This window comes from Amphiura filiformis, chromosome 11 (assembly GCF_039555335.1).
Source record: "Amphiura filiformis chromosome 11, Afil_fr2py, whole genome shotgun sequence".
In the NCBI taxonomy this organism is placed as follows: Eukaryota; Metazoa; Echinodermata; class Ophiuroidea; order Amphilepidida; family Amphiuridae; genus Amphiura; species Amphiura filiformis.
In genome coordinates this window covers 36,032,070-36,104,158 of record NC_092638.1, presented here as the reverse complement: position 1 = coordinate 36,104,158, position 72,089 = coordinate 36,032,070, and positions in this window count along the sequence as shown.

The following is a 72,089-nucleotide window of genomic DNA, read 5'->3' as shown; positions in this document are numbered from 1 at the left end:
TTCAGCTTCAGAATAGTTCGGCTCCAGAGTCGTTCAGCTCTAGAATCGACCGACTCCAGAGCCGTTCAGCTTTTGGGACGTTATTTAATCGCTTACGATACGAGGACGTTTGAAATTAATATACTGGGGTGTTCAGATTCTTGCACGCTCTCGCGTTTGATTGGTAGTAAGACGTCTCGATTTTAAGACGATGTTAAATGTGTTTGCATGTACACGCAACTTACTTTTCATGAACAAAAAAAACAACCCCAAAACAACAACAAACAAACAAACAAAAACCCGACCCATCTCGGTTTAAGGGACGTATTGATTAACGAGAATAAAGAGAACACGAAGAACGCTATAGTTGTAAGGCATTATTTTTTTTATTCATCCAACTTTCGAACGCATGTATGTACACGTTTGGAACACTATGTACGGTATTTAGAATATTTTATACATTAACTTTTTATACTATCAACGCACGTACGATATTTACAACATTTTACCCTATGTCACTTCCTATATAGTACATATTTAGAATAACAAATACGATATTTACAATATTTTACCCTATATTTTCAAGAACAATTAATGAGGACGTTCGAAATAAATTTTTAGACGTTATTTTTATCAACTTATTAATAAAGTAAGTTTACTAGCTATTCCACTCAACCAGTAGATCGTAAATTACCTTTTAATTCACTGTTATGGCCAGCTGCAAGGATGTGTACATAATTAATATTTGAGGTACTTTTCCTCATATTTGGCAATTTTATTCCCAAAAGAGATCTCAAAATCATTTATTTCCAGCAAAATAATGTTTATCAGCTGAAGGCCTCGGCACTCGGCAGTACTGCAATCACTGTTTATAAACAACCAACCAGTGTTGCCACTACTAAAATGAGCCCAAAATCCCGCCCAAAATTCACCTTATTCCTTACAATGTGTTTCAATGAGCTTGTGGGCTGGCACAATTAGCTTTTGGGCTTGAAATAGTAGGACAGAAAACACGCAGATCAAGATGCCAATGAGAGCGGATATCGTTGACCTGAGAGTCTATGGAACGGCCAAAAAACAATTCGGGGCTTCAAGAGCGGCAATCAATGAATTCAGAGGGTCTAAGGAACGGAAGCGGCTCTGAAAAAGGGGGTCGTCGCCGCGGCACATACCCGTATAGCTGGGAAATGTGAGTGCCCCCCGGGGGTAATATGCAACACCAAAGAAGTGCGTTGAAGTTAAACTAATTGGATTTCTTTCATTGCAGGCAAAATTGCCAGACTCAAATCTATTTCAAATGTATATTATTTGTCATTCATTGATCAGGCTCTTAAACATGTTAAAGATTGCAAATTGCGAAGTAGGTGAAATGAGAGAGTGGGGATGATGAGACGAGGAGATGATCGGGTGGAGGGGAGGGAGGAGGAGAGGAGAGGAGAGGAGAGGAGAGGAGAGGAGAGGAGAGGAAAGGAAACGAGAGGAGAGGAGGGCGAGTAGTGGAGAGAGGAGTTTATTCAGTTTATTTCAACTTGTCCATGTGGATCAAAGGCATACTGCCAAAGTTTGCCAATTGCATAGCAGGGTAAAATAAGCAATAAACAGATGAATTTTTTTTTTACCAATTACCCAGACAAACACAAAAAGTCCACAAATGAAAATAAAACACACAACAACAACAACATATAACAGTGAGAGGGGGAGAAGGGTAAAGAGGATCTTTGTAAAAGAGAGACTTGGAATACAACATAACCTACAAATGTATGCACATAATTCAACAGACGACACAAGTCACAGTTGGGGAGGGGGAGAGACAGAAAAAAGCGAAATGTGCAGTTTAAGGGATCTGGAATGGGCGTTTTGAGCGTATTTTTGTGGGACATGAGAGCACATCAGACATAGAGAAATGCATTCTGAATACGAAGAATGTCTTTCTGATATCAAATAATTATCATTTTTTGAAATTCACGATATAATACAAATTTTGTGACAAATTATTAAAATTGGATATTTTTCACATTTTTGATATATAACAGTCCTCGAAGTAAATTTTAAATAAATAATAAATCTAATGATATATTCTTAAAGTGTATGTAGCTGGGAGGAAAAGCCGACGATCAATTGAAAATTTTGACCTTTCATATTGAAGATATGGATTTTCCCCCAAAAGACCTTTTTTTTTTTTGGTGTTTTGGGAAAAATCCATATCTTTAATACGAAATGTCAAAACTTTCAATTGATCGTCGGCTTTACATCCCACCTACATACACATTAAGTATAAATCATCAGATTTATAAAGTTTACTTCGAGTACTGTTAAATATCAAAAATATAAATTTTAATCATTTGCTATAAAATGTGTATTACATTGCAAAATAGATTGCAATTCGATATATCTGATGTGCTCTAATGTCCCACAATAAATACTGTCCAGACGTTCATACCCCACTCCTTAAAGAGGTATTAGAGGACATTATAGCGAAAGGGGCGCTAGACCACTAAAATCACCTGTCTTCCACACACTGTAGGAGTTCCATAATCTTGTCTTATCCAGCCTTTATTAACAACAGGCATCCATCTTTATTGAAATAAGCTGATTGGTACTTCAAACTTAACAATGAATTCAAGTAACAGATCAACTCAAATAATCCCTTGAGTTTTCGTTTCTGAACAATAGAGCTCCCGAAACAGATAAAAGACCCATATTGTAAAATGTTGCCAATCAATATGCATGAGAGTGCCTCATTTCAAATATATAGTTTTAGTTTTGGTTTTGGTTTTGGTCACGTGGTTTCCTATTGTCCTGCCTAACCACTTGAATTATAAGATATCGAACTCATTGTTTCTACCTTTTGTTTAAAACCGAACATTTGTGTCAGTCAGTTTCGGTTTTGGTTTCAGTTTCTTATAAGTGGTGTGGATCGTAAAATTATTTGATTTGAAGTTACCTACTCTAAGTATACAAAAGAAATGTTTAAATTTCGCAGTGCAATATTCACGAGGAGAGAAATCGAGCATGGTAATCTACATTGAAAGACGTGGTTTACAAAACAGAATAAGTCTAGGCTAATTCACCTGTGAAAAAATATAGACCATCGAAATATTTGCATTCGACATTACAAAAGGGGTCACTATTGTAATTGTATAGGTGCTATAAACAAAATCGATTCATGTCCTTAATCCCATGTACCAGAATCGATGGAAGGCCATTATATGACCTCTAATAACCTAATGACTTTTACTGAAGCAATTTTACTGCAAAAAGTAGAAGATAGAGGGAAAAGAGATTGTGGGGTGGTGTGTGTGTGTGTGTGTGTGTGTGTGTGTGTGTGTGTGTGTGGTGGGGGGGGGTTGGAGGGCACGGGGGATATGGGCCGGGAGAGAGAGGAACAGATGAGAGAGAGCATTGGAAGTGAAAGAGAAGGGGAAGGAGAGCTCGAGATGAAGATATCGAATGTAGGGGAGGAGGAGGGGGAAAGGGGTAATTTAGGGAAGAGGTGGTTATATAGGGAGGGGAGCCCCCTCTTAAAGAGGTATGGGTTGTGCTTCCGGGGATAATAAATCAAATCATCTCCATGCATCGTTTATGTTTCATACAAACAAACAAATCCCCACCCCACCCCATCCTTCAATATACGCGCATGTATATGATTTCTAGGCCTAGAACTCGTGAGTGTAATATGCCACCTACCTTCGACAGAGAGCATCAACTGTCGTCCGCGGGATAGATTTCCGATATCAATCATGATAATAATTATGTTAGCACAATAGGCTATTGTATACTTTTGGTTATATACCCTATACTGTGTCCTTCCAGCATAATAGTGTTATGATTGCAAACCAGATCAGCTCTACTTTTTAATCCCTTGATTTTTGGTTTCTAAACAAAAGAGAAACCAAAACTAAATATTTGAAATGAGGGAGTGTACATTCAACATCCAGTTTTCAAAATTGGGTGACTTATGTTTGGCAGGTGTGCAATACATCTGACTGGGCGTATCAACTACGTAACGCATAAAGGCATTGACATCATCGAATGGCTGCCTAGTGCTGTTATGTGTTTAATCTCTGCACTCACTGCAAAAACAGTGTTTAGAAAGAAGGCAAGAATGTGTTTAGAATATGGATGTCAGATATTTAGAAATTGAACACCATCACTGACCAATGTTCAGAAATTTGACACATGATGTTTTACTTCTAAACGTGTTTATAAAGTGAAGGCCAAATTGTGTGTAGAAAAGTGTTTTATTTCTAAACACTGTTTTTGCAGTAATAATTATTATTACATTTATTTATGATTCTTAGTCAGTGGAAGTGGTCTAGTTCATAGACACATAATCTGATTGGACAATCGCATGATTTCGGGTGCCGTCTACGAGGCCGTAGACGACCCCACGTCATCATGAGTGTTGATAACGCGTAAAACGATTGCAGAGGTGCGCGTAATTAATGCTAATTAGCTGATTAAACTACTTTTAGTAACTGCTTTAAGTCACAAATAATCATAACAATAATACATTACAAATTATCTCTTCATTTGTTTATGAAGTTTATGGAAAAGACATGGAGTGACCCATAAACAAGCTTGTTAATCTAATTAAGGTTAGCCGAGAGTTTCATAGGGCCTGCACTTTGGCTCGTTTTTTGCAGGTTTACATGGTCCAATAATCACAAGATGACTGACATGTGGTAACAAAGGCAACAGTCACTGCTATTTGATTACTTCGCCTGTGATTGGCCATCACTGTGATACGATGGTCAAAAACCAATAGATGACTGACATGTGGTAACAAAGGAACCAGTCACTGCAAGTTGATTAATTCCTGTATGACTGGCCATTCAATACATGCCTGTGATACACTATAGCCTTTTCAAAATGTAATCAAAGTAGAATACTTTGATATAATACATGTTTGCTTGACTGCATTGACTATACCGGGAACAATACACACAGTACATGTATATGCATTGGACCAGGGACTGTGTATGAAGGGACTCGAAACGGATTATAGATAGCTATTGTCAAGCTATTGTTATCAGGTTATCTTTTATGGCCTTCGATTACATGCGAGTTGCATCGAGGGCGTGATGTTTGTTTTCTTATTATTTACTCATGTTGCCCTATTCAAATATTTCAAAAGTTATGTCAAATAGAGTGCTTGCACGAATGGTCATTAGTTCAAATCATCCTCCAGACAAGCTCCATAAGATATGCTAATGCATGGAGTACATAAGCCTTGTTCACACAGTCGAACTTAAACCACTTAATACCGGACTTAAATTACATCGGTAATAGTATCGGGTATAAGTGGCAGTGTGAATGAGCGTCGGATATAACTATATCCGACGTAATGTGGTTTAAATCCGACAATTTAAATCCGAAGATGACCAGGGTTAAGAGCTGTTAAGACCGATCGAAACGTTACGATCGGTAATAGTAATTACGTGTGAACACTGAACAGCGCTTTTGGGCTGTCTGATATAACTGTGACCTTTCACCTTTCTGCGTGATTCAGCGTGAAGAACACTTCCGGGTTAAATTAAATGACTCGCGCAACTGATTTGAAGCAGAGTATAAATAGTGTGACCAGTGAGAGATAAAACAAAATCATCATGGATGCAGGTGCGAATATCAAACGCAATAGAGGAATGAACTGGCAAGAGAAGGAGACATTAGCTCTGCTGACCATTTCCGGTTAGTTATGACCGGTAATAGCTCGGATATAAACACGTCGGACATAGAGCTATTGCCGACTCGTCGTGTTCACACAGTCGGACTTAGATACAGACTTTAAGGTACATATTTCGAGGTGCATAACAGACACCAAATTTGTGTCATAACAAACACCAAATTGGTGTCGATGACCTGACATGCATGCATTCTTTTGTGATGGTCTTTCAATTTGTACCGAGTGTCCTTGGCAGACTTGACTATGCTTCAGTGGTCATGAAAGGATTCAATAGATAACCTCTGCCCCACTAATCCCCAGCTATTGTCTGAAATTGCACCTCGGAAGATATATTATAACAACTCAGTCCCTCAAATGATAGTCATATAACGACCAAAAGATAAATGACTGACTATCATTGAGGACTGAGTTCCGCAGTCTAAGTCGGACTATTACCGGACTTAAATTACGTCGGTAATAGTATCGGATATAAGTGGCAGTGTGAATGAGCGTCGGATATAAAAAAAAATTACTATATCCGACGTAATGTGCTTTAAATCCGACAATTTAAGGCTGAAGATGACCAGAGTTAAGAGCTGTTAAGACCGATCGAAACGTTACGTCCGGTAATAGTAATTACGTGTGGACACGCAGCACTATTGGGCTGTCGGATATAATTGTGAGTAGGCCTATATCAAAATTTTAAGCAGAGTAATTTATGGCTGCAGCTGCAAATATTAATATAAACTAGCGGGATACAGGCCTTGTCGTTTAGATTTTAAAGGCGAGTGGTTAATCACTCGCTAGCATGATTGTAGGCGAGTGGTCGAATTTTCACAAATATCACTTATTTAGGAAATAATCAAGTAGAGTTTCTGTCTTGACACGGTATTTATGTACATTTATGTTGAAATGCGCGCGAAGCGCACTAACATTTTCACTTTCTACGCTTGGAGGAGTACAGCATCGATTAAATACTGAAATGGCTGATTTAGTGGCTGATTTTGGGAGATTCGCAGCGAGTGATATTTAGTGTCTATGGCGAGTGGAAAAGTGCTCACTAAAAATCGAGTTTGGGCGAGCGGCGGCGAGCGAGCGAGAGCGATCGCTCGCCTCAAACGGCAAGGCCTGGGGATGCGATTATTTTTTTCGGACATCACCGTTAGATGAGTAAATGGGAGCGTTCACTATAACAGGAAGAATTACTGAAAAGGTAGAATCATTGAAAATGAACATTAAAATCTGTTCTTTCTTACATTTCCCTTTTAGCTTCTTTTTTTATTTGCTGCTTGTGATTTCCCGTTTCCATAGAGGGGTCAATTGGAATGACAAGGAAACATTGGCTATACTCAAAATTTGGAGAGACACGGAAAGTATTTCTGGGATAAAAAAAGCTTTGGGAGGAGATAGCCACGCTATTACATGACAAGGGGGGGGGGGGTGTCCCGATACGGTCGGGGGAGCAGATACCTGTAGTGATAAAGGCACTGAAAACTCTCCATCGCACCCTCCATGATCGGGTGAAAAATTCAGGCGCAGGAGCAATTGACCATCCTTAATATTGGGATAACCTACACGAGTTTCGGGGGGTAGCAAATGTTAACCCCAGAGGGTTCAGTGGGGGGGGCAGTATGGCCCTGGATGTAGATGGAGATGAAATTTATTAAGCCATAAGCATGATAACAGAAAGGCATGCAATTGCATTTTATAAGATGATTAGGGGGTCCCAAATATATACGGAAAGAAAAATAGGGGTGTTATAAAATATTTTGATGACCAAAATGTAGGAGTCACAACACAGCATGACTACAGATAGTGTGTTTATTTTATTCAAAAAGACTGATGCCTGTTTTTTTTGGGGTGGGGGGGGGTGTAAACGGTGGGGGGGGTCATAAAATATTTGCTGCCGAAATAGGGAGGTCGCAATTTTATTGAAACCGACGTTTTGTAAATTTGGGACCCCCAAGAAAAAAAATAGCATGATGATGGGAGTCAGTGTAATTTTTTATTTTTGTCATTTTTCAAAGATGTCCACCATAGTAGGGCCTACATGTATAAAATGCGATATAGAGCTAAGTCTACTGTAAAATGGGACTACTTTGTCAAACTAAAAAATAATAATAATAATAATAATAATAATAATAATAATAATAATAGAACCTACATAAATACAAAATTGGTCTTAATTTTAGAACTTTTGAATTTGCATTTTCTTACATGACATACCTACCGCATTGTCTGTAATTTGTTCTAAAGAGGGGCGTTTATTGAAACTGAATTTTCAGTGAAAACATTTAAAATCGGGTTAAATTTTCTGATGATGCTCATGTAGAAACGGAAGGATTTATGACCGGTAATAGGCTTTAACGGACATAACACGTCGGGCATACGCTGGCGAAGTTACGTCATTTATCGGATTAATTACCATAGCAATAGGTGAAAACAATTTTGAACATTTCGCGCTGTACTACAAGCAGGTTGCACTCATCACCTGTATGTCTGCAATCATAGATTGAATACAATGCCGGTCTTTTCAAAGATACTAATCTTACAGGTGCAACTAATCAGCATGATTCACCTATTGCTATGGTAGTTAATCCGATTATTATGTAACTTCGCCAGCGTATAGCGCTATTGCCGACAAATGTGGACGCACTAAGGGATTAGCGGAAATATTTAATTCGATCGGACATAAGCCTAGATAAAATATTACCGGTAATAAGTGCATGTGTGAACACAGCTAAAGATTTACTTTGATCTATACCAGTTTACAGGTGATTGGTATTGTACTCCATGCATTTGCATATGTCTTCTGGAGCGTATCTGGAGGATGATTTGAACTTATGATCTTCCGTGCAAGCACCCTATTCAGTACGACAGCAACTTAGCTCACTTCCGGTAATTTTTACAGGCGTGACCTCTGCTGTTACGTAACGCAATGTTGAAAATCAGGTGGCAAATACGGTTTTTCAGAAAACATTAAAAAATGGAATACACGAGTCGTTTCTCCTTCATTTCTATATTGAGCCCATAGATAAGATATGAAACATGAGTATAAGGCAAAGAATAACGTGTAAAAGTTGAATTATTGTGGAAAAAATGAATGCTTTTGGTGCGCGAAGTAGCCTAAAAAATGAGAGAAAATGCATGTCACGATAACAAAAATGGTTATATCTACAGCTTTGTGGAAACGCCGGTGTAATGCTTTTCTGTTATGATAAACATTAATTAACCACAGCTTGTATTAAAATTTCAGCGAAAATGAGCGGTGGAATAACCTAGTCGTAGGTTGAAAAGTTGCGTTCTTTGAGTCCTCGTGTCGTAAGCGCACGTTGCAAGTGTCACGATGCTTCACGAAATGCATCCCAGCCGGCGCTGTCTATTATACATGTTATATTGATTAATATAGCAATTAAAAACGTCTATTGTTATATATTTTATAAATGCAAAATACTCTATTGTGTAACAAAATATTGTAGTCGTCAAAGAAGGTAGTATCATCTCATTTAACTGAAGTACAAGCAGTTTTGAAAAGATTGTTGTTGAGTGAGATCCTTGAACATGTTGAACGAGAAATAAGATAGCAAAAGAATACCCTTTGCCCGAACAAGTTGCGATGGCTTGTGGACAGAGCGAAGGTGTGCAGTGCGGAAGGTTGTGAGTTCGATTCCCGTGTTATTTGATCGATTATGTGGAATTTTTCAGTTCGTTTTTCTATTCTTTTTTCCTTCCCTTTTGTCTTTAATAGTATAGGCCTAATGAATGTCAGCTTGAAGGCCCACTTTTTTCATGATTTATGTCAGTTCAGTTCAGTTCAGTTTTATTTTCATCTCAACACACATACATATAAATAACATGATATAGAAAAAAACATTTTGTAATAAATTAGTAACAATGCAAAGCCAAATAATTTACAATTGAGATACCAATATTAATATTACAAAATAATATTTTAATAATGTGGTATGAGAGATGTGGATGCCACAGAAACGCATGTTTAAGCCTAATCCTAGATTCGAGTTCATATCTTTTTTACAAAAAATGCATTTAAGTTCAGTAGCTTTCAATATGAAATAATCAAATAAAGCATGTCAAACTTAAGTAATTTTTAAAAGTTCAAGAATATATATATAGGCCTATGAAATAAAGGAACGTCAACACAGATTTTCACGATTTTTTAATTGGACTAGACCCCTCCCCTATCGGCAACATATTTTATGAGCTTTTATGCATACATATTAAATCATGAGATGCACGAATTTCAAACCTAATATTTTGGCATATTTGTAATTTTTACACAATGTCCAACTCGGATTTCACCTAAATGGAATCAGCCAAGTTCGTTGTCTAGATAGAGCAACTAACTTTGATGTCTTGAGACTAATCCCCCATAAAACACCACAGTTAAGCGGTCAAGATATTAAGTGTTTTCTTTTCATTTTATCTCGCTACTTCTGCTTCAAATGTAACGTGAAAACCTTCCTGACAGTTATTTACTAATATTATAAATATTGTTATAATTTTTGGAATAACAAAACTTCAAATTTGCCCGAAATCGTATATTATGGCTTTAATAAAAATATGAAAACTAGGATTTAAAAATATGAGTTAAAATCAAATCGAAAATCAAAGAGAGGTGCTTGCGGGGTTCGAACCAAGATCGAACTTCCAAATACATGTATTTACCACTAAGCCATACCAGAGATATGATTAATTCGGTGACAATAATAGCAATGTTATTCCCACTCAGTGGCTCACTCGTGTATTCTATTTCTGGAATGAATTAACTGACTTTTAAAATTGTTTGAACGTTGGGAGTATTATTTTCAAGTTAAATAACCAACAATGGACAATTGACAATGAAAGTTTCTTTGCAGGAAAAAACATCGCCCGTACAATATAACATTTCAACATGTTCAATATGCGACTAGAAATATAGGCCTACCCCAACCTAAAGTGATGAAATTTTCAGGCAAGCTAACTTTAGTTATTCTATAACATGACACCCATTTTTGATTCCGGCGCTTTTTCTTGCTGGATGATATGAACATTTTTGTGTTCGTGACATGTAATTTTTCTTATTTTCCGAGCTACTTTGGACATGTTCAAGCTTCTTTTTTCCCATTTAATTCAACTTTAACACGTTATTTGTTGCTTTACACAAATGAATACATGAATCTAAAACCCACCCAAGTCCATGGGAAGTGATTTTGAGAAAAAAAACCTGTGTATCATTTTAATTCCTTCAGTTAGATTTACCTGGTCAATATGGTAAGTTGTACGTGCAAATGGGTGGGTTAAACTGTATTAGGTATGACGATTAGCATTTCAGGGACTTCGTGGGGTTCATTTTAAATTCTGGACTTGGGTGGTTTTTGTATCATATACAAAGACAATAATGTTGGAATGATATTACCACTAGTAAGATAATACAAAATAAAGCACACAGTTATGTATAATGTTGATAAGCATTCTGCCATGTAATATAAACCACACACTTTCCTTGATTAAACCCATTTTTTTTCAAAAGTCACTCTCCAGCAATGAAGATGTTACAAGTGGACTTTTATACATACTGGATTTCAATCAATGTGTTACAAGACTTAAATCATGGGCTTGGGTTGATTCTTTCATACATGCCATTTTTCACATGCTCAATAGACACAGAGGATGAATTTGAGTTGTTCTTTCAAACATATGACAGGCCTATGTATAGCAACACTTTCCCATGCTTAACTCAATTTGGCTAAAGTATGGACTTGGGTGGCTTTTTATTCATATATTCAAATGTTTGATATCTTATCTGTGGTCAGGGTACATAAATGGAGCAATATACGACCCGTGTCTTCCATTTCTGGAGCTATTTTGATAAAAAGCGTTTGCCGGCTAAAATGTCAACATTGTGTTACGTAACCCGTGTTCACCAACCCGTATAAATTTTCTGTCGAACAAAAGAGGTCACAAAGTTGCTGTCGTACTGTAGAAAGGTCTGACGCATAACAAACTATACATTTTGGAATCCTCATGACCATACGAGTATTTTGATATATTACTTGGCATAGTTGGAGCACTCTGAAAATTTGACCCCATGTGACCTTGATTGACCCCTCCCCGGAATGCCCGGAAGTTTCAGGAGGTCAAGTAGAACCATGTACTTCTTTTGTCCAATTTGCCATCAAGATTTCAAACGGAAACAGTTCAGACCCAGAGCACGATCATGTCAGAAATGTATATTTTGTTCTTGGCATTGACGTAGCGTCATAGGGGCATGGGTGGGGGGGCACGTGCCCGCACCCCCAATCGATTGCAAAATTTTAAAAATCCCAATCAGACCCGGTGCGCCCCCCCCCAATCATGGTCGGTGCCCCCAATCAGATGGTCCACGCTACGCCACTGGTTCTGGGACTGATTATTCGGACTACGATCAACGTATTATTCATGCTTGCTCAACTGAGGATAATTTGTAAACCAACAACCCGCATGGGACAATGGGTGGAAGCCGTTTCCAGTCCCTTCAACACAGTCCCTGGCATACGTATAGGCCCATAGTAAATTTGTCTGCTTTATCTGTTTTGTGCTGTTTAAGCAAATAGTTAAACATAATTTCCATAAAATGTAAGCTTTTACTGTCAGATATGTCCCCTTTAATTTTTGAGCCGAACAAGTGAGGTAAAGCAAAGAAAATTGGAATTTACTACTAGCGCCAATGAATGTTATACGGTACGATCCCTGTGTGTGTGTGTGTGTGGGGGGGGTGCGTACGTGTGTCCTGCACGCGTATTTTTTCTGCAACTATAACGGGACGCAATACGATACCGGTATGTTATAAGAATCAAACTTACAAGAAAGATGGCTCTTGTCAAATCCTACAATTCTGTCAGAGAAAATATGCATATTTGCATTAAATTTTAATTAATTGACATAATTGATTAATTAATAAATATTTTATTTAATGATTTACCATAATTCCAAACATGTCAAACAATATGTCAAATTAAAGCTAATGCAATACTTTATATATTGGTCAGAGCACATTTTGCAGAATGCATTTAGTATTTTAGTTACATGATTCCAAACATTCTATTCCAATATTTTGCTATACACGCATAGAAGCTGTACTTTTAAAATCCGCACCTAATCAATAATTTCACTCCATTGTCAAAGTACTGTGCTCTCTGTAGCATTATGGAGTGACCAGGTCCTAGAGTGTGATGGTTTTGTAGCAGATGACAGTGCTCATTCAAGCCTGTCAAGGTCAGTTAGTAGCCACTTGCTGAATGGATGGCCATTATCAGCTGCCAATCACAGTAGAGGTTTGATAACATTTTGTTAAAACCCAAATGTGGTATAAGGACAAAGCTGTGCATGTTGGTACTTAATTGTTTGGATTCTTATGTTGAAATTCCCTTGTATTAGTATTTTTATGTGTAGTGTATATTGTTCATAAATTATATAGCTTTTAAATTTTAGGCATTTTTGCTCTGTTGCACTGTACCATTATGGAATTAGAGCAAATCAATTACCGACACAAGCAGGTATACAGTGTATTATTTTATTTTTATTTCGTATCTCAGGAGCATCTAGCTCACTTGGAAAGGCATCAGAATTTGGTACACTAGCGCTTCGAACTTTAAATCGGAAGGTGGTGAGTTCGAGCCTCATCACGGTCACATTAATTTTATAAACCAAATATTGTTCGAACTTTTCATATTTGTTTTTCTTTTATTGTTTCTTTTCTTTGACTTTTTTTTCTTGTTTTATTTAAATTTTTTTTTTATTTTTTTTTTATTCATATTGCCAGGGTAAGGAGAGGAGGGTACTAATGGCCCATTCAGTGGTTTTTTTCATCCGGACGATCGTAAAAATCATCAAAATTCAGATTTTGTACTAGACTGCGGAACTCAGTCTTCAATGATATAGTCAGTAATAATCTTTTGGTCATTATATGACTATCATCATTTGACGACTGAGTTCTTATGATACATCATCCGAAGAGCAGTTTCAGACAATTGCTTGGGATTGTTGGGGCAGAGGTTATCTTTTGAATTCTTTCATGACCACTGAAGCAGAGTCAAACCTGTCAAGGACACTCGGCGTGAATTGAACTGACCATGTCACTCGCAACAAAAAGAATTTCAAAGGTCATAAAACATCAATTTGGTATCTTCTGCTAGTGGTTCAGCCGAAAGCCGAGTAGGCCTATTTAAGACAAAAATAATGCATTTACGTGAATCTGTAATTTATATACTGACAGTATATATAAATTAGCTACATGTATTTGAATGGGGCATCAACTTCGTCGATACTGCCGTTTTCTTGGTTTTTTTGCCAATTTTTTTCATTAAAAAAATTTATGAAAGTAACAATTTGATTTTTTTCACACTTTCGCTGGGATCACTGAATGGAGCTTTGCAACGCAATATATTCAAAACTTGTATTCACCTACTGTTATAGCATTTATCCGATTATTACACAACTTCGCCAGCGTATTCAAGACATCCAATGCAAATAATCACCTAGATTATGACGTATCATAAGTCGTGTTCACACAGTCGGACTTAAATCACTTATTACCGGTCTTAAATTACGTCGGTAATAGTATCGGATATAAGTCACAAGTGTTTCATAGCATAGGTCCTACAGCGATAATCTTTCTGGGTTTGGAATGTCTCCCTCTATATATAATATCCCAGGAACAACCCATGGCGCTGAGTTTATACTTACTGGTCGCTTAAGATTATTGCGATTTCAACTGCGAGACAGGACTAGAAGCTTTTGTTATTGTAGGAAAGTGCTTTTACTTGATTGATTGCTAATCAATAACTCACAGCTTGGCGACTGATTGTAGATCACTATAAATCGGATGTACTGTTGACCCCGCAGTTACGGTTAAGAATAATAGACATACACCGGTTAGTCCATGCTAAGCCAAATAAAAAAAAATCATTTGTTGTACGTCCACCTCCTTCCTCACTTTCTGGGATCAGTCTATATTTTTTTCATTTTTCAATTTTCATATTACATTAAAAGGTTTCAATACATGAGTGAAATGTTAATGCGTATAAACAAGATTATTAGTCAGCATGAATCACTTGCTAGTGTTTTTGTGGAACTCTAAGGGATCTTACCCCTCATTAATGATGGTTTCGTCGTTTTCTTGGCATATGCTGAAATGCCCGAAAACTGCTAGCAATGTCAATTTTACATGAAAACTGCTTTATTTGGTCAATTCAGCAAAAAAACAAAAACAAAAATCAACAGCCCCCTCCCTCCTCACTTCAGCTGTCACTTTTCCAACTGGGATGCGAAACGAATTAAAAAATGTATGTGGCCATATAGCCGGGTGCTATGTTGGTATGTTATCAGACCAAAAGGATGTATGCTACGTGTCGGATGTATGTACTGTACTTCTTTTGTCGTGTTACAATAATCGTGATAAAAAGTCCCGAACATTTCTTTTAAAATTAGAGATAACACGCATTCTGCTGTTTTGCTTTTTGAACAAGAACTATTGTGTGAGCAAAATAACACGGACAGTTTTTTCTTTCGGGTGGTAGAATTGGTTGTAAATTGACAGATTTACCGAGGTTTTTGTAATTTTGTTTCCATAAAAATGTTACTAGAAAAATGCCAAAAATATCACATTTTTGGCCAGTAAATTTTAATTTTTTTCTGCCTATAAATTAGTTTCGACTTTAAAGTAAACATATATATGGGACATATCATATTTCATTGAGGTGTTCTATGAATGCAACATTCGCAAAGATCATGGTGCGTCACAACAAATTCCCAAAAATATGGCCACTTGCATGATTTATTTAGGTATTTACGTTTAAAACGATCCCTGCAGCATAGTCTTTACCCAAGACGAAAATTTAAAGTGTGCGCTGAATTTATGCGTGACCCTATCATAATTATAGGGTGCTTGCACGGAAGGTCATTCGTTCAAATCATCCTCCAGACACGCTCCAGAAGACATGCAAATGCATGGAGTACAATACCAATTGCCTGTTTAACTGGTATTGATCAAAGTAATTCTTTTGTACTCCATGAATTTGCATATCTTCTGGAGCGTGTCTGGATGATGATTTGAACTAATGACTTTTCGTGCAAAGCACTCTATATTCAGGATCACAGCGGCCTTCGCCGTCCAGCCAAAGTGTTTTTAAAATGCATAAAAACAACTTGGTTTTAATGCTAATTATTGCATGTTCTGATTATCATTATAAAATAGCCGAGTGGGCGAGTTTTCGCTGAAATATTTTTTGTGTAAAAACTGCAGCATTCTATGTGGAATATATGAATATTAACTGCACAACATGCAGAACGATTCGTGATACCCAATTGTGGTACAGTTGGTGTTGTTTAGCAGGGGGAGAATTTTATTTCAATTTTATATACGTCAAAATATTTTTTGAATTTACTGAAAATAAACGCTCAAAAAATGATGAAAAATCTAATGTAATTTTTACATAGAACCCCGATAAAGATTACTGTGTCGTTTTTATGGTAATCTAATCTTCTATTTTCTAAAAAACATCTTGGGGGTTCTATGTGAAAATCTTGAATAAGCTGGGGGAAAACCCAACGTCTATACTCCGGGGACTATAAATAATAGGCCTACAAGAAAATGGCAGATTCCCTCAGATAGGCAGATAGGCCTACATTGTACGGACCGATATATCAATACCATGATGCACGATGCAGTCAAAGTTGATATTATCTATTGTGCTGAGCACAATACACGTATTGTTGTATTTCTATTCTATACCCAGAAATGTTGGAGTTGCCTATAAGCTATATGTTTAAAATTCAATATGGCTACCAGCAACTCATGTGGTTCAATGGATTAGCGCGCTGGACTTGGAGATACTGTATGCAGCTGCGGCGTATGTTCGAGTCCCACCTCTGCCAAACTGAAATTCACTTTTTTTTTTCACTTTCATATTTGGGAAATGGGACTGGGCGAATTTATGTGTGATTCGAATTATGACAAGTTTTGAGTTGAAATGCCAATAGGCCATTTTTTCCCGGGAATTTTCTAAATCCGGGTGGTGTCGCGTAAGCCGGAAATTAATCTTTTCTAAAACAAGATAGAACTTGTGCCAGAGACTTGTGCCAGTCTAGGGAGTGTTCATAAATACTTTGGTGGGGGATGGTTGGAAAAGTTGGAACCTCGGACGTCAAATTTTTTTGATCCCCCCTAAAAAAGGTGGATTTTTTATTCCCCCTTTTTATTAAAATTTTTTTGATCCCCCCTTCATGTCCTAAAAAAGAAACCAAAAATATACATCACTAACAGTAGCATAGATTTCTTTTTGGGGTTGGAGAAAATTTCTTAAAGTCTAGTGAATGCAAAAATTGCTATATTGAAGCTAAACTGGTGAAATATAGTACAAAACCGGAATTAATTTGCGCGATGAAGCGCAAAAATTGGCACTTTTAGTTTAAAATTACCAAATATGGGGTTAATTTTGGTTTAGAAACCCATATACAGGCCACAACATTGGGGGATGATTAAAATATTAGGAGGATTTATCCCCATCTCCCCGGAATCTACCCCTATGGTCATTAACTCATTAGCTAAAAAAATAACACTACTAATAATAACAATAATAATAATATTAAATAAATATTAAAACTTTAAAACTTAATGTTATAAAGTTAAAATATTCCCACTTTTATGTTAAATCATTGGCCATTTATTTATATAGCCTATAGTATAAAGATACCACATAATCTACATTTCAATGTGAAAGTCTGAAAGACCATAGTTGAACCAGAGAAGGTGAGATTTTGAACATATATAGGCCTAGTTCAAAATTTGATAAAACAATATAAAATAATAACAATACTATTCAATGTTGCTACACTAAATATATGAAAATAAATAAAACGTATTACTAAAATGAAGCAACCTTCTCAGCAAACACAAAACATTTTCGAGATCATTCGCAAACGGTTAGAAAAGGTTGTCAGAAAATGTTTAAATGTCGGGTTATATAAAGGGTATACAGACGATATATAAAGCGTTTTTCATAACATTCAAAAATATTCTAACATTATGTTATTTAAGTGTTGACAAAATATTTCACAAAAGAAATGTTTGGAATTTTTATTAAAAATAACATTTTGAAAACATTTTAAAAATATTGTTGTTGTGTGTTTTCATAACCAAACATTTTAAAACGTTTTAATGACTTTTATATAATCCGACATTTAAAGGGGCATTTCGTGATCCACAGCATCATCTCCCCCACTTTTTTCAAAAAAAAGTTGAGACTTTTACATAATGTTTATGTACAAAAAAATCCTTGCAGATTAATTCGTTTAGCAAAGATATGAATTTCATTCTGGTATACCAGAACGAAATTACAACAGTCTATGGAGCAGTATAATCATGCATAACTCGCAAACGCAAAATTGGAATCAACTGAAATTTTGGGAATAAGCTTTTTTCGTGGATATCTATACTGAAAATTGTCATAAAAAGAGGATCATCAGTGCTATGATCACGAAATACTCCTTTAATGTTATTAAAAGGTTCTTACCAAAACCAAAACCCAAAATACAACCTGCTTCCAACGTTTAAAAAAAATTAATGTTTTGTGTTCGCTGGGTTAGGGCCTACTGCAAAAATGTATGTGTACAAATTGGAAAACACTTCAGATTTATTGTCCTGCTTTTTAAAAAAAAAAAATAAATAATAATAATAATAATTTCATTGTAGGCTGAAAAACTTCTCTCAGCCTATACCAACCGCGTGCAGTTAGGCCTATATGGCGTTTTAATTGAATTTAGGGCCTGCAAATATCGCAAAGCGCATTTTAATATAACATTTTTCTGCTAAATTGGATTGGTAGGCTATTGTTTTGTTAAAATAATTACACAAAAACAAATGATACGAGAAGCAATATTGTATAAATAAAGACAAAATGACAAACGTTTTCAACTGAGTGTTTTTAAGTTATTTGACAAGTTTATAATATTCATCATGTTCATGCTGTTTGTGTGGCCTATAAGATGTTGCGAAATGATATATAGGCCTAGGCCTATATTTAACATGTTAAATTAGGCCTATGATAAATTTTTTTTTTATAATTTCTTTAATTTAAAACAAAATCCTATACATTATAGTATATAATATTATCATCGTTTAATTATAATTATTATTTCGTTGTTATTTTTTAAATCGTAATCATAAAGAATAAATTAAGTCATGACATCCTGCTGCTGAATCATACTATCATATATCTGACTTTTGCAGTTCTGAGTTTGATCATGCTAATTATCGATTATCATGTCATCATTTTTGAGAGCTATTCAGCTATGATAGGCCTACATGTATGTTTCCAGTGCGTAAATTCTTATCCATGACAATCGTCGAACGATTTTACTTTGTATGAACTTTGAACTTTATTAAATCCTATGGTACCGGTATCTGATTTGTTGAGCCAGTCCCATAATCGTTGCTATGCATTGTTATCATGCAGGCAGACGCAAAACTGCTGATAGCCTATAATGTTGGCAACGTCGAATTTGCGACGGCGTTTTACAATATACTTTAATACAATCACCACCATGCGTACACATTCTCAGAATCACGTATTGACTTTATCCCTTTTTACATCAAGCGCACGTCCTTTTTCAGGTTGGATAGTAGCTGGATTTTGATTGGTTCACATGCCATGAGGTCATCGCGAGATGGCGTGTTTCTCACAAGAAGCCTAAAAAGTTTATTACGGGACGCTAAAGACGTGAAGTGGCAGTGTGAATTAGCGTCGGATATAACTATATCGGATATAACTATAACTATATCCGACATAATGTGCTTTAAATCCGACAATTTGTTCACACAGTCGGACTTAAATTACGTCGGTAATAGTATCGGATATAAGTGGCAGTGTGAATGAGCGTCGGATAAAAAAAAAATTACTATATCCGACGTAAGGTGCTTTAAATCCGAAAATTTAAGGCTGAAGATGACCAGGGTTAAGAGCTGTTAAGACCGATCGAAACGTTACGTCCGGTAATAGTAATTACATGTGGACATGCAGCACTATTGGGCTGTCGGATATAACTGGGAGTATATCACTCGCGCAATATTTTAAGCAGAGTCATAGGCGTAGATCCCGGGGGATGGGGGGGGGGGAGGGATAAATCCCCCTCCAATATGTTGTCAGGGGGATGGTCCATTCAATCACCCCCCCATGTTGACGCCTGATAATGTGTTTCTGACCAAATTAACCTCATATTTGCCCATTTTTTGCCCCCAGAGTGTAAATTTTCGCGCGCTTCGCGCGCAAAAATTCTACTTTTACACCATTATTTCATCAGTTTAGCTTCAAAATAGCAAAAATTTTCGCGCGCTTCGCGCACAATTGAACCAGAAACTTATTCTGTCGCCAAAAGGTGCTGGATTGACTATACTTGATTTTTTCCCAACTCACCCCCCCCCCCAATGTCAAAAAGAAATCTACGCCACTGAGCAGAGTAATTAGGGGGAGTGTCATAAAATGTAGGGAGTCACAACACAACATGACTACAGACAGTGTGTTTATTTTATTCCAAAAGACTGATGCCTGTTTGGGGGGGGGGGGTGCAAACGGTGGGGGCCATAAAATCTTTGCTGACGAAATAGGGGAGGTTGCAATTTTATTGAAGCCGACTTTTTGTAAATTTGGGACCCCCAAGAATAAGATAGCATGATGATGGGAGTCGTTGTTATTTTTTTATTTTTGTCATTTTTTCAAAGATGTCCACCATGTAGGGCCTACATGTATAAAATGCGATATCGAGCTATGTCTACTGTAAAATGGGACTACTTTGTGAAACTAAGATAATAATAATAATAATAATAATAACAATAATAATAATAATAATAATAATAATAATAATAATAATAATAATAATAATAATAATAATAGAACCTACATAAATACAAAATTGGTCTGAATTTTGGAACTTTTGAATTTGCATTTTTCTTACATGACATACCTACCGCATGGTCTGTATCTTTTTCTAAAGAGGGGAGTGTGTTGAAAGTGAAAAAATTTAAAATCGGGTTTCATTTTATGACCGGTAATAGGGATGTATGACCGGTAATAGGCTATATCGGACATAACACGTCGAACATACGCTGGCGAAGTTACGCAATTTATCGGATTAATTACCATAGCAATAGGTGAAAACAATTTTGAACATATAGATTGAATACAGTACTGGTCTTTTCAAAGATACTAATCTTACAGGTGCAAGTAATCATCATGATTCACCTATTGCTATGGTAGTTAATCCGATTATTACGTAACTTCGACAGCGTATAGCGCTATTGCCGACAAATGTGGACGCGCTAAGGGATTAGCGGATATATTTAATTCGATCGGACATAAGCCTAGATAAAATATTACCGGTAATAAGTGCATGTGTGAACACAGCTATACTGTAAATATGGCGGAGTACTCAAATTCATTCAACAAAACCATGATTACAAGCTATTGCAATCTACCGCGACAGCTCGTCTCACACACATAACAAATGCACTATACGATCAAATAGGTTGACGACAACGTTTGATTGAATGCACTGCATTGCGCCATGATTACGGTGAAGGACACCGGTTCAAATCCTTTGTATGGAGCCAATCAATAATTTCACGCACATCCTCTATTATTGCCCAATTATTGCCCGGGATGATTGCACACTGTAAAAGAGCTATTGTTATAATGTTTGATGAAATCGTGTTTAACTATTTGCTTAAGAACGGCACAATGCAGACAAAGCAGACAGATTTACTACATGTGGTACATGTACATATAGGGAATGTGTGCGAGTATTACCTAATTATAATAGGGGCGTATCCAAAAATGAATTCACACCCCTTTCAAATGTCGAGCCAAAGTGCAGGCCCTATGTTCATGCGCTGGATTTCAGAGGGGCGTAAGTTCATAACAGAAACAGCCATGCAGAAAATGAACAAGCGAACCGGGACGTAGGCTTACTTACAATAGAATATCGATCCACGGTCAAGACCTGAAAAGGCTATGAAACTTGGCTTAGCTCGTGCTCGGAGCTCGTGAGTCGGGGGGGTGTCATGAGAGGCGGCATGCCGGGGGGGGGGCACAAGCCGTTTTCGGCAATTTTCATAAGGATTTTATAAATTTCAAAATTTATTGGGGCACTTCGTCAAGCTACGCCCTGGAATATGTGTTGATTTTGAATTTATTATAGCCTTGATATCTTTGATGAAATAAATCAATGCTGCTATTCCCCTGATTACAATGTAATAGGGTACAACAATAACATCAACAACAATATCAAAAAGCAATTATTTGCAAATCGAATTTGGGAAGAATATTCAATAAGGCAAATACTTAGCATGCCTACAAATTTCTGAATTATATAAAGTGAAAAACAATCAATCACGATTCACTACAGTCAGCGAATCAATCAAATAAAACTAAAAAATAGAGGAGAAAGATAGAATAAAGAAATAGTGAAAAAGAGAGAGAAAGAGAGAGAAAGAAAAAGAACGACAAAGAAAGATAGAAAGAAAGAGAGAAAGAAAGAAAGAAAAAAAGAAAGAAAGAAATGAAAAAAGAAAAGGAGAAAGAAACGAGGAAAGAAAGGAAGTAAAAATGAGAAAAGAGAATAAAAAAGAAAATTCAGCCACACGGGGACTCGAACCCACAAAAATAGTTCATAACAGATTCCCAGTCCAACGCTCTATCCACTCGGCCATACATCGGCTTACGTAATTGCTCAATCTCGAAGGGGATATATAACTATAATTGGATGCAATTACTTGATTACAATCGCGTCCGCACAATGGCTCTTAGAATAAACACGCATATCGGACTGATGGAGGTAAAACCTCGTTTTTTGCAATACTAGCTTCAATTTGGAGTGAAAATCAAATGGGATAGCAATTGGCAGAATGTTGAAAAATAATGTAGGTATTTAGATGTCTAAATTAACGTCCCGTAATCAAGATATCGATAATTTCACAAAACAGTTTTTCTCAGGCAAGATTCTTGAAAATGTTCCCCAAAAACGGGCTTTTAAAATTTAATTGGTACTGTATTTGGTTCTTCCCCATGGCAACATTATTTCTTTAATCGATTTGTAGTACAATACAAAAAAGAGGAAAACAATCACTCGGCATGGTTTTATACGGGGCGCACATTTGAAAAAAAAACCTCATGGAACGCGTTTTTGATCTTGTGAACATGGTGCGTAAAACGGCTTTAAACGAAGGATTTTCAAATTTATTCTAAAAATTTGTATAAACACACAAGAAAAATGTTAAGCTACATCCAATGCACCAAAATTTCACTTGCTGCGATATTTGATTACTGAGAAAACTCTGTTTTAGAGAACAACTTTATACGTCTTTTATACGTTTTTTATACGTTTCTTCGTGTAACCTTAATTAATTGAAATTGCACAAACTACTTAATTATTTAATTGCTATATGATTCCTTGTTACTAAATAATCATGGATTTCAGTTTGTAAATCAACATAATAGGGAAAACAACCATGTCATAAAACTGTGCTGGACCACAGATATTGGTGGCTGGACACTTTCCATACTTTTGTAAGGCTCCATGATGCAGGCATGGTCCATGGCAAAGGCGATTCGACCTTTGTGGCATTAAACCCAGTTAACAGGAAATTAATCCAGTAAATCGATTCAGTAAAGCAAATAAGCTCATGCATTCGATCACTAACGGCAACCAGCTTCGGTCGATTACCCCAGCTGCAGCGTGTGTAAACTCTAATTTGCATAGGGGCTTTACGTGAAATTATTGATTGGCTCCAAACAAAGGATTTGAACCGGTGCACGTAATCATGGCGCAGTGCAGTCCATTCAATCAAATGTTGTCATCAACCTATTTGATCGCAGTGCATTGTTATGTGTGTGAGACGAACTGTCGCGGTTGATTGCAATCAAACAAACGATGTCTTATGTATTACTTTGTTCCGTGATAAAAATCGTGATGTTTTATTTAATCACTCTCGAAAAATGTATTTCTTTTGTAGGCCTATTACTTTGTTTTGTGATGAAAATCGTGATGTTTTATTTCATCACGCTTTAAAACAAACGATTTCTCATGTATTACTTTGTTTCGTGATGACAATTTTGATGTTTTATTTCATCACTCACGAAAAATTGATTTCTTATGTATTACTTTGTTTCGGGATGAAAATCGTGATGTTTTATTTCATCATCACGCTCTAAAACAAACGATTTCTTATGCATTATATTTGTTTTGTGATGAAAATCGTGATGTTTTATTTCATCACGCTCTAAACAATAATTATAGTTACATGCATTTCAAGAAAAAATCTTATTAAAACGGTAGGCCCTATGTTGTTTAGAAAAAATGTAGAAAGTGATGATGATGATGATGTCGATGATGATGATGATGATGATGATGATGATGATGATGATGTCTCCAAAAGTGTCCCGGTTTGTTTTTCTTGCCCTAAATCGTGCGTATCTATTAATAAGGCACTTCAATAATCAATAATCAGTCCCGTGACGGCCTCCACTAACTAGCTACTAACTTGGGTTTATGGGCGCTGATATTTCATGTTCACTGTCACTTATTTATCAGAAAAGTGCGACCCTTTGTCAATCACCTACAGTACCCAATTTCGGCATACTATATAAGAAACTCATCATGATGATTGCCAGAGAATAGTTAAAATGTAGCTTGTACCGTTTTTTTGTGGCATCCTTCAGAAGTGAGCGGTCCGATACCAATATTTTCGGTCAAATCTCCATTCAATTAACACGGGGAGTTGGCTAGCTATGCCTTGCCCTCACTCATATTTTACAAAAGTGCGACTATTTCTGAACATCTAACCTAGCTGTAATTTTAGGTCATGTTAGAGAAATATATTTGCTAGAAGTTTGGAGAATAGCTAACATATTGGCTGGTTATTTTTCACACAGTGATGTTAACTAGGCAAGTGCCCATTCTTCCAACGTACATCATTTGTAGGGGTCACGCGTCAATGGTGAGAGCACTGTGTATTGTGTATAGGAAAACGGACAGTAACTGCAGTATGCTGTGTCCACACCTCCGTGTCCACATACCAAGGACCTAATCAGCTGAATTAACCATAAAAGAAATTAGCAGCAGCGTATAGACCTTATTTCGTATCAAATTAGAACATGTAGAAAGGACTGAAGAACCATGCTTTCTATAAAGTCTAAAACAAGTTGTAAACATTGTCATCTTCCTAAACAAACAAAACAGAACATTTAATTTTCTCAAGTAAAATGTCACAACTCCAACCTATTGGGGTACACACCTTGAGACGCGTGGCCTTAGGTAAAGTTAGTAATGTCATTAAAATTAGTACGTACCATGTAGATATATAATCACGAGGTGCAGAGCTTTGCTGATTATGTTAAGTATGTGATGAATTATCTCGTATTGAAAGATAATACCGTAGAATTCAATCTGCAAACATGTGTGCCTCTATTGAGTATTCGAAAGAGACGAAAGGCAGATACCCTCACCGAGATATTATTTGGAGTTTGAGCAATTATATTACTGATGCAGGTACTAGGTGGCTGTGCAAACATGTAAAGTCTGCACAAAAAGTATCGCAGCTGTTATAAATACACCTATAGCTTCAGAACTAATAATTGTTTCCACAATATTTCTGCACAGAAAGAAGGATGATTTATTTACGCGCATTTTGATATTTTGTCCAATGTCGTGCAATATTAACAACACAGTAGTGCTTTTAAAGAAAAATACCCGAATTTAAAAGTTGCAATTTACAGCGATTAACGGTTATTACGCAAGCATTGTGGCACGTTAAACCCTTCTTTATCTTCGCGCTGACTTCAAATCAATACAAATAGCGGCAACTTTAAATTTGGGCATTTTTCTTCAAAAACACTGAGCAGTGTTTTATTAATATTTGACGAAATTGGACAAAGTGGGTATCAAAATGTGCGTAAATTAATCCTCCTTCATTCTATGTTGAAATATTGTTAACACAATTATTAGTTCTGACGCTATAATGTATTTATAACAGCTGCGTTACCCCAATGCAGTGTCTATTTTATTGTTTTTGTTTTCTATAGAAGCATATGTGAGTGCAGAAAGTCGAAATGCAATAGCTGCCTTTTGTCGTGTAAACTATGTAACACTACTAAGGTGTCAAGTCTGAAGGTGGTGGGACTTGATGCTCGAGGTGCAATCTCAAGCCAACTTCACCGTGCCTTCCAGGACCAACTTTAAATCATGTGATGAAAAATCTCAAACTCGATGCCTAAATGATATTAACATTATTATGATTAGTAGAATTAACTTTTGCAAAACATTAAAGTGTTATTTTTCAATAATATATTGATTTAGATAATGAAAATCGATTCTTTTTTTGGCCGCTTCGACCAACAATGCCACATCTACCCTTAAATGGGTGCACAGACATAATATTAAGTAGAACCCAAGCATCTGCTTGGCGGTCATGCAACTGAGTAAATCGGTGACAGCGATGGATAAAATACACACAACGGAACTAAACGACTTAAACTTAGTTTGGTTGAAAACGTAGAAAACGAGTATGTTTCCATGTACGCCGACCATGATGCAGTCATGTCTACAGTAGAATTCACCACGACCTTTGCAGGACTTAAACCCAATTAAAAGCTATTAAACCAAGATAACACTCATTGAAAACAGCTCAACTGATTAAATCAGATCTTCTCTGGTTGTGTACATGTATCTGTTTTACAGTACATGTGCGGTATCGCAATGAGCTGGTATTATAGTTTCAGTTGGGTAACCGATTATAAAGGAAACGCAAGGTAACACTGGTATGTGGACCTTTGTTCACGAAATGAGACAATGGTCTGCTTATTGTTAACCAGCATTCTTGAAAATGAGCAACATAATGATTGTTGACTTAACACGGTTTGGAAATAATTTCTTCATATTTTTTGGTGTTATCTGTCGTTTACATATCCTTCCTAAAACACAAAAGTGCGAATACTTCCAAACACCTAAATTAGCTAAAAATTAGGACATGTTACAAAACTATATTTTCTAGAATTTCATAGAATACTTTAAATCTAGCTTGTACCGTTTTTTTGTGGCATCCTTCAGAACGGAGCAGTCCGTTACCAATATTATCGGTCAAATCTCCATTCAATTAACACAGGGAGTTGGCTAGCTATGAGCTAGCTATGCCTTGCCCTCACTCATATTTTACCAAAGTGCGACTATTTCTGAACATCTAACCTAGCTGTAATTTTAGGTCATGTTAGAGAAATATATTTGCTAGAAGTGTGGAGAATACTTTAAATATTGGCAGGTTATTTTTCACACAGTGATGTTAACTAGGCAATGCCTATACTTCTAACATAAACTATTTGTAAAGGTCGCGCGTCAATGGTGAGATCACTGTGTATTGTGTATAGGAAAACGGACAGTAACTGCAGTATGCTATAAAAAGAATAGCCACAAAATAATATTAATTGCTTCTGTCACGGCGATCATTGCCTCATTTCAAATATATAGTTTTAGTTTTGGTTTTGGTTTTGGTCACGTGGTTTCCTATTGTCCTGCCTAACCACTTGAATCATAAGATATCGAACTCATTGTTTCTACCTTTTGTTTAAAACCGAACATTTGTGTCAGTCAGTTTCGGTTTTGGTTTCAGTTTCTTATAAGTGGTGTGGATCGTAAAATTATTTGATTTGAAGATACCTACTCTAAGTATACAAAAGAAATGTTTAAATTTCGCAGTGCAATATTCACGAGCAGAGAAGTCGAACAAAGCAGTCTACATTTGAAAGCATTGATTTAGTTTGAAAGCATTGACTTGAGACTACGAATTAGCCTAAGCTGATTTCACTGTGAAAATATATAGACCATCGAAATATTTCCACAGACATTACAATAGGCACTTGACAGATTATAGAGAGAGAGAGAGAGAGAGATAGAAGAGATCGCCAGGGAAAGAGGGTAGGTGTGTGTGGGTGGGGGAGGGGTAAGGGAAAGGGAGAAAGAGAAACAGAGGGGAGAGAGCATTGGAAGTGGGAAGGGAAGGAGGGGGAGAGGGGGCTCAAGAGTGGAGTGGAATAATAGGGAAGATTCGATATCGAGTGTGGGGAGGGGGAGGGAGGAGGTTATATATAGGTGGCGGAGGGAACATAGGTAAGAGGTATGGGTTGTGCTTTCCGGGGAATAATCTAATTCATAATCAAATCATCTACATCATCATGCATCGTTTATATTTCAGACAAATAAACAAAAACACCCCACCCTCAATATATGCACATGATGTCTATGCATAACTTGGGTGTAATTTTATGGTGTCATGGAAGTGTGCCATCTACGGCAGAGAGCATCAAAAGTCGTCCGCGTTGATAGATATCGATAATGAAAATGTTAGCACAATAGGCTATTATATACGTATGGTTATAGGCCTTTATACTTTTGATTATATATACCCTCTTGTGTCCTCCCAGCACAATAGTGTTATGATTGCATACCAGTTCATCTCCACATTTTAATCCCTTGATTTTTGGTTTCTGAACAATAGAGAAACCAAAACTATATATTTGAAATGAGGGATTGTCGCCAAGTTTCCACCAAATTTTGTACACAAATTGAAATATTACACAACCGGTAGTAATTCCCTGGCACGAACACAATGCAATACTTGATTTCATAACAGAGTTCTGTTTAATAAAAGAAACGACTCAAAGCATGTACGATGCGCGATGCAGTTCTCGTGCAAACATCACAGAAAAATATAATATAAATTCATAGAAATAAATATATTGCCCGAAATTATGATAATCTGGGAAAAGTTAGTTTTACCAGCTCGGTAAAGTTCAATAATTTGCGCCTTACCAATCAATAGGTACTTGGTTAGTGAAACCGAGTGCAGCTACGAAAGTGAGTGGTTTTATTCAAATGATTGTCACTTGAGTTTGCAATGAGCAATTGCAACACTTCTTTTTTTAAATTGATTTAGACGTGCTCCTTCTAATGACATTTTCATTTACAACGGATTCCTTATATATCTGTACACTCAGAACGCTACGGAATAGATGGCTATTGTTATACGAGACTCACTCAGTCATTTAAGGGTAGACTAGGTATTGTTGGTTGAAGCAGCCAAAAAAAAATCGATTTCATTATCAAAATCAATATATTATTGAAAAATAACACATTGATCTTTTGTAAAAGTTCATTCTACCAGAGAAGATGTAAGAAAAACGAGGTTGATCCAGCTATCCTTAAACAAAATATGTGTGAGACCGCCCATTTAAAGTAAATGATGAATCACATTATTTAGTCGCTTTACAATAGAATACCACAATGGGGTTTGAACCAGGGATGGGTGTGATAGACAAATCTGTAATTTGACGCTTCAAATCGATATATTTCCGAAGAAATCTTGAAAAAACCACCTTGTTAGAGACACGGGAGTTGTGGGTAGTCATAGAACGAAATCGGGATAAATTCGGAAGACTTCCCCCAAGTACCAATTCGTCCACAACAAATACATCGAATATATCAAACTATAGATGGCGCTTAAATGATATAAAACAAAAAACAAAAATAAAGAAATACACAAGGGGTGAAATAAATAAGAAAACATGACCTATATTGTCAAGCATGATACGAAGAATGTGAAAAACTATGAGAGCACCTCCCCCATTAAAAAAATTAGTTAAAAATAAAACAAAGAATTATCATAAATATGTGAAAATGTGCATGATATACCTAAAAATAAAGAAATAATTAAGCGAAATAAATACAGCATGAGCTATCTTGTCAAGAATGATAATGGGCGCAGTGATATGTAATGTTCTTTAAGATTAATTAGTATGAATGATCGGTATAAAAGTGTACAGGGGCGAACTGGTTGTCAGTGCTACGGCGAAACACTTCCTGTTTAGATCGGGACATGCACTTTTGTCTCGGCCGTGGAATTGTTTTGGGATGCCTGACCAGAATGCAATTCACGCGTACCAACGTATTGGCTTGCTAATTATGCTAATTATTCACATTATTCACACTGAAATCGTTCCCGTTTTCTCACATAGATGCATAAAGAGGAAATATTATTTGACATTGTTTATAAGTTTGAAGAGAATCCATATCCTAAACCGATAGGGTTGCCCCCCTTTAATTTGAAACGCTACGATGTGCCATGTGCCATGTTTTTATCCGACATTACTGAAAAAAATATTGTTTTTTATTTGACCGAGAAAATTAATTTCAAAGCACAGAGGATGGTCACTGGCGTACTGAGTGTGTAGTTACAGGCCCTCAAACATGAAATTATTTCTTTTTGAATCAGTTTGTAGTGACGAGATAGCTAAGTACATGTACCATATAATCTTGATAAGAGTCTTATTTGAAATTGGTCGGCTGCATTCCATAGTGGCGTATAGTGTTGTTTTGGGCAAGGACTACAACTACTGCACTTGAAATTTTATTTCAACACCAACAACAGTTGTGGTGTTACAGTCAAAAATGAGGGAAAACCAATATCTGATCAATATATCAATAACTACTTGCCTTGAGTTGCTGAATGCTCAGTGCAGTAGTTGTTGTCCATGCCCTTTAATACACATATCTTACTTGTCTCCAATGCGCTATAATTTTTGAGAAAAATGCAAAAATGGGCACAAAATTGGCCAGGGGTGTAGTACCCCCTTAAATGAAAGAGCACACTTATATTGCCATATACTAGATTCACTAGAATGAGCAATGGCAAATTCTCTTTAAATTGCAAATCTTGTGCAAAAAGTTACTAATTTAGTTCGCCTGTTTTGTCATACGGTTGTAAATTCAATGAACAATGACTTTGCTAAAGAGCGCTTACAAGTTGATATGAATCAGGGGTTAGCTCAGTGACCTGAGGGGAAAACTGACAAAATTAGCTTTTTTCACTGATGATAAAAGTTTAATGTGTTTTCTTCTTCAGAATTGTTTTCTCTTAATGTATTGTAGATGTTAAATTCAAGTGATTATTTACAGTCTTTTGAAAACAATCAATAACACTTGCAAAACAATCATACTGGAATAGAAGAGGCAGAAGTAAGTCAAATTAAGTCAATGCCACTAATGTGAGAAAGCAAAGCCTCGCTTTTACGGTCAGTTTTGATGTTGTTCTTTACAGAAGATGATACAAATTATAAGCCTGGGGAGGGCTAAATTAGGGGAGGGGGGATTTGATGTCAAGCCATGTCATTTTTGGCACACTGGTAAGGTCTTTGTATTTGGTGCGAAAGGTCCCGGGTTCAAATTCACACATAACCAAAAAAAGAAAATCAAACCCGCTCTCCCTGTGGCTCATTTGGTAAAGGTGGGACAGATAAACCGTGATAAAAGACCTCGATACAGTCGGTGTTGGCTACTCCCATGCAATAACCTCCAACCCGATCTAGTTCCCTCATAATTGTGATTTATTCCGTATTCAATACGTAGAAAAGATTTAGGGGAGTAGATCGAGATTCAGGTTTCTGTCTCTTCCATGGCAGAGATTCATGGCTTCCCATCATGCATTATCCCAGTGTTTCTATATTAACCAGTGTATAAAATTAAGTGTTGAAAGATTATAATAAGCCCAATCGGCATTGTAACTTCCGTTTTTTGAGAGCAGTTTTGGGACACTTTTGCGACACCTCTGACATATCGGGGAAACTACTGTAATTATTATTAAGTAATTTATTATTGTAATAATGTTATCATTAAAAACATTTAAATAGTTAATTTATAAAATAAACATGTTTTTTTTTTGGTTTGTTTTTATTCTTGTTAAACATTTTTAATTATATTTTGTATGCACAAAAACAGAGGGCAAAGTGTCCCAAAACTGTCCCACAATGCATTGCAAACTTCCAATGCCGATTTGGCTTATTGAAGACCAAATTAAAAAGACTAGTTTGCGTATGACGTCCTGTCAACCAGACCAAAATGCCGTACTGCACAGGTCAGCAACCAGTCACGCCGCGCCTTTGCACTGACGTCAGACGCAAACTAGTCTTTTTAAGGGACGATTGTTCGATTGTGCTGTCTAACAATCACGCTAGCGTTGAGTGCCTTCGCGTATACGCGATAGAGCGTTGCGTGCCTTCGCGATTACGGGACAGACCGTAAAAATACGCGGTAAGTGCGTAGCAGTTTTGCATGTCATGGAACAATCGACCTTCATTATCGGGTGACTGCTTGTACGCAGTCTGTTATCTTTTTCGTCCATGAGCAACATTATTATACCTAGGTTCCATGTGTGATTTAGCGAAATTTCACCAATGCATCATGGGAAAGTATCATTTAAATCAGTTTTACTGACAGCTGGATTATTTTATTTGATTACATCGCAATTGTTTTTAAAGTGTTGTCACAAAAAGCATTAACAAGCAGTCACAAACAGACAACAGGAAAAATTACGAAAAAAAGCAAAAACAAATCAAAGTAACAATCAGAATAACAAATTGAAACGCCCACTCCTCTATATATAATTTCTGCTCATAAGTTTCAGTGTTTTGAGCATTGAACTTTTGCTCTCTATTCTTATCTCATGAAAGACCAATATGATATTTGCAGTATAAAATCACCCGGAAAGATCATGTATAGTAAGGATATTGTTATTTTCTTGACCATTCTTTATCCACATTTTCTTTTACAAAACTAAAAATTATTCTATCAAAAGGAAAAGATGTTTCTGCTCCTTTATGCAAATTATTAGGTATTCTAAAGGGGCACTATATAAGGCATTTCCTTCATATTATGTTTGGCTGCCAAAGGGTATTTCTCGACTAGAACGGTTACCGCATCATAGCTGAACCCCGGGAGTTTGGCAATAATGTATATTGTGGGATACCATTGTCACACGTTACGAGTTTTTTCTTTCATGATACACCATTCGGGGGTCACGCTTTTGTTTTTATTTAAGAAATTTAATGTACAAAAGACAACAAATGTGAGACGGGTCTATTAAAGAAACATTTAAGTCTTATGAGAGGGGGAATATTTTATTGTATTTTTTTACTTTTTTTCTTTTTAATTTGACACCACTCGGTATTTGACATACCCTTGGTATTTCGAGATACGAAAAGGATCCCAAATATGAATATTGACCTGGGTTTTATAAGAAGTGTTAGCCCCAGTGAGGAAATTATTTTTATTATATTCTTTACTCTTTTCTCTTTTATTTGAGACCACTCTTGGGGTCATATCTTCTGGACATTTCGCGCTATGAAAAGGACTCAAAATATGAATATTGACCCGGGTCTTATAATGAGTGTCAACCCTGGATATGGAATAATTTTTTTATTATTCTTTACTTTTTTCTCTTTCATTTGATACCACTTGGGTGGTTATATCTTCTTGGTATTTGTAGATATGTCCATTTAAGACCGAAATGTGAGTGAATAAGTATGTTAGATAGGCTATAGGTTGATACCATTTCATGGTTCAGCAAAAAGTATGATTTCTGCTTACGTCAAATATTTCCGTAGAAAGAAAATCGGGGAGAACAGAAACAATTGCCTTCAATGGAAACGTACACTGTTAGAAATTCATCTTACGTTATGTAAAAAAAAACCTACCATATAAACGAGATTATGTATTTATTTTACATAGGTATGCAAGAAATCATCAAAACGTATGAGTCGCTAGGTATAAATACGTCGCTAGGTCTAAATACTCGGGGAAAATATCAGCTATTTTACTTAATTCAAACCTGTACACATTTACCAGCAATGTAATTTTGAATATGTGTGTTTCAACATGTAAAACGTTTATTAATGTTTAAAGAGACGTCTCCCATGGGTGACCATCCATTTAGTAACTTAAATGACATTTTTGATGGAGTTTTATATATAGTACTATCTTTATCATGCCTTTTGATTAATTTGTCTCATTGTATATTGTATAAAGTTCATAATAAATCTTCCATTGGTGACAATGCATTTCGTAAAATATATTGCACTTTTATAAAGAGTATATATATTTTTAGAATACCTTTTGACTAATTTGTTCCTTTTGTCACATAGTATAATCTTCATAAAAAAAACCGTTTTCCATGGGTGAAAAACCCCTCCAGAATAACAATCAGAATAACAAACTAAAACGCCCACTCCTCTACAAAGTTTCAGTGTTTCGGGCATTGAACTTTAAAGACTTTTGCTCTCTATTCTTATCTCGTGAAAGACCAATATGATATTTGCAGTATAAAATCACCCAGAATGATCATGTATAGTAAGGATATTGTTATTTTTGCTTTATCATTTTTCATCCATATTTTCTTTCACAAAACTAAAAAAATATTATATCAAAAGGAAAAGAAGTTTTTGCTCCTTATTTTTATCGAGGTTTAATTTCATATATTTTTGGCCAAAAAAGCAAATTATTAGGTATAATAAAAGGGCACTATGTAAGGCCTTTCCCTTCTTATATTATTTTTGGCTGCCAGCAATAACTGTATTTCTCGACCTTTCGCTCAATGGTGGAGAAATCATTCTCATTGGAATTCCGACAACAAAAAAAAAACTAGAACGGTTACCGCATCATTACTGAATCACGGGGCTTCGGCAGTATATCTTTCATTTGACACCACTAGGGGGTCTTTTCAAGTCAAGTCAAGTAACATAATACTTTATTAGATCGATCCATAATAATAATGCACAGAAGTTTTTCACTCCAAATGAATATCTAACAGCCAGACAAAAATTTTTCAGTTACTTTTCCCGGGAGGAAACTCGCAGGAGAGTCAAAAGCACGAGATTAGCTACTGAAATGTCATCATCATGTTCTGCTGAAGAAGAAATGACCATTAAAATGCTGCATGAAATTGTTGCTAATTTTCTGTCATTCAAGCATACCCTGTTCATTGATGACATGAATTTGTGCGAGATTGTGAAAAGAAACCAGCTAACTACAGCTGTAACTAAAATTAAGTTACCAAGACTGAAGGAGATTTGTGAACACTTTAGCATTGATACTTCGGGGTAAAGCAGTATAAGAAATCACCATAATTATGTTGATATAACACGGTTGTTTCACAGCATTTTTAAAGCTTTTCGGATATAAAATGTATCTATTTATGACAAGATTGGTGGCGCTATTTAGTTACTGGAAATTACTCTTTGAGGCTTTTGATACAAACAATTCCTTTTATTTTTTGACAAAATATGTTTATAAAATTTCTTTGTTCCTTGTTTGACCTATTCCACCTGTTTTAATGGCAGTTTTGATTACATACCCTTTGTAAATCAAGAAATATGATTTATGATAAATAGCGCCACCTATAGTTTGCATTTACTTAATAATGAAGCCAATTCTATATACATCAAACCACTGTGAATTGAACAATTGAACTGAAAATGTACCTGTTTCAAGTAGAAGCAGAGGATTAGTATTCATAGTACCTTTGACTTGATGTGCATTTTCTTAGCCAATTTGAAATTGTCATAACTGTTCTCCAAAATTAAAAGTGATACATTATTGCAGTTGCAACTGGACATGTGGTGAGGTGGTGTGTGGGATTACTTTGGGGTGAATGTGGGGTGTATGGGTTGTATGATCCAAAACTTTAGCTTGAAAAGGAGCTGAGAAATGGACCCTACATTGCTATGTAATGCTCCTGTTACAGTAACACCAGTAGTTTATGGTAACACTGACCATTAGAGGCGGGCTACTTTAATCTAAGAATTTTATTGGGTTTGCATTACGATATAATGCCTAATAATATTTGGTTGCATAGTGGCTGAAGTGAACATATAGCAACACCTTTCTAAATTGTGGCTATAAGGTGTCTTTTTAAAGTTGCAAATGTATCCATATTTCACTATTAACTCCAGTTATTGCATCAATCCATGCGGTTTATGGTAGTGATTTTCATGTCATTAAAACCATTACTATAACATTTGCTGCGGAGGACGCCTTCAATATTTTTCAAAATTCTACTTTTTTACACGATTGTAATATACTTTATTAAACTAACATGCTCTGCAAAAATCAAAACTTTAGGCGCTGTAGTTTTGTCAAAATTCGTGATTTTGAATAAAACGCAGGAACCGTCGTCTTATTATTACGATGGAAATATTAGTCGAACGCGTAGACGATGTTCACATCACAGTACGTACTGGATAGAAGGAAGTTTTTTTCCGAACTCAAATTAAAAGCTTAAATTTACATAAGTAAGTGTTTTTATGTTAACCAAATTTAACCTTAATTGATCATTCCACAAAAAATATTTTAGGGATGTGTACTGTTTTTAAAACTGGTAAAAAGCTGGTAATATCCACATTTTACTATTGAACGCCAGCTATGGCAACACCATGTGGTTTAGAACAGCACTGGCCATCACATTTGATCAAATTGAATATGAAATTAACTTTCTTTCTAATAAATGTTCCTTGTGAAGGTGAAATTACACGATATCTTTGTTAAACGATTCAATCTGCAAGAATTTCTTTTGCTGTGGATCACGAAAAGCCCTTTTAAGGTAAGACTTGTGTGGAATTTCGAAAAAATCTGGCAACACTGCATAGAAAAACGTATTTCCCCAAGTTCATAATTTAGAATTTTTATAAGACCAATGTCTCATCTGAACATAATGTGGTTGGCGATTATTTGCATACCTTCAATGCAGCATCTAAGCATGGATCTTTTATATCGATGGAAACACACTAGATTACGTAACGCATTGTTCCTTTGTGCCAATTTGATTTGCCGACAATCTATTCATCGAGATGTACCTTTTGTTCAGATCAAAAGTGTTCCGCCATTAAATCGGTAACTGACCTGACAGCGTATTATCGCTTTACAAGGCCGGGTACTGTCAATAAGTGATCAAAAGAAAGTCATGTGAAAGCGCCCACTTAAGCAAGAGGTACCCTTTGTTGTCATACAGCCCACGGGTGTGATTGAGCCTTCGCCAGCACACAAAAGCACACTTTACTTAATTTAGGCGCCTCATTTAAATAAATTGAACAGCGTTGCTGATCGATTACCCGTATCAACACGGCGTGGCTGCCAGGTATATAGGTCCGTGTCTATCGTGTCACTTTCTATTAATTAACTATTTCGCAGTATAGGTTGTTATCGTGCAGTAAATTCAAAATGAGAATTCTTTCAAAACGATGAGAATTGGACAAAAGTATGAGAATTTGAAATTTTCTCATTCATATAAAATTTTCTCATCAAAATGAATGAGAAATATTAATTATCGTGTCAACAACCTGTCACAAGTGGTTAATTTTCACATTTAAAACAATGTAACAGGTGGTTGACACGTTAATTGGTATTTCTCATTCATTTGAATGAGAAATTTTTACATGAATGAGAAAATTTTAAATTCTCATACTTTTGTCCAATTCTCATCGTTTTGAAAGAATACTCATTTTGAATTTTCCACTAGTGGTGGTTATAGGTCTATTCAGTAAAGTCAAATGGGTTTCTTAATATGTGATGCGATCAAGCAAAATCAGTCGGAACTCGGAAATATTAAATTTTCAGGTTCTTGCAGGATAGTATAAAGCATTTACAAAGCTGCATTTTGCAGAAAACCCCACTGAAATTGAACAACCAGTTCCAAAGATATGAGCAATTAAAGAATTTCCAAAACTACAAGAAACAAAAGGAAATATTATCTTTGTTTGGCTGTATCTAAAATCAATATTTCCGAGTTCCGACTGATTTTGCTTGATCGCATCACATATTACGAATATCTATTTTAAAAGCCAGTGGCTTCTCTCTAATGGGCTATCGCGATTGGAGGGGAGAAATAAGAAAGAATAAGTGCAGAGAAAGGAAAAGAAAGGAATGAATAAAGAAAATAATTATTATTATCATAAAAACTAAACACATAATACTTAACAGCACTAGGCAGCCATTCAATGATGCCAAAACCTTTACGCGTTACGTAATTAAAACACTCAGTCAGATGTATTTCACACCTGCCAAACACATGTCACCCAATTTTGATTGGTAACATTTTCCAATATGTCAGCGCTCTAATCGGACACAATAGAACAATAAACACTGCAATGCGTTGCATCTAAGTATCCACCTATTCATATCTTGTAAAGAAAATATACGCTGTCGAAGTGATCATGTTACATGATTAATTACCATAGCAATAGATGAATACATTTGTTGAATAGATTGCCATGCACTACAACGTTCACGCGGTACCTATGCATTGAGCCATGATGTCAAAGAAATGCTAATCACTCGCACCTTCAAGATTACAGTGCAACAGGGCATAAATGCCTAAAACTGCAATTTTGGACAGATTGACACGTAATTTAAAATCTAGATTAAAGTGAAAGATGTCACATACAACATTTTTTGATCAACGTTTTCGTACATTTTCATATAATTAGCATAATTAAAAGAAATGTATGAAAAAAGGGAATTTATTTTTTTATCGTCAAAAATGAATGTTATAAGAATTAAACTTACAAGAAATATTGACTCTTGTCAAATCCTACCATTGTGTCAGAGAATATCTGCATATTTGTATTAATTTTTTTAAATTAATGGACATAATTCATTAATTAATAAATATTTTAATGATTTACCATGATTCCAAACATGTCAAGCAATATGTCAAATTAAAGCTAATGAAATGCTATATAAATTGATCAGAGCACATTATATTCCAAATTTTTGCTATACACGCACAAGAGCTGTACTTTTAAAATCCGCGCCTAATCAATAATGAGTCTTTCACTCCATTGTTAAAGTACTGTACACCCTGTAGCATTATGGAGTGACCAGGTCCTAGAGTGTGATGGTTTTGTAGCAGATGACACTGTTCATTCAAGCCTATCAAGGTCAGTTATTAGCCACTTGCTGAATGGCTGGGTATTATCAGCTAACAAAGAGATGCCTTATGCAGCTGCCAATCACAGTAGAGGTTTGATAACATTTTGTTAAAAACCCAAAAGTGATATAAGGACAAAGCTGCGCATGTTGGTACTTGATTGTTTAGATTCCTATATGTTAAAAATCCCTTGTAGGAGTATTGTTTTATGTGTAGTGTACATTGTTCATAAATTATATAGCTTTCAAATTTTGGGCATTTATGCTCTATTGCACTGCAGTATCTTTGAAAAGAGCGGTACGCAGGTGATGAGTACGCAGACGTACGCAGGTGATGAGTGCATCCTGCTTGTAGTGAAGGGCGATCTATTCAAAAATGGTAGTTATTCACAGCGTATTATATGTACGTTCTATATATTAGTAACGCGGGTTTCAAAACTTGACAATTTGACTGCTTAAAAATGCAAATATGGCAAAAATATCCATAATATGGCTATTACAATGGCAACGAGCATATTTTCCGAAATTTATTTTATGTGTGTTTGAGGTAACGGTCCATCAAATATGAAAAAATTTATTTTTTGACCTTATTCTCGAAAATAACAGACAGTTCCTCTTAAATATTTAATTACTTTTTAATTACACCAAACTACTACATTCTGAGAACCATTTTGTGGTTGCAACATTCGTTTTGGAATGTATGATACAATTTACAAGGGCTCAGTACAAAACTAACATTTTAAAATAACATTTACAAGGGTAAATAATATCTTGGCATCATGGCACAACTTTCTCTTCCGTTACAACTTTCACTCTCAGCTAATTGACGCAAACATATTTCTTTTAAGTATTTACTTTGTTATCGCATCCTTTCAAATATAATAATACAATAAAAGAATAAAAGCTAGCAGCGCATTAAAACTTTGAAGTTAGTGACCGTAAGATGTTTTTAATCCCTACTTTGTTGAGCGAAGTGCAATAAATACGTATCCTGTTTATAGTAAGTCTCCTTATAATAAAATATTAAGAAATCCATTTTTCGTTTCATCATCGGATTTTCAACGTGTTTGCTTTGTGTGCGCACCTAATTGCATGGTCAACTGGATCGTACGTCAAACAGATCCTAGAGAGAAAGACAGTTTATAATCTAATGTTTTGCGTGCGATTCGCGACAAATAGTACCCAACTTGGGTTGTTTCAGATAAATTACTCCCCCCACGCCATTTAAAATTTAGAAACTTCACATATTCGGAATCCACAATAATGATTCAGTTATCCAGAAATGCATTTCTCAAAAGTGCAATATTTTTGTATGTGTGATAGCTCTGAAAAGAGTCACGCTGAATAAACAATCCATGATACAGTCATGTCTACAGTATAATTCACCACGGCCTTTGCAGGACTTAAACCCCATTAACAGCTATTAAACCAAGATAACACTCATTGAAAATAGCTCAACTATGTTACATTAGATCTTCTCTGGTTAATTCCACACTGCACTTGTTTCTGTTTTACCTGTGAGGTATTGGAATGAGCTGGTATTATAGTTTCAGTTGGGTAACCGATTATACAGCAAACGCAAGGTAACAATACTGTGCGCGCCATTTTTACGAAATGAGACAATAGTGTGCATATTGTTAACTAGCATTCTTGAAAATGAGGAACATAATGGTTGTAGACCGTAACACGGTTTGGAAATAATTTCGTCATATTTTTAGGTGTTATTTGTCGTTTACATATCCTTCCTAAAACACCAAAGTGAAAATATTTCCAAACACCTAAATTAGCTAAAAATTTAGGACATGTTACAAAACTTTATTTTCTAGAATTTCAGAAGAGTACTTTGGGTCCAAATTTCGACCCCACTACTCCAACTTTAAATGGCTGCCACAAAAAATCCGTAAGAGCTACAGACCTCAAATTTGCAGGTTTTTAATATTTGTACAGGTACAACATATGACTAAAATATAAAGCAAATCTGAGGGGGTCAGGTGGGGCGCCTCCTTGATTTCATATGGAGTGACCCAAAGATGTTGCTATGTTCACTTCCGCCACTATTCAATCAAATATTATTAGGCATTATACCGTAATACAAACCCAACAAAATTCATAAATTAAAGTAACTCTTCTTTTTAAAGTAACTCTAATAGTCAGTCAGTGCATAATGTGTGTACATGTCGAGAGAGCGATGTTCAGTGTAGGTCTACGTACAATGTGTACGTAAATGGATTGAAAAAAACTAACTTGGGCTGTACCTCCGAGTTTTGGAATTTAGGCTTGAAACCCCCGTTGAAGCCGTGAACTGACGAAGCACTGTATTTTGCAGAAAGAAAGAAAGAAAGAAAGAAAGAAAAGAAAGAAAGAAAAAAAGAAAAAAGAAAGAAAGCCCCAATCCTATTGACCCACTCATATTTTTAAGCAATTATTGTGTAGGTCGCGCGCATCTTAAACAATAAACGTTTAAAACCTTTTAAACAGCTAGTGGTTTAAAGTCTTAAACAGCCAGTTGTTTAAAGCATTAGAGCATTTTATTGGTTAAAAAGTTTTAAACAGTGGCATAGTTTAAGGCCTTTATTATTAGAAGAGAGGGCCACGTATCCAACGCCTATTTAAGATTGTTTACGATTTTTATATCACGAAAATAAGTGTGTGTAGTACGCAATGTTGCACAACATTATCACATTGTGAATAATTTTACCACGCACAAGCGGTATTTATGAGAAACTGGTTCTGGGCGAATTTGGATGACACATGTGGCCATGAACCCAGCAAACACAAAACGTTTTCGACATCATTCGCAAAAGGTTGTCAGAAAACGTTTAAATGTCGGGTTATATAAAGGGTATATTAAGAGTATAAAATATTTTTTGATAATCTACTGCTTAGCAAACAAAAATGTTTTACAGAAAACGTTTAAATGTCGGGTTATATAAAATGTATAAAAACGTTTTAATAACATTCCAAAAACATTCTTGAAAACTTGATACAAAACATTCTAAACAGAATGTTATTTTGGGAGTTGAAAAATATTTTGCGAAAATGTTTACCCAAAATATTTTCAATAACGTTTTAATAACGTTTTCATGACCTTTAAATAACCCGACATTTAAATGTTATTAAAAGGTTTTGAAAAAAACATTTTAACAACATTTATGTGTTTGCTGAGTTTAAATATTTTAACATAATGTTGACACAATATTTGGCAAAAATGTTTGCAAAATTAGTTTACAATAACATTTTTGAAAACATTTAAAAATATTGTTGTAGTGTGTTTTCATACAAAACGTTTTAAAACGTTACCATGACCTTTATATAACCCGACATTTTAATGTTATTAAAACGTTTTTACCTAAACCAAAAGCCAAAATATAACTTATTTAAAACGTTTTTAAAACGTTTTTGTGTTTGCTGGGAAGTTATAAGTAGCTTGCGTCCGAGTTAAATCTGCTCATGAATATATGAAGCAGGCGATTTGATAGTGTGGAGGAGACCAGGGATCTAGAGGAAGGGATAAGCATCCTAGTCTGCTGCCCTCATTCGAAATATGTATCCTAGGTCTAGACAATAGGCGGATTAGCGGCCATTTTGTCTTCGACATGATTTTATTCACGTGTCCGTATACTTTAGTACACAAATATATAAGTTAACAGGTTTACAATATTAAAATTATATTTTGAATATGCAATATATTCTGTAGTAAATCGATCAAATGACGGTGATTGTTCAGGTATTATATGCTTGATAAAATAAACTGTCTGACCAGCTAGTATTCTCCTCCGCCGTCAGAACATGAAGGCAGCAGTGGTTCATAGTCTTCATACATGTAGTATTGTCAAGATCAGACAAAATTAAGTGAAAATAAAATGGACTAAAAATCGACTATGGCATAGTCTAAGTCAAGAGGTGTATGTCAAGAGCAGAGTGTTTGTGATTATTTATCTACATATTTAATATTTACCTACATGGTACGTATTATATTTCAATGATATTAGCAATTTTACTTAAAGAAGCCAAAAAACCGACAACAAATAAATCGTTGATATTCATCTATACCTGGTTCAGTCCATTACCATATCAGTTATACTTGATGAAGTCATGCGATGTGAAAGACAAAATATTGTAGTGAGTAAAAATTTACTTGGTTTTGTCAAGCAAAATGGAAAAATGTATGTTCTTTGATAATGTATTATAATGTTGCTCCTTGCAAAAATAAAAATAAAAACACCTCAATCGATTCCTAAGAATAAGTACCATGCAATCCGCGCGCTGAGCGTATTCATGTACATTTCATGGTCGATCTTGGACCTGTTTCTGACGAATCTTGACACGTCATTTACATAATAATATCAATCAATATCCATTAAAAACTGCATCATCAAATCCGTTCAATTATCTATGTAACTATGCAGCGAATTCCGGGAACAGTATACTGCAGTTATTGTCCGTTTTCCTATACACAATACACAGTGCTCTCACCATTGACGCGTGACCTCTACAAATAGTAAATGTTAGAAGTATAGGCAATTGCCTAGTTAACGTCACTGTGTGAAAAATAACCGGCCATTTAAAGTATTCTTTTGAAATTCTAGAAAATATAGTTTTGTAACATGTCCTAAATTTTTAGCTAAGTTAGATGTTTGGAAATATTCGCACTTTGGTGTTATAGATAATAGGACATTGCCTAGTTAACGTCACTGTGTGAAAAATAACCGGCCAATATTTAAAGTACTCTTATGAAATTCTAGAAAATATAGTTTTGTAACATATCCTGCCACAGAAAATCCGTAAGAGCTACAGACCTCAAATTTGCAGGTTGTTAATATTTTTACAGGTACAACATATGACTAAAATTTAAAGCAATTCTGAGGGGCTCAAGTGGGGCGCCTCCTTGATTTCATATGGAGTGACCCCTTTCTAAATTGTGGCCATAAGGTTTCTTTTTAAAGTTGCAAATGTATCATACCGTAAATATGGCAGACTACTAAAATGCATTAAACAAAAGCATGATTGTAATCTACCGTGGCAGTTCGTCTCACACATATAACAAGAGGCACTACGATCATGAAGGTAGTAGGTTGATGACAATATTTTGATTGAATGGACTGTAAAATGTGCGCATCAAAAGATGTCACTAACTATGATAATTTGCTCGATTGGCATTGTGATGTACCCCAGAGGATGTTTAAAGACATTCCCACAACCCAATGGGGTTTCTGACCTTGTATGTCTGGCTTTTGTACACATGTAGTACAGTTGATCATACCTTGCATTGGAATTGTGTGCAAATATCTGGTGTTTTCATCCTATTATTTAACATTAAAAACATCGAGACTTAGGAATAAAATTAATGCAGTGGGACAATATGAATGTTTCCTGTAAGAAAATCAAATATCATTCCTAAGTCTCAACTATTAGCTTGTTGGCTGCAGTTTTAAAATTATCATTTTGTGTGTGTGGCAATGGGGACTTTGCCTTTAAAATTAGGTTATATTGATCAAATTTCCCAATCATAGTGCATTGTAGGAATGCCTTTAAGCCTCCGCTGGATGTACCCTGTATAATTGCATTTCATGAAATAGGGGAAGTTACCTGTATAATTATGCAATAGTTTGTTTATTATGACATCACGGGGGAAACCCAGATAACTGCAATAACAACATCATTTGTGAAGACTATTTATGTCAAGGGGAAAATCCCCTTGACTGTAAAGAAAGAATGACATCACGGGAAAAACCCACAGGAAGTGATGTACGGTGAAATGGCAATGTATATTATTAAAACATTGGGAAAATCCCAGATGGGGGATAAAACACAATGTTAATAATAATTCTAGGCAGACCTGTATCGATATGATTGTAATGTGAATGGATGTAGCTATAGCTCTCAAAAAGAGAGTAAATAATGTTAACCAGTTAAAATCAGGATACTCAAAGAGTATTACTGAGTGTGGCCATGGAGATCATGAGTTTCTTGCAGCGCTACTTAAAACAGCCTCTGAGCGATGAAAATTATGTTGATGGATCTCGTCAAGTGCGGATACCATTGTTTGCCCACAGGGCTATTATTTGGACTTCACCGACATGCTGAAATATGGTTATTTCAAAGCTACGAAAATGGACCAAAGTAACATCAATGCACTACTATCTGCCGGTGTTGTCGGAGAAGATCTAGAATACGTCAGAGAACGTACTTCTTCTAAGAAAGGAATATATATTCTTCTGTCGACTTGCTGAAGTCTGGTGTTTTGATTCAACGCAACTGTCAAAATAAGTGGGGACAACTGCATCGCAGTCCTGCTTCCTGAAGATATTGTGTGAAAGGTGGAATGAAATCGGACATTCCTAAGCGAAGATATTGAGTTCGTAAGTTATGGTATTATAAAATTTGAAATTGAGAAATCGGCGTATTATTGACAATTATTATGTACATGTATATGTCCATTGAAAAATGTCTGAAAAAAATCAAAATGCCAGTAATATTCCGGTCTGAAACTATCACACAATATTTTAAACATTATTAACATCACAAATTTGCAACAAACCCAAATTGTGAAAAAATCCCCCCCCCCCCGGGCAGATTTTTTGCCATTTCTCCATTTACGATCCTGCCCCAAAGTGTCTCCTTTCGATATACCACGTCACATATGTTTTTTACGGGTTTTACGGGTATAATACATTCTAAACATTCAAAATCGTCTTTCTGAGTTTTCAGGATGCACGTCATGCGAGAACTCCATATTCTCCATTTGTGTACAACAAGTGCATATGCATTCACAATAACAGGCAATACGTTCTATAATTGCTATAACCAGGTTGTCACGCTCAGTTCTAAATATTTCACTTATGTAAGAATAAAAAAATGGGTTAATAACAAAGTTAATGTTTATAGCATTATGCAAGATGATAATTATAGCATCTGTAACACGGTTACTTTCGACGCTTAAAATGTCTCCACGTAAAGTAAATACGGTTAAAGTTAAAATCCAGGTCGTTAAATTGACTAAGTTTGCAACAAGAAGTGACTTAGTGAAAGAGTGCAAAACTTGTGTGCAAAACAGTGTTGATACTCTCCATCAAGACGTGACATGCACGATATACTGTAAACATCTTCTTCACTATCAACAAAATTGGTGCGATGAAATATACAAGTACATTGGCTTACACGAGGTACATAGCGATAGAAATACAGGAGCAACGCGAAGTTTAGCGATACTGTCAGAAAAATAGTGCCGACGTAGAATATGGCTGCTATATTGCTAACCAGGATTTCGAAAGTTTTATTTCGAAAAGTACATATATACTTGTTTTCTGCTGTAGCCCATTGCAAAGAATGCCCATAGGCAAACAAGAATCCCACTGAGATGCTAATGAATAATGTAAATACAACCGTGGCCATAGTATGACGAGGCTTGAACCTTCTGTGAAATGGTCTGTATACTGCAACAAAACGATCTAGCGCGGAAATTGCATTCAATGACATGCTAAATATAAGCAATGTAGTGGCAAGACACATATCTACTTGGCAATGCCAGGCACTAAACAAAGAATGTTCAGCCTTATCAACAGTAACATGAAGTAATGTATTTGGCAAGAAATACATGCAAATGAGTAAATCAGTTACAGCGATGGATAAAATACACACAACGGAACTAAACGATTTAAACTGTGTTTGGTTGAAAACGTAGACAACGAGGATGTTTCCAGGTACGCCGATCATAAAAAGAATAGCTTCAAAAATAATATTAATTGCTTCTGTCACGGCGATCATTGTCGCTAAGTTTGCACCAACTTTTGTACACAAATTGAAATGTTACACAACCGGTATTAATCGCCTGGCACGAACACAATACAATACTTGAATTGTGAACATGCATATAATGTCCATGCTAATCGAGCATACAGTTAACATAAAATTATTGACTCGGGGTCGGACTCAGCTCAATTTAGTTTATTTCACTTTAATACACACCTATGACGTCGCGCTATTGTTTTACCGCTCCATTATTTTCCACGAATGGAGCGATGATCCTAATAACACGCCATTCGTAAATACCTTTCTCTTTTCTCTGAAAAGCAAATACTTTTCAGGGAAAAAGTACTGGCATTTACGAATGTAGTGTTAATATCAATTGCACTTTTGAAAAGCAAGTATTTGCGAAAAGTGCGGTATTGTTATCATCACTTCATTCATGCAAAACAATGATACGAAAAACAAGAAGAAAATGATTTTCATTAAGGGGTACTACACCCTGGCCAATTTTGTGCCTATTTTTGCATTTTCTCAAAATTTATAGCGCTTTGGTAACAGGTAAGATATGTATATTATAGGGGCAAAGACTACAACTATACTGCACTGAAAATTCAGCAACTCAAGGCAAGTAGTTACTGATTTCTTGATCAAATATTGGTTTTCCCTCATTTTTGACTGTAACTCCACAACTGTTGTCTGTGCTGAAATAAAATTTCCAGTGCAGTAGTTGTAGTCCTTGCCCCTATAATATACATATCTTACTTGTCATCAATGCGCTATAATATTTGAGAAAATGCAAAATATGCATAAAATTGGGCAGGTGTAGTACCCCCTTAATACAATAAATTGAGGAAGCGGATAGCAACATTTGCACAGTATTGTTATGGGATCTGAGAGCACATCAGACATATCGAATTGCATGCTGAATACGAGGATTGTCCCTATATCTAAAAAATAATAATAATTTTGATTTTGTGAAATTCGCGATATAATACAAATTATTAAAATTTCATATTTTTATATTTTTCCAAATTTAACAGTCCTCGAAGTAAACTTTATAAATCTAATGATATGTAATTAAACTATAGGCCTATGTAGCTGGGATGAAAAGCCGACTCAATTGAAAATTTGACCTTTCATATTGAACTTAAACATTTTTTTCCAAAAGACCTACATTTTTTAGTGTTTTGAGGAAAAAATCTATATCTTTAATAATGAAGGTCACAATTTTCATATGATTGACGGCTGTTCAACCCAACTTCCTACTATTTACTGCATATCGTTAGATTTATACAATTTACTTTGAGGACTGTTAAATTTCAAAAATATCAATTTTTTATAATTTGCCATAAAATGTGTATAGTATCGCGAATTTAATAAAAATCTAAATTATTTGATATCAGAAGGATGTGTCTGATTTGCTCTCAGGTGCCACAAAAAAATACGTAAAAACGTCGCTATCCGAGCCCTTACAATGCAATCTGTGAAAAGCAAGTCAAGATCAAAACGAGCAGGTTAAATTGTTGGCTAAGTTGTACTTATTATGCAAGATGTATTTTACCTCACTTTGGAAAATGCTTATTTAGGCTTTACTTGTAGGCCCTTTATTTATTTATTTGGACCTTTCTTTCTACGCTTACTGTTTTTTATAACATTTTTTTCTTCTTTATATTTTTATACGTTTTCAGTGGCTTAGGCCTTACATATAATTTGTCATATTTTGGGCAACATTGCTACATATACATAATACACATTCTGTATCAATGTATTTAGGCCTATGAATCTGTTTATTTTAAATCGTTCTCTTCGGGCATGTTTAATAATGATAAAAGCCACAGTAGGTCTATTTTCTGTATAATTTTATTTGTCATTAGTATATCTGATGTTTCATCTGATGGTATTTTGGCATGCTTAAATATTTACATACATCGATCAGTAGGCCTATCCGATACCGTAAAATGGGGTAACTTTGGGCACTTTTCGGAGTTTTTAAACCACTGCTTCCAAACAAAACCAAATATATTTCTAATTATCTCTTTTTTATGACATTAGGGTTCCCTTCTAGACCTTGAAGTTGAAAAAGATTTTTGAATAATTTTGAAAGGGTGCCCTAGGGGTTGAAAATAGCCTGACCAAAGTTACCCCGCATTTGGGGCAACTTTGGTCAGAGTATTACATTCCATGAAGAAAAAAAATGAAAAAAATTGATCTTCGCTGTATATGGGCAAGGTTTTGTTTTTTGTGACATTTGACCCCTTGCAAAATTAAGCAAGCACGCATCCTTGCTCACAAATATCGATTTTTATTTTGTCTGAAAAAAATGTAAAAAAATGCTCATTTTTGGTCAAAAATGCCAATATTTTCGTAACTTTCAACGAAATTGGACATGAGCGACTTTTATTTCTTCCAAATATATTTCTTAAAAATTGAGACCAAATATGACTAAAAACAATATTGCTGTACGGAAATATGACCATTAAAAAAAATATATTTGAACGACCAAAGTTACCCCGCTTACCGAAGTTACCCCCACCCCATTTAACGGTAATTAAATATTACAATGTTAGGGACGATCCATTTGATTTCGGAAGGGGGACTGGAAGTTGAGGTGGCTTTTATTTCGCGTCGAAGGCGGCGAAGTTTGTTTTGTTTTTTGCCGACAAAGTTCAGGGACATAATAGGGCTAGGTAAAATGTGTTGTAGTACATTTAAAATTTTCATACCTTTTCGAACCCGATTTTGGTCCTTCTGCTGCGAATCAACGATATATATCCTCGGAATGATTCAAACACAAAATTATCCAAGATAAACAATAGTGTCCATAATTGCATGGTTGTTCCAAAATCGAACACTCGATTCACAGAGAAGAGTATCATTGCTCAGGTATAGCGATAGGTGTGGCTTTCTTGAGGTACACAACTGTAATGACCATTTCATATGAACCTATATGACCTTTTTGCCCATTTTCCTTATTATGCAAAATAGAGACCTAAACGCAACTACTTCAATAGTTAACGCATTAGAAGTGGGCATAAAGAACTATTGATTGTCTAATCACTTGGATGATTTTACGAATCTACGTTTATTCAATTTGTGTAACAAACATTTTAAATCTTTATAATTCAAGAAGGTGGTTACGGATGATTTGAACTAAACACCTGGATCGTGATATGATGGGTATTTCTATAGAAATTTTACATAAAGCTGAGTTGGACTATTTTTGCACTCGCACCTAAAATTTAGTACGATCATTATATTAGTGTATTGTCCGGCATCAATGAGTAATTGATCAATTTGTAAAAACAGCCTATTTCAATAACACTCCATTCGTGAAAAATAATGGAGCGGTAAAACAATAGCGCGACGTCATAGGTGTGTATTAAGTCGGTTAATGGCCGCGTATTAGAACGTGAGTGGATAAGAATGGCTTCGCCGCTCCGCGGCTCAGCCATTCTTATCCACTCACGTTCTAATCCTGGCCATTATCCTATACATAAACGTTTACGTTGACAGATGCAGATGGGCGTTCGCCTCCTTTACAAAATATTATAAATTGAGACCTGTCTACAAGCTGATTAAAAAGAAGTACACTTATGTCTGAGCGGACGTGGCAGCAGAATAAAAGTGATTTGATCAAATTTCCAATACTAAAAAAGGAATATTGTCAAGAAATAATACGCCCATAATATCTTATGGAGGCGACTAAATGCCATGCGTTAAGTTTTAACTCCTTAAGGAAGTCCTGACTTCTTGTATTCCTGACTTGAAACTCAGTTTGAAATTAAGAAATAGTAAAGATATAGAAATTACGGAAGAGACTAAGTGCCTTACAGTTCAGCTTGTAACTCAGGAAGTCAGTATCTCGATCTATATCCGCCAGCGTATGCACATTGTTACGAGCCGCTTAATAATGACTCAAGGCCAAAACACCTTTATCCAAAATTCACTTCAGAATGCACAACAAAACACACTGATTAATTAAATTAACAGTATCTAAGTCTTTATGTGAAAGTAAAATGTCATTGGTACAATATATGACAACAAATGCACATACAATCAATCAGAAAATCACTCATTTAGCAAAGTTACTTATCTGACAGCCTTCATCTTGAAGTTGATTGTAAAGTTCTTGTTCTCAATGTTCTTAATGTATATACTGATTCACTTGTGCTGCGAAGATCACTCTTCAGCGAAGTCCACTGAAGACATGCATTTGCACTAAGCAAAAAGTTTAATCTAGCGACTAATTTTGTACGTTTACTAAATAATCGCATGCGGAAGATTGTCTCTGAGTACCCAGCTTAATTATTATTGCTCTCATTTTTGAGAGGTAACTACACCAACTACATTATTCATTAGAGAATGAATTTGAGAAAACCTTCTGATAATTACAAACACTCGCTGAGCAGCAAGACCTTCCCTCTAAGCTTTTAATCCGATAAGCTGATTATATATTTGTTTTCATGAATTGGAAGACATTCTTTGATGTATTATTGAGCTCAATCATCTGAAATTACTGGAGCGTGAGCCACCCAGGCTGGTGGCGCAGCATAGTAGAGAGATTGCGAAGAGGCGTTCACTGGAAACGCCATACGGGTTACCTGTTACGGCATTGTGCGGGCGGACCTCATAATGCCGTTCGCCTCGAAACTTAACTACAATAAATTTATGGTGGCGCTATGCTGAAACAAATATATCTATAGATGCCCTGCATGCTTTTATCGATTGGCTCCAAACAAAGGATTTTAACCGGTGTCCTTCACCGTAATTATGGCGCAGTCCAGTCCATTCAATCAAATGTTGTCATCAACCTATATGATCGTAGTGCATTTGCTCTGTGTGTGAGACTAAATGTCGCGGTAGATTGGATCATGCTTTTGTTGAATGCATTTGAGTAGTCCGTCATATTCACGGTATGATACGTTATATGCACAACCTCAATAAAGAGATATGAATCACCATTTCACCCTTGCCTTGGGTGTATCGAACCCACATTTGTATTGGTATGAAATACGATTGGCTGCATTCAGTCCAGTTTAGATCATAGCATCGATGTTTTGCGGGCTTTTTTTAAACGAGTATTTTTAACAGGTGTATGTCATTAGTTGTCTAAATAACCAAAACAAGAGTTTGGTGTCGGATGGCGAAGGGAGTATGATCAGTAAAAAACAGAGTTTATACAGTTTGTACGAATTTGTGCCAATTTAAATCCACTGGCTTTGTGTTGTGTTCGTTTTGATCGTGGTTCCGTGAGTAAACCAGTTAACTTGGCATCGATCGATTTTGTCATCACACTACGACGGCAAATAGTTATACAATCTTATTTCATTCATGGTTTTCATTACTCGTTGATGGTCGATAAACGTCCCAATAAATCGGACTTAGTCACCGGTCAGTTCTACAGCATAGATATCCATGGCTAACGATGGTTAACTATGGAAACATGTTAAAGGACATCAAGAAAATGTTCTAAGTTATTTATTTTGAGCTCTTTCGAGACGAGTAATGGATATATTCTGTAGATTTAGGTTTTGTCTGTGACTGCTAATGTGAGGCCGTCGTAGGTCGTACGGGGCTCAAACTCGGTGGGTGGGTGTAGTTCTGTCCTGGCAAGAAGAAGTTTATGTTCGTTAAGTCATCCGACCCCGGGGCCCCCTGCAAGGTTTCATTTGAGGTCAAATGACTAAAAACTGCCATATGGGCATGAAACTAGGTCCTACGGGACTCAAACTCGGTGGGTGGGTGTAGTTCTGTCCTGGCAAGAAGATGTTTATGTTCGTTAAGTCATCCGACCCCGGGCCCCCTCCCAGGGGTCATTTGAGGTAAAATGACTAAAACTGTCATATGGGCATGAAACTAGGTCGTACGGGGCTCAAACTCGGTGGGTGGGTGTAGTTCTGTCCTGTCAAGAAGATGTTTATGTTCGTTTTTTAAAGTCATCTGACACCGGGGTCCGCTCCCAGGGGTCATCTGAGGTCAAATTACTAAAAAAGTGTCGTATGGGCATGAAACTTGGTAGGTACAGTCAACATTTAAAACAACATTTTTGAAGGTCATTTTGGGGTCATCCAAGGTCACCACGGGTCATCTGAGGTCAAATTAGTAAAACTCATATATGGGCATGAAACTTGGTGGGTACAGTCAACATTTAGAGTTATAAGTTTAGATCATTTTGGGGTCATCCAAGGTCACCCAGGGGTCATCTGAGGTCAAATTACTAAAACTGTCGTATGGGCATGAAACTTGGTGGGTACAGTCAACATTTAGAGCCAAATTTTTGGAAGGTCATTTTGGGGTCGCCAGGGGTCATCTGAGGTCAAATTAGTAAAAACTGTCATATGGACATGTCACCATCAGCCTGGTAATCGCGCCCAGCCGAGAACCGCCAAATATGGTAACCGCCTAGTCTATTTTAAAACTGATGCATCAATGACTATGTTCATCATGTCATTATTGTATCATTCTCACATACATTAGGAAATGAATTTGGAGAATAGAGGCCTTGCATGTGACATATCATCCCGTAAATATGGCGGACTACTCAAATGCATTCAACAAAAGCATGATTGCAATCAAATAGGTTGATGACAACATTTGATTGAATGGACTGCACTCCGCCATAACTACGGTGAAGGACACCGGCTCAAATCCTTTGTTTGGAGCCAATCGATAATTTCATGCAGGGCCTCTATACTTTCTGTTAATAAAATACTATGCTGACCTCACACTCCAGTAATTTCAGATCATTGAGCTCAGTAATACATCAAAGAATGTCTTCCAATTCATGAAAACAAATAGATAATCTGCATATCGGATTAAAAGCTTGAGGCATTTCAATTGCAAGGCCCATTACTTATACACCAACAACAACATAGGCCTACAAGTGTATATAATGTAGCATGTGCACACATTATCATGTTGTGGATGGTGAATCAAGCTGCAGTGCCTACCCATTCCCAAATAAATGCAGTGACCAACCGGTGTTCACTCATGATTGACGTACTGATCATTATGTATGATTTAAACTCATAGGTTTTGGCAATTTGGGAGGGGTGGGTTCAAAATGACCCCATAGGATTATACGGGGTAAAATTTCAAATTGCTCAAATACCCCTTTCAAATATATCAAATTATTTAAATAAAAAAATGAATGAATGAATGAATGAATGAATGAATGAATGAATGAATGAATGAATGAATGAATGAATAAATAAATAAATGAAAAAAATTGAACAAATTGTAGCGTAGCATTAAAATCATAATAACCATTGCTGGCAGGCGGATTCGAACCAACGATATTGACATTACCAGTCTGATGCTCTAACACTGAGCTATGCCATCATCTAGTAATGAGGGTCGAGTTTTAGCGTATACAGTGTTTGTCTGTGAAAATGCCGCCTTGTGAAATAAATAAATATAAAGTCTCAATTTTTAATTTAAATTTATTTGATAATTTTCTAACCTATATTTTCTTTAGAGCAGGGACAAATATTTCCCCTTTTATCCAATTTGGCCGCTAAATAAGAATCTACTTCTTTTATTACTGATTTAATTCCGCGATTTGTTCCATTCAGCAATATCAAAGATTAATGTCAAGCATCTCACGACAGATATTTAGTTGGCTTAGTGGTTTTGCACAGTGCTTTTTAACCGGGAGGTACCGAGATCGATTCCCACCTCTGCCTGCAATTTTTTTTCAAGACTGGGAAATAATAACCTGACATTCGCCGCTGACATTCGTACTGCAGAAGCGGAGTTGTAACTTGTTAAACTTTGCTCCTTCCGTAAAAGGGTACATTATTTTGGCACTACATTATTTCTTTTTTTCCACATTGCTGGTAGGCCCCTATTAAATATCAAATGGTCATAATTGGCGGTCACTTCAAATCATCGCCAACTGAACGAGGTTCAGGAATGTACTCTCATTGTTAATTGTTGGTTAATCCACCACTTGAACAGGACTTAACCAAAGCAAACAAAGACTTAAGCTTTTTACGAATGCTATACATAAGTATAAGCTTATTATCCTCTTCAACAATAGGATTAAAGATTGGTGCTTGACTGGAATTACGTGCTAGTGTCATTGGTTATTGTTAAAAGGCAATAAGGTGTGTAATTGCAATATTTCCTCTGAATAGGAAAGACTCTCTACATCGAACCATGGATGCTGGTGGTTCGAATTAAGCCCGATCCTGACTCCACTTCGCAGCGGTATGCGATTAGGAATTTAGGAATAAAACCCAATTCGAAATGATGCGCTTGAGAATTCAACAATATAAATAATGGTAGCTCTATTATAATACACATTAATGATAAAATTCCAAAATATAATACGTTTTCTGTCTTTGCTTGTCACGTGGTAGCGATTATATTTTTAAATAAGTTTCAAATGAATAACAACAAGACAAGTGGCCGAGTGGTCTAAGGCGCTAGGCTCATAGAGTACTAAGCGTTGCGCCGTGAGTTCGAACCCCGCCTCTGCCAAACTTTAAAAGAAGTAAATTAAAATTTGACTTTTTTTAATTTCATATTTGGGGAATGTGACTGGGAGAATTTATGTATGGTGTGGAGTGGTGTGATAGGGCATGTACTTTAACTGGCCGGCGCGGTCCGGTGACTGAAGCTGTGTTCACACATGCACTTATTACCGGTAATATTTTATCTAGGCTTATGTCCGATCGAATTAAATATTTCCGCTAATCCCGCTAATCCCTTACGTGCGAAGTTACGTAATAATCGGATTAACTACCATAGCAATAGGTGAATCATGCTGATTAGTTGCACCTGTAAGATTAGTATCTTTGAAAAAGACCGGTATTGTATTCAATCTATGATTGCAGGCATACAGGTGATGAGTGCAACCTGCTTGTAGTACAGCGCGAAATGTTCAAAATTGTTTTCACCTATTGCTATGGTAATTAATCCGATAAATGACGTAACTTCGCCAGCGTATGCCTGACGTGTTATGTCCGTTAAAGCCTATTACCGGTCATAAATCCCTTCTTTCTTCTTTTTTGCCCCAATAAAATTGCGACCTCCCTATTTCGGCAGCAAATATTTTATGACCCCCCCACCGTTTACACCCCCAAAAAAAAACAGGCATCCGTCTTTTTGAATAAAATAAACACACTATCTGTAGTCATGCTGTGTTGTGACTCCCTACATTTTGGTCATCAAAAATATTTTATGACACCCCCTATTTTTCTTTCCGTATATATTTGGGACCCCCCTAATCATCTTATAAAATGCAATTGCATGCCTTTCTGTTATCATGCTTATGGCTTAATAAATTTCATCTCCATCTACATCCAGGGCCATACTGCCCCCCACTGAACTCTCTGGGGTTAACATTTGCTACCCCCGAAACTCGTGTATGTTATCCCAATAAGGATGGTCAATTGCTCCTGCGCCTGAATTTTTCACCCGATCATGGAGGGTGCGATGGAGAGTTTTCAGTGCATTTATCACTACAGGTATCTGCTCCCCGACCGTATCAGGACCCCCCCCCCCCCCTTGTCATGTAATAGCGTGGCTATCTCCTCCCAAAGCTTTTTTTTTATCCCAGAAATACTTTCCGTGTCTCTCAAATGTTGAGTATAGCCAATGTTTCCTTGTCATTCCAATTGACCCCTCTATGGAAACGGGAAATCACAAGCAGCAAATAAAAAAAGAAGCTAAAAGGGAAATGTAAGAAAGAACAGATTTTAATGTTCATTTTCAATGATTCTACCTGTTCAGTAAGTCTTCCTGTTATAGTGAACGCTCCCATTTACTCATCTAACGGTGATGTCCGAAAAAAATAATCGCATCCCCAGGCCTTGCCGTTTGAGACGAGCGATCGCTCTCGCTCGCCGCCGCTCGCCCAAACTCGATTTTTAGTGAGCGATTTTCCACTCGCCATAGACACTAAATATCACTCGTTGCGAATCTCCCAAAATCAGCCACTGAATCAGCCATTTCAGTATTTAATCGATGCTGTACTCCCTCCAAGCGTAGAAAGTGAACAATGTTAGCGTGCTTCGCGCGCATTTCAACATAAATGTACATAAATACCGTGTCAAGACAGAAACTCTACTTGATTATTTCCTAAATAAGTGATATTTGTGAAAATTCGACCACTCGCCTACAATCATGCTAGCGAGTGATTAACCACTCGCCTTTAAAATCTAAACGGCAAGGCCTGCATCCCGCTAGTTTATATTAATATTTGCACCTGCAGCCATAAATTACTCTGCTTAAAATTTTCCGCGAGTGATATAGGCCTACTCACAATTATATCCGACAGCCCAATAGTGATGCGTGTCCACACGTAATTACTATTACCGGACGTAACGTTTCGATCGGTCTTAACAGCTCTTAACTCTGGTCATCTTCAGCCTTAAATTGTCGGATTTAAAGCACATTACGTCGGATATAGTAATTTTTTTTATATCCGACGCTCATTCACACTGCCACTTATATCCGATACTATTACCGACAAAATTTAAGTCCGGTAATAGTCCGACTGTGTGAACACGACGAGTCGGCAATAGCTCTATGTCCGACGTGTTTATATCGAGCTATTACCGGTCATAACTAACCGGAAATGGTCAGCAGAGCTAATGTCTCCTTCTCTTGCCAGTTCATTCCTCTATTGCGTTTGATATTCGCACCTGCATCCATGATGATTTTGTTTTATCTCTCACTGGTCACAATATTTATACACTGCTTCAAATCAGTTGCGCGAGTGATTTAATTTAACCCGGAAGTGTTCTTCACGCTGAATTACGCAGAAAGGTGAAAGGTCACAGTTATATCCGACAGCCCAAAAGCGCTGTTCAGTGTTCACACGTAATTACTATTACCGATCGTAACGTTTCGATCGGTCTTAACAGCTCTTAACCCTGGTCATCTTCGGATTTAAATTGTCGGATTTAAACCACGTTACGTCGGATATAGTTATATCCGACGCTCATTCACACTGCCACTTATACCCGATACTATTACCGACGTAATTTAAGTCCGGTATTAAGTGGTTTAAGTCCGACTGTGTGAACAAGGCTTGAGTCTTTATTGGGCGTTTTATCGGCAGTCAACGAGTAATGATTTATAGATAAATAGTTATACAATCTTATTTCATTCATGGTTTTATTTATAGACCACTTGACATCGTCCATCGATATGCATGAACGAGCCGCTACACTGTTCAATGGCTTTCTTGTATATGAAATGCGGTAGGCGATTTAAAATGCACGTGTCCTGAGCAAACTACGATGCGTACGCACACTGTAGGGTAAAGAACCATGGAAATGGCACCCCTTTTTGCTTGGTCTAACTGCCCTTTTTACCTGCTAGCTGTACCATCCTTTCACTGATTTTTTTTCAGAGCAAACTCTCGGTTTGTGAGACCATCTTCTTTTTACCATGCTGATTATTACACTACTTATCCATGGATCAATTAAATTATTTGCACTTTGTTCAATTATATTTCTCTTCTATCTATACATATCCTCCATTAAATACTTTTATTACTTTAATTTAATTTATTTATACTTCATATTTATTATTGATTTACTACTATTATTATTCTTATATCATTTTCAACTCTAGACATGATATATTGCGTGCTCCAGTTCTATTTGTTCATGATTGAGTGAACGGGTGAATCTTTTTCTTCTGTTCATCATTGCTCTTTTCCTGCTCGCTTACTGCTTCGTGCATCATGCATCGATTATGACTCGTCGTCACAACGAATTCCCCCGGAACACTGATCGAAAAGAAAGACATAGAGATATACTGCGCCAATAAAGTATCCTTACACATGGAAAAATAATCACAACTTCCAAATTGAACAATATTGGGGTAAATTTGTTGTTTTTAATAGATGCCCTATTTAATCCTGCACATTATGACACCACATTGAATCCCAGAAGCAAAGTTACAAGCATTTGATTAGACGAAGGTCCCGTTTTAAAAGTGACAAACTGGCCTATTCAGAACTCCACAGACTAGACATCTGGTTTGAGAGTGGTGCATGGCTAATTTATGCGTTTGGCTTTAATTAAGAACAAAAGGAACAAAAGAAAACTGACCACTTGACATGTGACGTCATTGCCCGGCAGTATGCGCACGCATTATGGCATTTTCCATTGTTCTTTGCCCTGCAGTGTGCGTACGCATCGTATTTTGATCAGGGCATGTGTATTTTAAAGCAGGGCATGTGTATTTTAAATCTCCCACCACATTTCATATAGTACAAGAAAGCCATTGAACAGTGAAGCGGTTCGTTCGAGCATATCGAAAGACCAATCCCTCGCCTTTGTTGATAAACGTTGATGTCAAGTGGTCTATAGGCCAGTTTGTCACTTTTAAAACTGTACCTTTGTCTATTCAATTGCTTGTAACTTTACTTCTTGAGGTCACATTGGATTCAATGTGGTGTCATAATGTGCAGGATTAGATAGTGCATCTATTAAAAAACAAATTTACCCCAATATTGTTCAGTTTTGAAATTATGATTATTTTTCCAAGTGTAAGGATACTTTATTGGCGCAGTTTAGATATGTTGCGGTCTTGTAAGACCGCGAAGTCCAGTCGTGACCTTGAAATGACCTCTGATGACCTTGAAATGGCTTTGGTCAAAATTGTCTTTCTCTGAAAAAATACAGGCACTAAGTTTAATGACAATCTAATAAAAACAATTTGATCTTGACTTGACCTCTGATGACCTTAAAATGACCTCCATCGTGTTTTGAATCATATCAACATCACATAATACTAATTTCATTCAAATTGGATAAACTTTTAGAATTTCCCTCAAAACAGACCCCTCCCCATGTTTAAGCCAACTGTAATTATAACCCTATGCACATGATGCCATTGTTCTGATGATCACATCACTTAATATGCAGCAAAAGGGAATTTCAAAGTTGTTTTCAGTAATAAACTATGTTTGACCCCTACATGATCTTGAACTCAAAATCTGTTACAATATAGACACCAGCTAATGTCAATGCTTATGTGTCAGTCGCACCTCTGTATACTATGTAATCTGCAGGAAAAGAAGCATTTTGAAGCTCTTTGCTATGTACTGGAATTACACCCTTAATGACCTTTGACCTCAAATCTGTGCTTACCCTATAGGCCCCGGCTATAGCCAAATCTCAATCCCATAAGCAAAACACTTTGACAGCTGTTTAACATGTTTAAAACAATGAAAAAGCAAGGCGAAAAATGGCGTTGCATGAACTTCTGTCCCCCGTCCAAAAACAAAATTCAACGACAAATTTGCCGTAACACGACTCGATCTTGCCTAAAACGCCTCTTCGCAAGATGATTTTTGGACGGCATTTTCCACACACAAATGAATAGGTAATCTTCCCGTTCGAATTCGCGTCTAAAAAAATCGAAATTTATTCACTTCTTCTGGTCTATACTAGGTCAAATTGTAACCCCCAAAATGGATTTTATTACATGTCGGACTCTACTTGCTCTATTAGGATACTTTGATTCGCTTCATAAGAAGACAAACATAACATTTTTCTGCATTTTATAATGCGTCTTTTTGTCATTTTGGAACGTCATTTTTTGCTACCAACCGCAACGTAATCGCCTTACGGTAATTCCACGATTGACCAATTCACAATAGATTTCACCCTCTAGAGGGCACACTAACCTATTTTTGACTAATGTAGTTTGCCGTTGGCGTTCCCGTATTACGTTTCACGTAAATTTCGCAATCTCTCTAGTATTTTAGTAACAGAAGGTTTTCTCCAAATTCATTTCCTAATATACAATCACATCGATACAGGTCTGCCAAGAATTCTTGTTTACAATTCTGTTTTTATAGTAAACCATCAGGGATTTTCCAAATGTTCTATTAGTAGACATTGCCATCATTGTTCACTATTACAACATACTGATATCAGGAGATTTCCCCCTTGACATAAATAGTCTTGCAAATGATGTAATTGTTGCAACCATCTGGGTTTCCCCCTAGATGTCATAATATACAACTCTTGCATGATTATAAGGTACATTCCCCTATTTCATGAAATAGAACTATACAGGGTACATCACAACTTCTACCAGTGGCGTACCGTGGCCGCTCCTACCCCTGGGGGAGGGGGGGCTGAAGAAAATTCAACTTTGCCGCCCCTTCCCCAACAGCCCGAAAAGGGTGACCCAATTTTTTTTCCGTGGTTTGAAAAAAGTGAAGAGCCAAAAAAAAAAAAAAAAATCGGCGCTAGCACCCTAAAAGCAACACATTTTGATGTATAGTACCATTTTTTCAAAAATGTGTATACTTCTTCAAATTTTTCCGTCCTAATTCTTTTAGCCACCCCTGTTTTTGCCGCCCTTTTTTCTTCATTATCTGGGTCCCATCACTGGCGTTATGACTGCCCAATTGGGGTGATAATTATTTTCCATCATTCTTTTGTCTACGTGTAACACGGGTGATGGCAAGGAGGATTTAATAATCACGGAGAGGCAATAAATTACGTAACGCATTGTTCATTTGTGCCGATTTGATTTGCCGACAAGATATTCATCTAGAGGTACCTTTTGTTCAAGACAAAAAGGGTTCCCCCATCAAATCGGTAACTAACCTGACAGCATATGAACGCTTTACCAGTCACTCAATTTTGACAATTGGACGTTGAATGTAACTGTCATGAATATTGATTGGCCACATTTCCATCATTTCACATTTCAGGTAGCATGGTACCCAGCCATGTCTGTCATTGAGGTGTATAGGAATGCGTGAAATTGGATTCGGGTATAAGTGATTTTTACCGGCTGTGTATCATTTCAATTTGTGTACGACTTTTTGGAGAACATTTGGAGACAAAAGCGATTGATATCACTATTCAGGTTTTTCTTTTGTTGAATGGCGCTCCAGGAAACATACGCGTTCTCTACGTTTTTAACCAATCAAAGTTTAGGTCGTATAGTTCCATTGTGTGTATTTTATCCACCGCAGTAACCGACATGCTCATTTGCATATCATTTTTACCAAATACATTACTTGATGTTACTATTGATTAGACTGAATATTCTTTGTTTATAATGTTAGACAAAGATAAAAAGACTAGTTTGCGTCTGACGCCATCTGTCAATCAAACTCCGAGCACGGTTTGTTTACAAGTGTCGTGATGATATGAGTTGCTGAACACGGCGGTAAAACCGGGCGCCTTATTGCTAATTGTTGCACCTTTTAACATTACAAACCATCTCAAAAGTTAGGTCTTAATAGTAGGAAACTTTGTGTGGCGAAGGCACCATGTCCACAATGCCTAGAAAAGTTGCTTTTTGCCTTGTAAGAGTACGTAATGTTCGCCATTCACTGCTATTCCTTTTCTCCGATCGCCACCAGCCAGATGAATCGACCTTCCTTGTACGCGCTATCAGCCAATCAAGGATCGTAGAGAATTTGATTGACAGTGACGTCAGACGCAAACTAGTCTTCTTATCTTTGTCTTTCATTATAGTGCTTGGCATTGACATGTGGACATATTGCTTATATTCAGCATGTCATTGAATGCCATTTCCGCGTTAGATCACAAATGGAGTATTCGGAGTCTAATTCGCACCCTGTAAATTAAGAATCACGGCTCTGATTGTCTATTTTAACTACAGTTTTACATACCAGAATGCAGAATGTGGATGCCACAGAAATCGACTGCTCAGTGCCAGAAGTGGGTAAGTGGAATAGTTGCCATGTGTAGCTGTTATGTGTAGATGAGTACAATATACTGTGTGTAAATTGCCAAATGTTCACAGGGCAGCTATTGCACTTACCAACTTCAGGCAATGAGCAGTCGAAACGCAGAGCGTATAAAATTATGGCCATTTTCTTTATTTGCAATAAAGAAACAGGTTATGAAAACTGTTTTAGAATGATAAGATTGTTAAAATTGAAGAATGCTTTTAGCTTTTAGATTGTGAATTATAAGATTTAAATCTGATAACAAAAAGATGTTGGTGGGATTTTATGCTATATAAAAGATGGTATTGTTTAAAAAAAAAATCTGATTTGCAAAGTAATGTTGAAGCTCACTGGATAGAGGTAAACCTGCCCTACACCAAGCCTATCCTACTTGGCACAGTATACCGCCCACCTGACTCAACAGCTGATTACTTGGACAAATTAGACTTGATTTTTCAAAATAATACTTCTCTTTATGATGATGTTATTATTGTTGGGGATTTTAATGTTGATGTAAATAAACGATGTCATGCAAGTAAGATCAAGAAACTTTCAACACACAGTAACCTTTGTCAATTAATTAATGATTTTACAAGAATCACTGAGTCTACTAAAACTATCATTGACTTGGCATTTGTATCAAAACAGGACAAAGTATCATGTTCAGGTGTACATAGCTTAGGACTTTCTGACCATTCATTGATATATGTTATTCGTAAAACAAAAAAGTTTAGGTTCCTCCGAAGGTTATTAAAGCTAGGTGTTTCAAGAATTTCAATGAGCATAATTTTATGGAAACAATTAAGACGACCAATTGGGATAAGGTACTAAATGTGATGATGTAGATAATGCCTATAATAATTTTCAAGATATGTTTGATCAAGCATGCAATTTACATTGTCCAGTGAAAGAAAAGAGGTTCAAAGGCTTGTATCTTGATTGGATTACAAGTGAGTATATTAAACTTTCTAAAGATAGGGACCATTTTTTCAGAAAAGCTCACAAAACTAATGACTCTGAAGATTGGAAAATAGCTAGACAACTTCGTAATCAAGTAAATAAACTAAATAAGACTCTGAAAAAAACCTACTGTACAGATGCAATTAATAGTAATGTAAATGATTCAAAGAAGCTTTAGGGTACTTTTTTTTCCAAGCCACCAAGCTGAGAGGACATGCCACTAGTTGCTCTCCAGATTTCATGATTTTTTCATGATTTTTAAAACATTTATTTCATCTTGATGAGGTCTACTGCTTTTTTATCCCTTTTTATTGCCACCAATCATCCAGCACTGTTGTCGGCTCCTGTCTTAACCATTTTTGAGCTTGATTTTTGTTAGACTGTGGACTATGTGGATACTGACTGCAGAATTCTGCACCCCTGTAAGTTGCTTATCAACATACACAGTTAAGCTTAATCAACATACACTGTAGCCTATCTATGACAATGAACATGCTTATGCTGTGTATCAGTATAGCCTTATGTTTGCACACACATGTGCTACTGTATGATGGTCTTCAACTACATGAGAACTTGAACTCAAGTAATATTTATCTTGTACACGGTGGAGTGTCTTCGTTATATGAACTTCAACTAAATTTGCATGTGAACTTATATACCGGTAACTCTAGTCTCAATGACAACAATTTTGTACATCACTTGTGTATTAATTCATTGCATCACAAGTTTCCATCTCATATTAAGAGACGGTTCTCTAATCGAGTTTCTTACTATGTCAACACCACTGCTACCTTGCAACTTACCTGTGGAGACATTGAATCTAACCCTGGTCCCCCCCACACAATCATCATCATCCCCCAATTTGCAAAACACAAATAACAATAAATCCAGTACTGGTCTTTCATTTCTCTATGTTAATGCTCGATCAGCTAAAACGGTTAATAAACGAATTAACAAGCTTCGTGACTTGGAAGTTATTCTTGCCTCAGGAAAATATGACTGTGTCTGTATCACAGAAACTTGGTTAAACGATACAATTGTTGAGGGCGAGTTAACGTTTCCTGGATACACAACCTATCGTAAAGATAGACTTTTCACTAATAAATCCCGTGGTGGAGGAGTATTGTTCTTTGTGAGAAGTAATCTTATTTCATTGCGACGTTCTGAATTGGAGCCGCAGGAAGAATTGGTTGTAATCGACATCCGTCCTCGGAAATCTCAGAAGATGGCAGTCGTTCTGTGTTACCGACCACCTGATGGGGATGTGTCATCATTTAGTTCGGCGCTTTTTTCAAACTTTAACAAACAATTCTAAAGAATATAATATAATTCATTTAATAGGTGACTTTAATGTACCAAACCTTCAAGGTTGTTTCAGTGACTCTATTCCTCAAAGCGTTCCTGTCCCAGAGCAGGATTTTATGGACACCATTAACTCATTTAACTTAACTCAGATGAATACACACCCTTCAAGGAAAAAGTGTGATAATATTCTTGATTTGATATTTTCTACTATACATGATCAGATCTCTGACATTTCAATTTCTAGTGAGTTCTTCCATACTGACCATGTCTTGTTGGAATTTGTTGTGTACACACAAATAAATAGACTTAGGCCAGCCACTCGGTTTGTTTACAATTTTAAAATGCAAACTTCAGTGCAATTAGATCTGAGCTTACTTCGACTGATTTTAGTCGTGTATACAATGCATCCAACGTTGACATGTCATGGAATAACTTCACTGATATTTTTATGAACATTATTAATAAGCACATTTCTAAGGTCAAGATAAAAGATTGCACAGCTCCTGCATGGATTGACTCTGAGATTCGTCATCTTCGGAACAAAAAGGAGAGTGCATGGCGGAGAGCAAAAAAATCGGACTCTCCGCAGGCCTGGGAATCATTTCGTAAGTTGCGTAATCGATTGAAGAATTTAATGCAGGATAAGTACAATGATTATATTGACAGTTTAGGTGCTACCATCTCTGACAATCCCAAGAGATTTTGGTCTTATTTCAAATCCAAAACACAATCCCGCACTTTGCCACAGGTGATCAAGGGTGATCAATGTACTGCATCAGAAGCCAGTGATAAAGCGCAATTGTTCAATTCATAGTGGCGTATTTTTATTCTGTGTTTTCAAAACCCAGGGATGATATTGAATTACCTGATATCCCTATGTTTCAACACCAGTTACTTGGTAGTATTCAGATTGAGGAGTCTGATGTTTTGGAAATACTATGCAGTCTTGACACATCAAAAGCTACTGGGCCTGATGGCATATCACCAAGGTTATTGAAAGAATGTGCCTCTCAAATTGCTCATCCCCTGTGTCACATATTTATTTGTTCCCTCTCGTCTGGGAAACTACCAAGCATATGGCTAAAAGCTAATGTTGTGCCTGTTTACAAGAAGGGTGACAAACAACTTGTGGAAAATTATCGGCCTGTTTCCTTGCTGTGCATTTGTGGTAAGATCATGGAAAGGGCTGTGTTTAATATTGTTTTTCCACAAATTAAAGATCAAATTCATCACTTACAGCATGGTTTTGTTAAAGGAAGATCAACTGTCACGCAGCTTCTAACAGTATTTCATGAAAATTAATAAGCTCCATAATGGATGAGTCCGGGCAAGTAGACATGTTGTACTTGGATTTTTCTAAGGCATTTGACAGCGTCTCTCACAAATTGCTCATTCACAAGTTACAGTCGTTTGGGTTCCATTCGCATCTTCTTAGTTGGTTTCAAGCATACTTGACTGATAGGGAGCAAAGTGTAGTCATTGATAGTTCAAACTCAGACTGGCTCCCAGTCTTATCCGGTGTCCCTCAAGGGTCCATCTTGGGACCCATGCTTTTTTTGTGTTACATCAATGACATGCCTAACTGTACCCGAAACAGCACAACTGCGTTATTTGCTGATGATTCCAAATGCTTTAGATCAATCCATAGTACACATGACTGCTTGCTCCTTCAGGATGACATCAATTCTCTTTATAAATGGGGCAAAACATGGGACATGCATTACCATCCATCCAAATGCCAAATAATTTCAGTCACCAGAAAAGAAATATGGTGAAATTTGACTATCGTATGAATAACAATATTTTATCCAGAACTGATTCTATCAAGGATCTTGGTATTGATATTTCATCTAGTCTTGTATGGAATGACCATGTTAGACGTGTTGTCAACAAGTGCAATAATAAGTTGGGTATGATAAAACGTGCAGTAGGTTTTAATGCTCCCGAAAGGGTCACAAGGACACTGTTTACTGCACTGGTCAGGAGTGATGTGGAGTATGCCAGCTCTCTGGAGTGGTACATCAAAACGTAATCTTCGATTAATTGAAGGCATCCAGAGGAGAGCAACAAACTATACTCTACATTACCCTGATTTAGACTACCGTGAGAGGTTAACTAAATTAAACCTCCTTCCTTTGTCTTTTAGACGTAAAATCCTTGATCTCACATTCTTTTTTAGATGCAAAATGGAACTTTATGACCTGTTTTTAACTCCACCCTCAAGGACCGTCCCACCACCAGATCATCTGCTGACCCCCTATTGTTGATTCCCAAACGATGCAAAACCGAGTCTCACAGGGCATCGTTTTTCAACCGTATCGTTCCCCTGTGGAATCAACTTCCTCTCACAATTAGATCCACTGTCAACATGTCCTCTTTTAGGAGCCAGCTCTCTGAGTGGTACAAGAACAAACTAGGGGAGAGTTTTGATCCTTACAACACATGCTCTTGGGTTACATGTTGCCAGTGTTCTGGTTGTAGGCTTGTGTAGGTTTTTTTTTCTGTTTTTTTTCTTCAAATTTTTTGGGAGGGGGAGGGGTGTCCTCATTGTTTTGATCCTTGGTGGACTGTCTTAGAGGTGCTTTGCACCTGTTAGTCCTTGCCTTTCACTGGTGCAAAATTTTATTTATACTTCCTTTTTTTTTATGTACTTTTGAATATACATGTGCAATATATTTTGATGTTATATTATAATTATTGTATATACCAGTGATAAAGTGTAATAAATAAAAAATAAAATACTATAAGAAAATTAATTCCCAAAAATGTTTCCAAAGTTACTAATGTTCAAACTAATGATGGCATTACGGGCAATGATAAAGAAACTGCTAATCAGTTTAATGATTATTTTACGTCTATTGGAAATACCTTGGCTGATAAATTTAAGTGTAGTAATTATAGTAACAATAATTCTGATGTGAGTTATGAGCATGATGATTTTGAATTTGATTTTGTAGAACCTGAGTTTGTTTTTAAACAGATTTGTAATTCTCTAATAATAAGTCTTCAGGTATTTGTAATGTTAGTACTAAACTTTTAAAACTTGTTGCACTGATTATTTGTCATCCCTTGCATATATTTGTAATCTTTCTATGTTCACATCCACTTTTCCTAATGAATGGAAAAGGCAAAGGTTACACCTATATACAAGGAGGGTGACAAAAGTGATGTCAGCAACTTTAGACCTATCTCAGTTTTACCCATTATTTCTAAGATCTTAGAACGTGTTGTACATGACCAACTGTATAATTATCTCACATGTAACAATATTTTAAATCCATGTCAATCAGGCTTTAGACTTAATCATAGTACTAATACTACTCTATCAGATGTGACAGATCACATATTAAATAACATGAATAATGGCAAAGTTACAGGTTCAATCTTTTTAGATTTAAAGAAGGCCTTTGATACTGTTAACCACGACCTTCTTATTCAAAAACTTAGTTCATATGGTATCAAAGGTAAAGCTCTTATTTGGTTTCAATCATATCTAGATGGTAGATCTCAAGCTGTAAATATAAATTCTTCTTTATCAAATTTTAAAAAGATTAATATTGGTGTTCCACAGGGCTCAATTTTGGGACCCTTGTTATTTATAATATGTGTTAATTCATTACCAGAAGCAGTAAATAGTAGTTGTAAGTGTGTAATGTATGCAGATGATACTACTCTCAAGCTCATCTGACCCCACTGTTATGACTGTTCTGGAAAATAATCTTAATGCAAATCTAAAGAAAATTGCTGACTGGTTTCAATCTAATCATTTAACTCTAAATACTAAGAAAACTAAGTTGATGTTGTTTGGAACAAGGCAAGCTTTAATTAATTATAAAAATATAGTGAAAGTGAGAGCATTGAAAGAGTTGATAAGTATAAGTATTTAGGAGTTACATTTGATCCACATCTTTCTTGGGATGAGCATGTTAATTATCTTTCTTCTAATGTATCAAAACGTATTGGTGTTAAAAAAAGAGAAAAAAAGTATCTTCCCGTTAGATCAGTTAAACACTTGCCCAAGCCCTTGTCTTTCCTCATTTTGACTACTGCAGCTCTGTTTGGTCAAATTTTAGTGCTTGCCACAAAAATGAGCTTCAGATTCTGCAGAATAGACTTGCCCGTATTTTACTTTCTGCAGACATAAGAACACCAGTGGCCAAAATGATGAAAGACCTGGACTGGGTTAAACTTGATAGTAGGTGGGAGAATCAGTTACTTATTTTAGTTTTTAAATGTCTAAAAAACATTGCTCCACATTATTTGTCGTCTCAATTTACCTTCACCTCCTCTACTCATTCTAAGAACACTCGAAGTCAATCACATAACAAATTGGTCGTTCCAAGGTGGACATTATCTTCTGGGCAGAGAACATTTCATTATAGAGCTGCCACTTCATGGAATAGACTTCCTTATAATCTCTGTGCCAATTTGGATTCTCTAAGCTTGAATGAGTTCAAGAATGCCTTATAATTTTGTATGTATTTTAAGTTAATAAGGAACTTATTGTAGCCCTCCTCATTAATATGTTTATTTGAACTTGTTTTATATTTACATGTTTGTATATTAATTATTCATATTCTTATAATGTTATTTGTATATGTTATTAGGGCTTCCAGGGAGACCAGTACTTTTGTATTGATGGAATTTTCCTGAATAAATAACGAATAAATAAATAAATAAAATATGTTATACTGTTACTAACTTATTTTAAATGTATTTTAATTGTATTAAGTACAAAAGATCGAAACTTCTCACTTAATGGAATTAGTCAACAGAACTGGCAAAAATATTTAAATTTCCACGCTTGCTATTGTTGGCAATATTAAAATGTTTATAGAAAGAAATACCTCGTTTTTTTTTTTTTTTTCACATATTTGACCACACATTATAAATAAACTAAACCTTTCCAGCCCAACAAAGATGGTATTACGAACAGGAAGTTTGTGTTCTACTACTATTGCAGAAGACAGCACTCTCCCTACTATAATTCCAAAGAAAATCTAAAATACACAATAATACCTCATTTCAGCCTCATTTCCCGTAATGTAACAAAAACAACTCATTTTCAGCCAGTGATTGTAGACCATTGATTTTATGCTAATGCTGTTACGTAATCAAGTGTGTGATATGTGATCATAGAGAAATGCCATGAAATTGATCCATATGTGACCGTACAGCACGAATAAGCCGTATGTGTCCTAAATTGCATTCTGAGTTACAGTGTAAAATGTGCATGAAGGTCGTATTCATCGGTACCTCAAGTTGGCGCGATATTTATCGCATTTTTATAGTCAAACACCTTTTAAACCAATCAATAATCCTATTGTTGAAGAGGATAATAAGCTTCTACCTTAGATGTCTATAGAATAGCTCTGGTCTTGGTTTGCTTTGGCTAAATCCTGTTCAAGTGGTGGGTTACAAAGCATTGAATTTTGTCTAGGTATGTATAACCAACAATTAACAATTAAAGGACATTCTTGAACCTCGTTGACTTGGGGATGATTTTAAATGACCGCCAATTATAACTGTTTGATATTTATTACCAGCAATGTGGTAAAGAGACACATGTAGAAACGAAAATTTTGTTGAAGGAGCAAAGTTCAACAAACCATAATCCCGCTTCTGAATATCGTTTGAACACAAATGATATATCATTTTAAAGCTTAAGATATATATTTTCTAAACACGAAATAAAACAAACTTGACAGGGAGATGATTTTACGGCTCATTCGTTGCGTACGGTCACATATATGGGGTCACAAGTCAACTTTCATTACATACTGACCGACCCTCGTATAGTAAATCTGAGAACCCCTTGTCCTTTATTCCTGACGGTATTAAAAGAGACCTTGCCATGAGTGTAAGGAAATCAAAAAGTTATGTGGCTGCCTCTGAGACGACTTTGTTCAGACTTTCCTTCACGTCTAAGGTAAACTTACATCATCTAATGCCGTAATCCCTGGTGGTAAAGGTGCTAAGAATCTTTATGGGTAAGGAAATTAAGAAGTAGAGCGACTTCCTCTGATGTCAACAGATTCGCTATAAATCGTTGGGTGCATCACAGAGACGATTTAATCAAGGGGCAATTTTTTATCAAACTTGGCCAAGCTATTTAAAACAGTGAGATTTTGCAAAGCTCGAAATTGTTTAACTAATTGGCTTTGCAAGGCTCAAAATTAAGAAAGGAAATTAAGAAGTAGGGCGACTTCTAATGATGTCTGCACAGACGCTATAATGAAAGACGGAGATAAAAAGACTAGTTTGCGTCCTACGTCATCTGTCAATCAAGCTCGAGCACGGTTGGTTTACAAGTGTCGTGGTGATATGAGTTGCTGAACGCGGCGGTAAACCCGGGCGCCTTATTGTTAATTTGCACCTTCAAACATACAAACCATCTGAAAAGTTAGGTCTTTATTGTAGGAAACTTTCTTTCGCGAAGGCACCATGTCAACAATGCATAGAAAAGTTGCTTTTGCCTTGTAAAAGTACGTACTTTTTCGCCATTTTCTGCTATTCCTTTTCTCCTATCGGCACCAGATAAATCGACCTTCCTTAAACGCGCTATTAACCAATCAAGGATCTTAGGGAATTTGATTGACAGTGACGTCAGATGCAAACTAGTCTTTTTTTATCTCTGTCTTCAATATATAAATCGTTGGGTGTATGAGAGAATGACGTTTTGATTTTTGGTATTTTTTGAAAAGCAAAGATATTTTAAATAGTGAGATTTTCAATTTTTAAGAAGTGGCAATGCTCAAAATTGTTTAAACAATAGTTAATTTGACGGATGTTGAGAACGCCATAATTATTTGGTTTTACAAAGTGACTTATTTAGTATCCGTCAGTGTTATGATCATCGCAATATCCTTTCGCAAACTTGGTTTGAATTTAAATTTATTGCACATTAATTACCTTTTTGAAATAGCCGAGTGGGAGGGTTTTCAATGAAATATTTTTGTGTAAAAACTGTGTAAAAAGCATCATATGTACAGTATAAAAGAATATTTGAATAGTAACTGTACATCATATATAAAGATTCGTGATACCCAATCGTGGATTTAGAGGACAGAGTATTTAATTTTAATTTTATATACGCCAAAATATTTTTTGAATTTAGTGAAAGTATTGAAGACTAAAAAGGTGATGAAAATTCTATGTAAAATTACGCCAAATATTACTGTTTCGTTTTTATGGTAATCTAATCTTTTATTTTCTGAAATAAACTTTGTGGTCTAATGTTGGATTTTTTTATATAAATGAAAAAAAACCCACAGAACGTCTAAACAAAGAAAACTGGCAGAATCTACCCGATAGACCTACCACGTGCAGCGAATACATATATTGTGTATGTACTATTAATAGCCTGGGCCCATCATATATGGACGGCAACTTCGTGACCTCTTTTGTTCGACAGAAAATTATTACGGGTTGTGAGCACGGTGTTACGTGACACAATGTCGAAATTTTAGCCGGCAAACGCGTTTTTAGCAATATAGCTCCAGAATTGGAAGACACGGGTCGTTTTTTGTTTAAATTACGTACCATGACCACTGATAAGATATTGAACATTCATTGTAAAGCAACAAATAACGTGTAAAGGTTGAATTATATGGTAAGTCAACGAAGCTTGATCACGTCCAAAGTAGCAGTAGAGAGGAAAAAACGTTCATATCATCAAGCAAAAAGTTAAAAGCGCGGGCGTCAAAACTTGTGTCATATTGGATAATAACTAAAGTTAGCTTGTCTGACAAACATCTCATGAAATTTTGGTAGCTGTATATACCTAGCCGTATATTGGAAATATGTTGAAATATTGGCTTTCAGAGTAGTGTTCAGTGCGTGACTATTGTCAGCGATGTGATTATACAGCGCATTGTTTATTCCTATAAACAAACTTTCCTTGTCCATTGTCGG